This window comes from Dermacentor variabilis, chromosome 4 (genome assembly GCF_050947875.1).
Source record: "Dermacentor variabilis isolate Ectoservices chromosome 4, ASM5094787v1, whole genome shotgun sequence".
NCBI lineage: Eukaryota > Metazoa > Arthropoda > Arachnida > Ixodida > Ixodidae > Dermacentor > Dermacentor variabilis.
In genome coordinates this window covers 171,300,891-171,372,979 of record NC_134571.1, presented here as the reverse complement: position 1 = coordinate 171,372,979, position 72,089 = coordinate 171,300,891, and the positions used below count along the sequence as shown (strand labels likewise).

General features: G+C 44.3%; 1 protein-coding gene across 1 annotated transcript; it reads left to right on the top strand.

The window, feature by feature from the left end:
- The first annotated feature begins 32,758 nt into the window (after positions 1 to 32,758).
- LOC142578067 (uncharacterized) lies at positions 32,759 to 65,425 on the top strand. Its single transcript, XM_075687481.1, has 5 exons — positions 32,759 to 32,874; positions 37,195 to 37,334; positions 49,831 to 49,907; positions 54,364 to 54,444; positions 65,202 to 65,425. The coding sequence occupies exons 1-5, from the start codon at positions 32,797 to 32,799 to the stop codon at positions 65,342 to 65,344; spliced, it is 519 nt and encodes a 172-aa protein (XP_075543596.1). The 5' UTR covers positions 32,759 to 32,796; the 3' UTR covers positions 65,345 to 65,425.
- The last annotated feature ends 6,664 nt before the right edge of the window (positions 65,426 to 72,089 follow it).

The following is a 72,089-nucleotide window of genomic DNA, read 5'->3' as shown; positions in this document are numbered from 1 at the left end:
CGTATGCTATTATGGAAACAGATTAAATATTTACACTACTCCTTGGCAAGCATGGTCGCCAGGCTGGCCTTGACCTTTGTGTCATTAGTCCCAAAGGTGATGCAGGTGTAAGCTGCAAATAAGTAGATGCAGCAATATGAGGCAAAAATAACAAGTGTATATTCTTTGTGTGTTCATTAAGCAGCTTAACATATTTGCTCAAACCATCTAAGTCAATACTTAATGGGGTTTAACTATGACTAATGGCTGCTTGTCAATACAAATCAGCACCTTTATACAATATTTTATTCCATGGTATGGTGAACAATTAAACAGTCACAACTGCTGCTCGTGCCAGCAACAGTATGTTCCCTTTTATGACAAGTTCATATATGATGCATTATTGTACTTATCCCAAATGGTCTCTATATTTATTGCTGAAACGTTACCCAGTTGGGCTGTCTGTACATTTTTTTTTGGCTGGTAGTTAAGTATGACCGTGCAGAGGGATATTTTCAGAAGATGTGACTGGAATATTCACCGTATCATGCCTAAGATTGTAATTTATTTTGCTTAATACACATTTAAATCTCTTTCTCATACTTTTAAATGAATGGGTGATTGGCCATAACTTCAACGGAAGGCAGATGGGCGGATTGTATCGATATGGTTACTTAATTTGTTACAGGTAATGAGGCCTCTTGGGCGTGCTAACAGGTTTCCAAGTTAGGTATACCACATGAGCACCCGAAATACCACACGAGCACTCTGTGTCATGGCACGACAGATATGCACCTCCTAGGAAACAGAACTGATAGTATAGTCCGAATGAATTCTATTACAGTAAATTATTTAAGGTGCTTTGAAAGATGACAATTTTTTCTAGACTATCGAGGTTCAGGACGTTTAGTTAACGCAAAAAAAACACATATTGAGTAAGAAATGCCTTGTCAGTAAGCTTGACTTTCTTTTATTTTTCAATAAATGGAACCAATTTCCTTCAATTTTTATCAGGTGAAACGTTTTAAAAATATATTTAACTCAGAGATTCTCTGGAAACTTTGTATGACATATAACAAGACAGCATACCTATGTGGCCATCTTAAAATTTCCCGATCTTTTTCCAAGCCTTCCCTGGCTGTTTTCATGAAAATTTTCTGGCAATCTATGACGCCTGCAGCTTAAGTGTAATAAAAAAAATATTGTGGTTTAATGCTTGCCAAGTACTGCCAGTCCATAATATTAAGATAAAACGAATAACACGTCAGTCACTTGACATGCAGTATTAGATTCAACTGACTTGAATCCCTTGATTAATAAAGCTGACAAGGGCTTCGGCAAGTTCGTAATTGATGGCCACACGAGTACAGCACGGAAGACACAGAGACACACGTAAAGCAAATGCAACAATGTGAGGAAAAACTATACAATGAGTTATACAATTAGTTATTTTTACGGTTCAATAGTAGTTTTCAATATAATTTGCTCTCATCACTTATGCCTCTAGTTAACTTTGTTTACCTCTGACTAAAGACTACATGGCAATATTAATCAGTACCATTATGATGTTTCGTTATACTACAGTATGATAAGCAGTTAGACAACCGTAATAGTCGCCGGTGCCAGCAACGGTACGTTTCGTTTTAAGACAGGTTCATGTGACACACAGTGTACTTATAAAAATAAAAGAAATGCGAGAATCCCAAACGATTCCTATAATAATACTTGTTGAAACAAAGATACCCGGCTGGACTGTGCACATTTTTCAGGTGTTAATGCAATATTCCCGTGCCGAACGAACATGCTCAGCATAGTGACTGCAGTTTTGAACAATCACGTTAAGATTTGCAATTTATTTCCGCTTAGAACAGTCTGCAATGTCTCTCTTCTCATACTTCGAGATGAATACATTTGCCACACTTTCAGTAGAATGCACATGAATGGGGGCGTACTGATCAGGTTACTTATCAACTAAAACATGTTACGATCTCTTAGGTGTGTTGATAAGGGTAGAACAAATGCAATGCCCACTGAATTATTTGAATAATCTGTGCGTTATCTACTTAGAAAAGACCACCAAATTGATAATCTGGCTCTTTTTTCTTTTGTACAGCGCATATTGTATGCAGTCTGTCCAAGACGACGGCACTATATGCAACAGTAATGAAAACCGGAACACTTATTACGCACGACAATGGCTTCATACCATGCACGATTAGCACAATGCGAACCTGCGCCAGCAGCTGCCTTGTGATTAAGAGCACGTAAACTGCACAACGCCGAAGCATCGGAAGCCGCTTAACGCTTTTCATATAGCTCGAAAGATAACTTCTGCTGCTAAATTGTTTAAAAAAGAGACAAAAAACAAATCTTCCAACTACCGTCAAACGCAATGCCTTCAGTTTGAAACGTGTAAAGGTGTTCCCGGAGCGACTAATTTATTGTTCTCTAATTTTTTCGGCTAAGTTAATAATAATAACATTTGGGGTTTCACGTGCCAAAACCACTTTCTGATTATGAGGCACGCCGTAGTGGAGGACTCCGGAAATTTTGACCACCTGGGGTTCTTTAACCTGCACGTAAATCTAAGCACACGGGTGTTTTCGCATTTCGCCCCCATCGAAATGCGGCCGCCGTGGCCGGGATTCGATCCCGCGACCTCGTGCTCAGCAGCCCAACACCATAGCCACTGAGCAACCACGGCGGGTTTCGGCTAAGTTGCGAAGCTGCAAGTGACTGAGCTTATCGCAGGTTTCATGCTCCAAAAGCGTTTGTGGTTGCATATAAATAGATTGGGTGAATCTAGAGATTTCTACTAGATATTTCTCCAAGTCTCGTGTTTTGCTTGCTGTAACTTTCCAAAATTATTTAGATTGGTTGCCAGGAACCTTAAAAATACTGCTACTTTTAAACTATGCGAAAACGGCAGCGCACACACTGCTGATGCATGCCCCGCAAACACGGCATTTCATCCGAGTACGCTAGCAGTTATTCAACTATGCCTGTTTGTTTGAAAATTCTTGATACTAACACAATTTCGAGATATATACGTAAAGCGTGTCACGAGAATTTCACTACACATACGGTGCAGCATTCATCGCGGCCGGATCAAGCGCCACTAAATGAGATCTACCACACTGGCTGCCCAACACACACAATCCGCTTAGTGGTAGCTCAGTATCAAGTTAAAATATGGTGTACTTCCTTTTTTACGCACCTAAGCTATAATGATAAAATCAACAAGCACGAGCGATCGCTCGCCGTAAAACATTCCGTATAGTAGAAGCGAGAACAAGAGCGCGTTATCAAACCATGTCAACGACAAACCGACACTATACCCGAGTCGCCTGCGCTACATGCAGCCGGTTCGCGCTACGAAATGCGCTCACATAATCAAGAGGTATTGACGCAAAACGTCTTTGATAAAGCTTACCATTCAGTGTAGTTGACGTGTGATGCCACAAAGAAGACACGCATACACAGACACCAAAGTCCAGGGAGACACCGCACACCGGCACAACCGTTTACGTGCCTGGCGCACTCGTTGAGACGGCGCACCGCCGCGCATGCGCAAGAGCTCCGAGCATGCGCAGGAGCTCCGCGCGGAGGGCGTGCGCGCTCGGAGGAGTGTGAGCGCCTTTTCCTCCTTCATTTTTTTCTTTGTCTCTTTCTCTCTCTCTGCGCGCCATGCGCGCCGGAACGGGTGGCTTTTCTTTTCCGTTATGCATTCTTTCGTGGACGAAAGATATGCGCTGGCAGGTTGTATGACAAACGCTGTGGGCTATAGTAAGAGACTGGAACGCTAACATGAATGCGCTGTTTGTAAAAGCCGTTACGGGGCCCTTCAAACGTTTTAGACGCATTATTGCCAGCGTCGATGAGTAATACAGCGTATTTGTAGCATATCTTCCAGCGTACCGCCAAATGTGATGCCCGCACGTATGTTAGTGCTAATTATCTGTTCCGATGATAGGTCAAAGCAATCAGTACAGCATTGAAGTACTCATATGCGTGGCTGCGCAGGCATACCGCCGGCGAAATACTGGGTGGGCTCAGAGAATTTGGCACCTATTTCAAGTGAATGAGAAACTTTGATGAGTTTATAGTGCAGGATATTAGGCAACAAAAGTCGCCCGATGTTAGTGACGCAGCCGAGATATGAAGACAATGTGAAAAGTATCCGAGAATCGGACGACACACAACGCGAACACCACATGCGCGACATCGGTTCATGGCACATTCACAAAGTCCGTGTTGTCAGCTACAAACGTTACGAGTGTCTTTGCTGTTGGCTTGATGCCTGTTTCGAATCCACTTGTATCTGAAGCTGGCGTTCATAACATATATTTTAACAATTGGATCGGCGTTTTGCTTCCGTTATTCTACTGCCGCAAAAGTGATGCGACAACTGTGAAGACTGTCTTGGGATTGCCGAGAGCGACTACGTAGATCATATGTGGTCAACAAATGCGGAGGTATACACTATGTGTATACTAAAGTCTACAAATAGGCTCTACAGCAATCTCAGCAGTATACAACTTTAGTGGCTTATATCAAATGCAGCTATGTATTATCCACAGGTACCTGCGCTTGGTTACAGCGTACACGGGTTGGGCCCAGATTAACGATGTTTGTCTATTGTTAATCTATAGACATGCAAGACCACGACAACTCAGTGATGGTGAATTCACCACCTGGTCTGCGGGCTTTCGCCACTTATTCACCCCCTTTGCCACATCTTCACCATCTGACCTTCACCACCTGGTCTTCGCGAAGTGTACGTCCGGGAAGCAGCCAGGTTTAGCGCTTTCGGGTGCCTGGAAGACCTTGGTGACTCGGACGGTGCCTGCTCCGCCGCGATCCTCGTTCGGTGCAGCTGCACCGAACGCAGACTAGCAGCCTGCACGGTTTGCCCGCCGCGCCGGGGTTGCGGTGCCGTCGTGCATGAACCAGTGCCATATCATCGTGTTCGCAGAGGGCGGGGGGTATGGGAACTCGGAATTACATATTATCGACTTTCTTCTATAGACATTCAATACACCAGAAGTAGAGAAAAAAATAGAAACCTTGTCGACTATTGTCCATAATATTGAGTCAACAGACAAAGTATGGACAAAAATAAATAGAAATTGTATCGGCTTTCGTCTACAGGTAGTCCATATAGAGGGGAAGTAGACAAAGAAGAAACAAACTCCTTATCGAATTTTTTCTATAGACCGTCTATAGACTGCGAGTAGACATAAAGAAATAGAAATCTTATTGAATTTCGTCTACAGAAAGTCTATATACAAAGTATATGGACAAAAATGAATAGGCACTGTATCGCGGTCGTCTAAAAGTAGTCCATAGAGGGGAAATAGACAAAAAGAAACAAACACCTTATCGACTTTTTCTATAGACCGTCTAGTAGACAAAAAGCAATAGAAACCTTATCGACTTTCGTCTATAGAAAGTCTATAGACAAAGTATGGACAAAAATAGATAGAGACTGTATCCACTTTCGTCTACAGGTAGTCCATAGAGGGGAAGTAGGCAAAAAAGACACAAACACCTTATCGACTTTTTTCTATAGACCGTCTATAGACTGCGAGTAGGCAAAAAGAAATAGAAACCCTATCGACTTTCATCTATAGAAAGTCTATAGACAAAGTATGGACAAAAATAGATAGAGACTGTATCCACTTTCGTCTGTAGGTATTCTATAGAGGGGAAGCAGATAAAAAGGAAACAAACACCTTAACGACTGTTTTCTATAGACCGTCTATAGACTGCGAATAGACAAAAATAAATAGAAACCCTATCGACTTTCGTCTATAGAAAGTCTATAGACAAAGTATGGACAAAAATAGATAGAGACTGTGTCGACTTTCGTCTGTAGGTATTCTATAGAGGGGAAGCAGACAAAAAGGAAACAAACACCCTATCGACTTATTTCTATAGACCGTCTATAGACTGCGAATAGGTAAAAAGTAATAGAAACTTTATCGTCTTTCGTCTATAGACAGTCTATAGACTTTATATCAACAAAAGTCCAAATCTATAGAAAGGAAAGGTCGTCTATGAAAAGTCTATAGACTTTCTATAGACAGTCTAAAGTCATTTTTGTAAGGGTTGGGCGGTGGTATTTTATTAGGAACGCATCTATTATCGACAGTTCATTGTGGTTTCTTGTTATCTTTTGAAAGGTTGTTTGGTGCACGAGTGCTGCCAAACCAAAGCGCTCGCACTTGTCTGCCAAGGGCCCACCATTTTTTTTTCAGCTGAGCATGATGAAGCTGCTTGCTGACGGATGGCACAATAAGGATGACGACTTGATGATGACTAAAGTAGACGTCGCCGTCCTCGTTAACCCAACGGAGAGGACGGATAGATGGTCAAACGAACCTCATTTTTCAGGTGGTAGCTAGTGTGACAGAAAAGCAATATGGTGCCTATCCCTCAACTCAGGTTAAGCTAGAATACCACTTATGATGATGCTTTTCTGGAGCTTTTTCGTAGGGTGTGGGACTCACTACAAGGTTAATGTAAAAAACTTTTGTTAAGGCCTATATTGAAGATATTCCGGCGAGGTACTGCAATAGCGAACTACGATAAGAGGACTAACGAAGAGGACGATCGGCGATAGTCGTGCGCACGGGCTCCATCTTGTATGCCTGTCGTCTGTCCGTTATATATATACCTTGTAAATATATTGTCAAGCGTATTTATTCCCCGTAACATTTTAGTGGAGAGGGGGGTTTCTCAACTTTCAATACGGATTTACGCAGTGGACGCTCCTTGGCGGCATTGAATATGCCAGCACAAGGCGGGTACGAGAATGCTTCGAGCAGCTTACCGACCGTGCCCCAACCATCCGCCGCCACCTGCCCATTCCTCTTCACACAACCGCGTAACCAAGGTAGCTTTTCCGGCTATGATATCACCGACGTGGAAGATTGGCGTCAACTGTTCAAACGGGTGAGCACTAGCAACAACTGGGACCCGCTTCTGATGCTGGCGACCATCACATTTTACCCGCCGATCACGGCACAAGTGTGGTTTCTGAACCACAAACATGAACTTACGAGCTGGAGACATGTAAGCAAAAGCTCGTTTATCTGTTCTGCAAGCCCATTAGACCCCGTCCTGCTGTGCACGAAGAACTTGCTTGCCGAGCTCAAAATTGCACCGAGTGCTATGTGACGTACATGAAAGAATGCTGGCGCTTTGTCGCAAAGCCGATGACGCGATGCTGGAAACGGAAAAGATTGCGCATATACTTAAAGGTCTTGCGGATGACGCATTTACACTTCTGGTTTTTAAGAACCCATCCACAGTGCAAGACGCCATCAATGAATGCCGACTCTTTCAAGAATCAAAAAGTCACCGTGTTACTCCGAACTTCACACGTCTTCCGAACACGGCGGCAGCGTCTACGTGCGAGGATGCGTAACCTCCCGTAATAATATGAATCATCACATTAGAGGCAATTTAAACATGAAATGCTTTTAGCTCCTCTTGTCGGCAGCCTTCAAGTGACCTTGAGCAATAAGCCAGAGCCGTTATCGAGGCACTCAAACGAAAACACGCGCGCAAGTTGCGAGAACAAAACAGCATCATCCGGGTGCACCAGTCAAAACGTAAGAAAATCCGGTCTCTGACCCCAGCCCTTTGCACCGGTCTGAGTTACGTGCGCGAGGTACTGTCCAAACTAGCTACAAAAATATTGCTTCTGAGTTCTCTGTAATGTTTCTTCACGAGAACACTCAAGCGGTAACCTCTAGTACGCTGAAGTTTTACTAGTCATTGCTAGTAGGTGGCCTTCAAAAGGCAGATAGAGGGCACCAGATGCTTCAGTGTGATCTTCTGGCGCTGGCCGCTCGTTTGAACGCCAGCGGTCCGTGTGATCTGCGGCGCGGGTATTGCCTCCCCATGAGAGGTGGCGCCCCGCTGGGCGGCTTCTCCTTCAGGCGCTTCTGCCCTCCGCAGTAGATTGCCGGTTATGGTGTTGCGCTGCTGATCGAATGTGGGCGGCGGCTGCATTTCGATGAAGGCGAAATGCAAAAATAGCCAGTGTCCCGCAATTGGGGGTACGTTAAAGTTCACCTGATGATCAAAATTATTCCGGAATCCTCCACTACGGTGTGCCCTATAATCAAATCCTGGTTTTGTAACGCAAAACTCCAAAATTCTTTCTTTATTCTTGCTTTATTGATTTATTTAATGCAATGAACAGATTGTCTTAGAGGACACGGCTAAACGCAAACATTTGCCTGACTAGGCCGTGCCACCCGTACATTGGCAGCAAAATAGCCGTGGCAGGCTTTAAGGAGGTCACACATGAAATTAAAGTGTTACACATTTTCCAACACTTGAGTACACAATTCGCGTAAAAAGAAAGAAAGAAGATTAAAGTTTACATAGTCTTCTAAGCACTTGAAGCACAACAACAAGAAAAAGAAACGTACGAAATTCATCATACCTGTAGTTGAAAGGTTAAAGTTGAAACTGTAGTTGAAAGGTTAAGAACAACAACAAGAAGGAAATAAAAACATTTACGAAATTTTTTATACCTGTAGCTTAACATTTCTATTAGTCTTCGGATAGTAGCAATTCTTCTGCTGTTTTCTTAAAGCTTTGCTTTGAAATTCCAGAATTTAGCAGGTTCAATACCAAGGCGTAGTCGTTTAGAAGGTTAGGAAGTTGAACTGCTAGATTTTGATCTCCGTATCTTGTTCTGCAACGGGGTTTTCCTATCAGAGTTTTTCTGAGGCTGTAGCTAGTCATTTTGCCATGGTATTTACTTTCGAAGGAACATTTGTCTGATCAGAATTGCCGTGAAATTTCGGGGAATAATTTGTAAGTGTGAAGTTTTGATGCTGTCAATATTTTATACTTTTATAGCATGGTTTAGTGGTATCAGTACGTTCTAAGTTACCTATCGCACGCAGTGCGCGGTTTTGGAGTGTTTAAATTGATTTTAAGTTAGTTTGTGTTGTGGTTGACCAAACTAGAAAACAATAAATTAATTGAGAATGTATAAGCGCGTTTTAAATATTGCGCTTCACATTTATCAGTAGCAAATATCGCAAGCTCTTTGGCACACCGAAACAGGAGCAATATTTGTTCTGAGAACATCTAAGTGCGCTGACCAGGACATATTTTCATGGAATATAATTCTTAAAATCTGGCTGTTGTCGCCTGTTGGAGGTTGACCTTCTGAAATGGGAGTGTTAGCTGAGGGTGGATTATTGTTCCTTTTGATTTAAATACTAGATACTTAGTTTTAGTTGTGCTTAATTGGAGTTTATTTGCATTTAGCCACAAGCTTAGTTGCTGCAACCAGATGTTAGCTTGCTCAAAAAGATTTCCTATTTCCATTCCTGAGAAGAACACGTTAGTATCATCCGCGTATAATAAAACATTGGAACAGCCTTGAATATTGACAATACCATTATTATAGAGTAAAAATAAAACAGGCCCCAAGACGGATTCTTCCGGCACGCCGTACTTAATGTGCTGAATTTCGGAACTAATTCCATTTATTGTTGTGTACTGTGTTCTAGAGGTGAGATAGCTTTTTATTAAGGATAGTGGGACACCACGAATTACACAAGAAGGTAGCTTTTTCAAAAGGACATAATGTTGCACGCAATCGAAGGCCTTCATAAATCTAGAAAGATACCTAGATTTGACATTCGGTTTTCTATGTTGTCAAGGATTTGTTCTTTTATTTCAAGTAAAGTGGTTTCTGAAAATTTAGTCTTGCAGAAACCTTATTGCTCCTGAGCTATTATTTTATATGTGTTTAGAAACTCTCAAGGTCTTCTATTAATTACATGCTCAGCAATTTTCGCGAACACAGAAAGAACGGATATTGGCCTGTAGTTACTCATGTCATTAACTCGGCCACTTTTATGAATCACAGTCACTCGGGCTAGCTTCATCTCATCTGGAAACACACCGTTAGAAAGAATTAAGTTACAGATATGTGCGAGAGGCGCGCTTACAATTTCACTTAAGGCTTTCAACGGCTTCACTTTTATGTCATCGTCAACTGAAGCACAACTGTCTTTCAACGATAAGGTTATAGTCTGTGTCTCGTGCTTCTCAGTAGGCGCCAAGAACACCGTAGAATAACACCGATTTAATATATATTCCGTACAAGAGACCGGTGCATCATTTTGTGAGGACGCACTAGAATCAATCAAATGAGAATTGAAAATATTTGAAATCTCAATATCTGACAGTGCACTATGCTGAAATCGAACTTTTTTTCGATAAAGCCTTCGTTATTTAGCTCATTGATTGCTTTCCACACGAGATTTGAATTTCCCATGATAGAAAAAAAAACTTGTTCGCGTAATATTCTTGTTTAGAGCATTTCATATCAGAATTTAACTTATTAGGCTCAGATTTCAAAGATCGAAAGTCATCTTCGCTTCTGCTACTCAGAAAAAGTTGGAACAGCTTGTTACATTTTATACTGTTATAGAGGTCACGAGTTGTCAAGGCTTTCTAGCTTTGTTGTGTTTTTTAAACTTCCTAAGCGGAAAACATCTGTTGTATAAGAACGCGAAGGTAGATAAAAAACATCGTAGGCATTGTTTACATCAGTTTCCGCAGACACTTTGTCCCACCGAGAGCCAGAGAATACTTCAAGAAATTTCTTAACACTATTTTCTGAATAAATTTATTTTAGGCTTTCAAGCCATATATTGGATGACTGTTTATGAGGTAGCAGACAGTATATAGGGAAGTCATCACTAAGGTCGCACATCAGGACTCCTCCTCTTACATATTCAGCATAAAAGCTCGTCACACAGTGGTCAAGTGCTGTCTGGCTTGTAGGTGCGATGCGAGTAGGCACGTTAATGACATTTGAACAGCCGTATGATTCAAAAGTTTCAACGCGTATATTGTAGGTTGTCTGGGCAAGCATCTATATTTAATTGCCCATTAATATTGTTACCAGTTTAAGTTCGATGCTGAGTTCTAATAATTTTTCAGTAAATTCTAAAAACTTACACATGGATCCAGATGGCGGGTGGTACAGAAGCGAAATCATGGTGTTCATGCACTGAAGGCCAATGCATTCATAGCCTTCGTTAATAATCTTGAGCTCGGGAATTATACGGTACGACAAACCAGAACACACATAAATAGCAATTTCGCCTCCTCGTTTTTTCGTTCGATAAACAGAGATAGTCATATACAAAAATAGAAGCGCATTCATCCTCTGATGTAAACCACGTTTCACTAAAACAAAGCAAGTCGAAGCAGTGTTCCAGTTCAGACAGATACAAACTGGCTTCGCCGAACTTATTTCTCAAACTTCGCACATTAAAATGAAATATTGAAAGTGGGCACTGGTTCTTTATTGAAGCGACATTACGAAAAAAGGGGATTCCAGAGTCGCCATTGTGGTTTGATACACATAACGCATGTATTGCTATCACGTATGCCACCATCACATCGAGGCTGTAAGACTGGTCAGATCCTCCTCGCCGCGTAGGACAACAGCTCCGTGGCCACTCCTTTTCCGCACCAAAACTTTACCCTTTGAATGCCAGACGTATGCGTATCCTGAGGTCCGGGCCCATTCCTTTGTCTGTGATAAAATAGCACGTGCCAGCCGTGTCATATCTTCACAGAAAAATACGTGCCCATGGTCCTTTAGTTGCTTCTTGTTCGCAGGCCAGGAATCGCGAAGTTCCTGTTGAACAAAACGGATAATGATCCCCCGTGTTCTGCCTGGTTTAGCGGGAAGTCTGTGTATAGCCATAACATCACTCTTATTCATTATAGGAACCTTAATTTGCATCACGACTTCGTTTACCTTCATCATTAGGTCTTCGTTCTCGCTTTCTGTAATACGATGTATTTCAATATTTAACCTGCGGCTACGGCATTCAACGTTATCCAGATCCCGTTTGATTTGCGACAATTCACTGCTCGAATCTGCCTGTTCAAGTTGATCAATTCAGTTTGATAGTTGCGTGGTAACTTTCTTTTTGAGCCTGCAGCCTCGTCTGAAATTCATCGCATTTATCAGAAAGATGTTGCACAGACCATTCAAGTTCCACCAGTTTGATTGGCAGAACCAAAAGAGTATCTAGATTGGTTTCGATTGCTAGAAGTCAAACATGTATGTCTTTCTGCGGCGATTGCCGCTCAATTTCAGCATCCGCCCCTTGTCCCACTCCGCGACATGTCTCACATTTCCATGCCTTTTTAGAGATATCGCGCTTTCCAGTAAAAGCTTCTTCCGTTATACCAGAGCACGAACCAAAGCGAAATTTGAATTCGCACTCACAGCAACTCAAATACAAACCCGTGTCGGGCACCGTGGAGCGGCCGACACAACAACGCGACATTTTAACAGGTACAAGGAACACTCGTAAATCTCAAGCAGCGTAGGCAGCAGCGGCAGAGGAATCCATGCGGCGGTATGGGCTCGCAGTATCGGCAATGAGGCTGTGATATTTCAAACACGTGTCTCAGCGGACATGCGTCAGATGCTACCGCTACTGCCGCTACTGCCAAATTGCCAATTCAATTCAGTCTTCTCCTAGCTAGGCAGTGCGCTCTATCTCCATGGTGTATTTCGCTGCCGGTCATGGCGCCTTCAGCCGGTTTTCTTATTCCAGCTCAACAGTGTCCATATCGACCAGTGCACAGTATGACGTTGTGTGGTGTGCTGCAGTGTGGAGTGATGCAGTGTGCCCTTAGGAAGAAACACTACACCAATTTTAACATATTGGCTACTATCATCTCCAACCAATCGGCCTTTCCGGTTGACATTTCTGTTTTATGCCTACTCTCGATTGCAGGAGAGACTGGAAAAAAGGAAAGAAGGAAAGTAAGTGGCATAAAATGGAGAATATCGGCAGTGTGCTGCACGAAAGATGGGAAGCACGTGAGCCGTCATTTTATGGCGTCTTAGCATCACATCTGTTATTCAGTCATGTGAGGCTCGTAAAATACCCTACATGACTCAAAGTAGGTCAACTAGGCTCGAATTAGAAAAATTTCTCTTAGCAAGTGAATATTGAGCGCTACAATAACGTTATCTCTAACATCTTTCAGCAAATCATCATTTCGAAGACTATTTATTTATTTCTTTATTTGTTTGTTTATTTATTTGTATTTCGTAACATTTTGGTGCTTCTAAGCTACCGAAGACGTGGTGCGCAGGGCAATAACAAAGTGTCTGGCAGAATGTCGAGAGATCACTAAGCGCTCTTATGCGTTTCCGTCCCCTAAGTGTTGCGTATGGGACCTTTTACGCTGCGGATGCGCTTTCCGCCACTTTGCATATACTTGGTTCAGCGGCGCTAGAAGTGGAGACCTTTAGCATAGAAGGGTACGACAGATGTATACTCTTCGAGGGCAACACAGCGTATGTCATGTACCTAAACACTTGGAATGAAAATGTTAACTGCGTGACGTCCGCGTAGTCGGGGTAACAATCAAGATTGTTGACTTGTGTAGCAGAGAAATTTTTTTTTCGAAGGCGGCGTGGAAAAGTTTCGAATGGCATATACGCTCAACGTCCACTTTCGAACCTGTGTAAAACGAAGCTATCGGGAAGCCGCTAATAAAGTGATGCTGTAGATTTTTCCATTGCATTTCTCCATTGTATTCCATCTCCATCATTCGCGTAAACAAAACTAATGCGCGTACATGTGATCTCGCACTACTGTGCTATACAATGTTGCAAATATGCGTTGACTTCAATTACTTTCATATATATTTAATTTAATTTGAATGCAAAACCCGCTTCTTGGCCCATTCTCTTGTCGTAAGTATGTGCCAAAGTACGGTAATAATCATCATAATGAACACGTGGCGAAAATCTCAAAGCGAATGTTGGCATTGTCAGGATCGAAATATACGTGCGACTGTGGTCTAATGGTACACCTGCTGATCTCTGGACAGGCAAAGTCTTGATGCAGCATCCTACATGATATTAAGTTTATTTTCTAAGTCTGACTATTCGACAAAAAAGCAGAAGCAGCCAGCTAGCCAGCCAGAGGTCATGATCAGGAAGATTGGGCAGGGTTGGAAAAGAAAGCTTCGCTTGAAAAACAATAAGAAAAATATAGGTCAGTACGGGCTTGTGCAGAATGCGTGCACAATGAGAAGCGTGGTGAATACAATTAGTTATTAGTTTCTAGCAGCTATAATGACAAATAAATGTTGAAGTTTGTTGTCGCTGGGCAAGTCATTTCCGCCAAACCCGCGAAGTGGTGCACAGTTTATGAAAAAGAAAAGTTGCGATTTACCCAACGGTAGCGCAACACAACAACAAAAACCCTTAGGGGTTTCTTTTCTTGCTTCCTGTTCCATCTGGGTGGATGTTCTCGTTCTTTTTCTTTCATTGTTAAAGGTAATACGTACGCAAGGCCTATAGGGTATAGGGCTAGGTCTTGATAGTGGCGTTGGACACTGCGGCGCCTATCAATACTGCCGGGAGTGTATGGTCGCCTTTTAGTACTACCACTGTAGGATCACTAACAGGAGATATTCACAATGCAAATTGACTTAGCAACTTTGGTCGCGTCCGCCATTTTCTCGGAGGCGTTATTGCAAAGCGCCTAGACATTGTGCCGCTCGGTGATCGTCGCCTTGTGAAAATACTGAGGACGTTCAAATGTCATAGTTGCCTTCTTCGTCCAGAGGATAATAAAGAAGCCTACTTCTTTGTACTCCAAAGAGTTAACTCTGCCTGTTTTGCACCGTGGAACATCCACCTTTACGCTATAAGTAGAAGCGGAGCACTTTGAAACCACTAGTTTCGGCGAGCAAGTCTTTGCAGTGAAGCTCGCTTGAAAGGTTATCTAAGTACAATAAACAAGAATGTACGCTCTCAATTTTATTGAAGCCACTTAGACAATCCTTTATTATGGTATGGCCCCCCTAAATTGTTGCGTCTACAAAAAAAGAAAACGCATCTGATGCTAGATATTGAAGCTCCGATACTACAGTGCTGCTCGTCGAAGCTTCTAAAGCTGCGTGCACACAACTACTCAGCTCTTTGTTAGGCGTCATCCCGGTGAATTCTAGCTAGCGTATGAACTCAAATGTTACGAGTCAGACCGCAGATGCCTGTTCTCTGAAAACGCTGGCGAGAGGTGATCGCAAAGGTGAACGATGAGGCTTGTAAAATTTGTTCCCCGCACTAGTTTCCTCAATTGGCCGACGCAAGTATCGAGTTTTCACAATTTAGGCCATCGAACATGTGTTTTTCATTCGAATTCGGTGCACTTCCCCATTTTCGCACGGATTTTGTGTTTCATGTTTTTGTAAGTTGAGCATTTGTGTGGCTTCAAACATGGTGCATAAACTGACATGTCAAGTGGATGCAACAGGTGGCTGAAGTGGTGGAGGAATGGGAGCAAGCAGATGCCGTATTTCTCAGCCTTGTTAAACACAGCGATGCTCACATTGCTTTCGTGGTTGTCGAGCCGCAAAAGTATACGATCGTTCCTTGTGCACTATGTGTTTTTACGATATATACAGTGCGATGCGGAGAGAGGTCTGCGGATATCTGCCCCGATCGAGTGGTCAATCGTAAACTTTGTGCTGGGGCTCCATTTGAGTAAAAGTTCTTCCATCTGACCCTTGCGAAGATTAAAACTGGAGGTACGGTATTTCCAACGGCGTTCGTGATGAACAGACTGGTGAGCAATTCACCTCGATCCGCCGACGTCACTTGACCGCGGTGCGGGTTTTGCGTCATATCGAGAGATGGGGTCACGTTGGGCGGCTTCTCCTTCAGGCGCTTCTATCCTCCGCGCTGGCTCAGCAGTTGTGGTGCTACGCTGCTAAGCACGAGTTCGCGGATTAAATCCCGGCGGCGTCGGCGGCCGCATTTCCATGGAGGCGAAATACAAGTGAGCCAGTGTCCCGTGCTTTCGGGGCACCTTAAACATCCCCTGATCGTCAAAATTATCTGGAGTCCGTCACTACGGTGTGCCTCATAATCAAATCTTGGTTTTGGCACGCAAAACTCCAGAATTCAATTCATTCTTCTCCTAGCTAGGTAGCACGCTAAATCTTCCTGGTGTATTTCGCTGCCGGTCATAGCACATTCAGCCAGTTTCCTTATTCTAGCTCAGCGGCGTCCATATGGACCAGTGAAAAGTATGACGTTGTGCGGTGTGTTGCGGTGTGGTGTGATGCGGTGTTCCGTTGCGAAAATGCACTACACCCATTTTAATATTGCGTCTAGTATCATCTCCAACCAATATGCTTGGCCGGTTGCCATTTCAGGCTCCCATCTACTCTCGATTACAGCAGCCCCAGAAACTTTTATTTTGGCTGTGTAACTCAAAGATGAAAACGAAATTGAATAGTGAAGTATCCGCATTGTGCTGCAGGAAAGATGTAAAAGAGGTTAGCCATCATGTTTGAGCGTCTTCCCATCACATCTGTTATTCAATCATGTGAGGTTCGAAGTATTTCTTACACGCTTCATAATGGTTCAAATGGGCTGGAACTCACAAAATTTCGTTTAGCAAGTGAGAATTGAGCCAGCCAATACCATTATTTCTAACATCTCTTCGAAATTGTTCATTTGGAAGAATATTTCTGTCTTTCTTTTCCTTTCTTCTTTTTTCTATTTCCTTCTTCCTTTCTTTTTTTTCTTTTTTGGCATTTCGTTAGCCGTGGACATCGTCAGCTAACAATGGCCTAGTCGGCAAGGGAACAACAAAGTGTCTGGCGGAATGTTGAGCGATCACTAAGCGCTCTTGCGCATTTCCGTCACCGATGTTTTGCGTATCTGACCTTTTATATTTCGTTTACGCTTGGCGCCTCTTTGCACATATTTCTGTGTGCGTCGCTAAAAGTGGAGACGTTTAGCATAGAATGGTATGACAGAAATAATACTAGTCGAGGGCAATGACGTCGATGAGGTCTTTGTAGAAGCAGCACAGCGTGCGCCATGTACCTATTCAATCGGAGTTGAAATGTTGACTGCGTGACGTCCGCGTAGGCGGGGTGACAATCGCGTTTAGTGACTTGGGTAGCGGAGTTTTTTTTTATTTTTTTCAAACGCGGCGTGGAAAAGTTTCAAATGGCATCAACGTTCAACGTCCATATTGGAATCTATATGTAAGAAAACTATCGTGAAACCACTAATAAAGCGCTGTAGGCTTTTCCACAGCATTCCTCCATATTTGGCGTAAACAAAACTAACGAGCTTAGATGTAATCTCGCAATTATGTGCTACCCAATGTTACTAATATGAGTTGACTTCAATTTCATTCATTTAGTTTGATCTATTTTGAATGCTGAGCCCGTCTCTTGGCCCGTTCCCTCGTTGTGGGTATCGGCTAAGTACAGAAATAATCATCATAATGAGCTCGTAGAGATCATCTCAAAGCAGCAGTTGGCACTTTCGCGATAAAATGATACGTGCAATTGGGGTCCAATTGTACATCATAGGGTTGATATCCGTGCATAGAAAGCCTTCATTCCAGCGTATGGCACGTTATTAAGTTTATTTTCTAAGCCTGACTATTCGACAAAACAGCAGCAGCAGCCACCCAGCCGGCAGTCATGATAAGGAAGAAAGCTTCGCTTCAAAAAAAAAACAAAACATAAACATCCGCCAATGCGGGCTTCTGCAGAATGCGTGCACAATCAGAAGTGTGGTGAATACATTTAGTTGTAAGTTTCTCGCAACTTTGATGAAAAATAGTTGTTGAAGATTGTAGTCGCTGGGCAAGTCATTTCCGCGAAAGCCGCGAGTTAATGCACAGTTTATGAAAAAGAAAAGTTGTGATTCACCCAACAGTAGCGCAAAACTACAGTGAAAACCGTTACGGGTTTCTTGTCTAGCTTCGTGCTACAGTTGGGTGGATGTCTTTGTTCTTTTTCTTTCACTGTTAAAGCTGGTAGGTACTCAAGGCCTATAGGGCTAGGTCTTGAAAGTGGCGTTGGACACTGCGGTGCCTATCAATAGTACAAGGCGTCTTTAGTCGCTTTATATTACTCTCAGTGTAGGAGCAGTATTAGGAAATAATTAAAGTGCGAAGGGACCTAGCACCACTGGCGCCGTCCGCCATTGTCTCGGAGGCGTTATTGCAAAGCACCTTCACGTTGTGCCGCTCGGTGATCCTCGCCTTGTGAATATACAAGTACCACGTAAGATCATTCATTACAGTCAGGTAGGATCTTTCCGTTCTGCAAGAAAGCTTCTTCGACGTCAGGTCTTGATTATCGACCAGTGTTCTTTCCAAATTATAGGAGCATGTGATCTTTTCCCACATCATGAGACTTCTAATTTCTAACTTCTTTCATCATAATCATCACAAATTTCATAAGAATTTATCTTGCGATACTCAATTTGAATTCTTTATAAATGATATCAGTTCCCAATTAGACCTTGATATACCTGCACACTCATTGTTTTTAGACTTCGAGAAAGATTGTGATAATATTCCTCACAATCGTCTTTTGTTCAAACTTTCAGTCGTGAATCTCAATTCCCTCATTTATAACTGGTTGCCCAGTTTTCTGGCCGGCCGGCAACAGTTCGTTCTTGCAAATAACTTTTCATCTCCTCTGTCTCCTGTGATTGCTCGGTTTCCTCAAGGTTCTGTTCCTGGCCCTGTGGGACCTGGTAGACAATCCCTCCGCTGTCCCCCAGTCCTTCGATCTTGCCGTTGAGTGCGGGAGTTGGCCACCGTCGAGGAGGATTTAGAGATGAATACTGGAGATTTATTTATAATATTTACATTATGAATACAAAAAAATTAACAGAAATAAAGTCATTGATGGTCCGCAGCCCGTGGCAAGAAGCCCGGAAGAGATGAATGAAGGAATGCTTGCTTCTCTCTGCTCCTTTTCTCTGGCTTTTAACCCCTTCGGTGTCTCGAGGTCACGTCCTTTTTGGCCAATCGCCGAGCCCGCTCAGGTGTCGCCATTTTTGTCCAATGGTAGGCGCCCATGCGAGTGCAGTCACATTCGTCAGGTGGGGCGTTGCGCCAAGGGCTTCACCGTTGGAAGGGTGACTTGCCACGTGCGTTGCCACGCGGCTTGCAAGCGCCGTCACAATAGGCGGATGGAGGTTCCGAGGGCTAAACGGTGACTTACAGCCGTCGTTCCCTCCGGGTTTGCAAGCGCTCAGCTGGGGGAGACGGGTTGTTTTCGAGCGACCTTTCAGAGTTGCAAGGCAGCTTTGCTCGGGACCCAGGTTACCTGGAATCGTGCCAGGCTACCGCTACACTTTCGGGAGGAGTCAAGCAGTAGGACAATAGCTCTACGTGCGGCGCACGAGGTGGGGGACGCCAACTTGCCTGGACGTACTGCGCCTCGGGAACGTGGTAGATGCGCTTCTGCGCACCTTAATTAGGTGCGACAGCGACTCGATGTGGTCTGGTGAATTCGAAGGATGCCAGGAAAAAGTCCCGTATCTAACAGCCCCCTTCTCTTCTAAATGTACATTAATGATCTTGCTAGTAATATATCTTCTAACCTACGCCTAATTGCGGATGACTATGTTATTTACCGACCCAATAATGATAGCTCATATAACCTTGTTCTACAGCGTGACTTACAAACAGTTGAAAAACGGTGTAAAACACGGTTAATGTCTTAAAACGTAAATAAAACCTCATTATTCTCTTTCCATCGTCGGCATTCTTATGAAGCACCCTGATACCTCTTACGTAAGTCAGTAGTGTTATCTGTGACATCTTATAAATACCTAGGGCTTATTTTAATTATTTATCTGTCATGGTACTCTCACATCGCTAAAAAAACTAACTAGGATCACCGCACATTAGGCTTTCTGCAGCTAAATCTGAAATTTGCCCCTCCTTTGGTAAAAGTCCTTGCCTGCATGTGTGGTAAGGCTCAAACTTGTATACGCATGCTCGAATTTGGGACCATCGTCATACCAAGCTTTCTAACATGCTTGAGTCTGTGCAGAACTGCACAGCCCGATTTATATTTCATGACTATTCTTCGTATACTAGTGTCACAGCGCTAAAATGTAATGCGAATCTTTCCTGTCCAGAAACAAGACGTCAAGTGTCCAGGCTTATTCTTTATCAGAAGTTTGATCATAGCCCCGATTGGTAACAGCGTCATATCGCACGCTAACGGCCATTCATCCCAGGCTAATCATTCAAACTCAGTATACCCCCTGCATGTGCGCGTATCTTCCCATCTGTATTCGTTTTCCCACGTATAGCGAGACACTGGAACGTCTGCCTGAAGAAACGGAGCCCGACTCCACGGCGACTGACTTCAAGACTGCCATCGAACACCTTCTTCTTTGAAGCTGCCCACCCATCATGTAAAACTTTTCTCCAGGGGCATTTGAGGAATAAAGAAATAAATAATAAACTTCTCAGGACTGTAAAATGTAACACTTGCCTTCATCGTCCAGCGCTTAATGAAGAAGCATGCTTCTTCGGCTTCCTAAGAGCAGCCTATTTTGCACCATGGAACATCCACCGGGACGGTATTCAGTAGAAGCGGAGCACTTTGAAACCACTACCTTCTGCGAGCATGTTTTCGCACTAAGTTAACTTGAAAGCTGATCTAAGTACACTAAACTATTCAATGTCCGCTCTCGTTTTTTTTACTGAAGCCACAAAAACATTCTTGTATTACGTTACGGCCCCTCTTTACTGCTCAACGATTCCATATACGCTGTCGCTTTTTTTTACCGAAGCTGCTAAAATAATGTTGTATTAATTTACGCCCCGCACCCCTCCCTGAATATTTAAATGATTGAATGTGCGCTTTCGATTCTTTTGCTAACGCCGCAAAAGCAATCTTGTATTAGGTTACGGCCCCCCTGAATTGCTAAACGATTCAATATACGCCGTCAATTTTTTTACTGCAGCCGCTGAAACATTCTTGTAGCACGTTACGGGCCCCTGGATTGTTAAACGATTCAATGTGCGCTGTCGACTATTTTACTAAAGCCAACAAAACAATATTGTATTACGTTGCGACGCCCCTGAATTGTTAAACGATTCAATGTACGCGGTCAATTTTATTTTTACTAAAGCCGCTAAGACACTCTTGTGTTGCTTTACATCTCCCCTGGATGGCTAAACGATTCAATGTACGTTGTCGATTTGTTTTACTAAAGCCGCTAAGACAATCTTGTATTACGTAACGGCCCCCCTGATTTGCTGAACGATTCAATGTACGCTGTCTATTTTTCTTTTTCTGAAGCGGCTTAAACAAACTTCTATTACGTTACGGGCTCCCTGGACTGGTGCGTCTGCATAAAAAGAAAATCTGTCTCATGCTAAATATCGAAGCTCCAATACTACAGTTGTGTTCATCGAAGCTTCTAAAGCTGCGTGCACACATCTACTGAGCACTTTGTTAGGCATTATCCCGTTTAATTATCTCTAGCGTGTGTACTGAAATTCTAGGAATCGGGCAGCAGATGCCTGTCCTCTGAAAACGCAGGCAAGACGTGATCGCAAAGGCGAAGCGTCAGGCTTTTAAAATTTCTTCCCTGCGCCGGTCACTTCCATTAGCCGCCGCAAGTGTCGAGTTTACACACGTTAGGCCGTCGAGCATGTGTTTTTCACTCGAGTATAGCGCACTGCCTGATTCTAGCACTGCTTTTGTCTTCTATGTTTCTGTAAGCTTAGGAATTTCGTGACTTCAAACATGGTGCATAAACGGACATGTCAAGTGGATGCAACCGCGGCTGAAAAGAAGGGGGAATGTGAGCCAACAGGGGCCGCATTTCTTTGCCTTGGTAAACACATCGATACTCACATTGCTTTCGTGATTGTCGAGTAGCAAAAGTACAGGATCGTTCCTTGTGCACTAGGTGTTTTTGCAATATGTTCAATGGCTTGCGGAGAGAGGTCTGCGGATATCTACCCTGATCGGGTAGTCAATCAAGAACTTTCAACTGAGGCTCCATTTAGGTAAAAGTCCTTGCGAAGATGAATAGTGAAATTATGGTATTCCAATGGTGTTCGCGATAGACAGACTGGTGAGTAATTCACCTCGATCCGCCGACGTCACTTGACCGACTTGTTTTTCTGCACGAGGTGCGAAAATCTTCGCAACATTCTGGCACGTAGCGTTGTCAGTCTCATCAGAAACCCTAGCATGTCCTACACACTGATTAACCATGTGTGCAGTGAACCATTTTCCGCGCGGTCATTTATCGACTTCACCGAGTAGCTGCTTTTGGCGCCGGAAGGTAATATCATGAGCCACATATCCTGTAGGCGAACAAGTTATTCTCGTCTGCTGTATAGCAGACGAGAATAAGGGCAAGGTGTGCCACTGCCCACTATCATTGCGGTTGTGGCACCAGTCGCTGTAGCCAGGATTGTTTCGCTTCACTCCCGGGGTCAATGTAATGAAGCAGACGCCCCTCGTGCTTTCGGTGGTAGCTCGAAGACGATGACCAATGCGGTGATTGCAAGACAGCTCGTACTGTTCGCGGCGAGCAGCACGAACTAGGTTATTTTCTCTTGCAGGAGAAGGGGGGGGGCGGTTGGCCGGCGGGAGAAGGAGGTTCATGGGACAGACAGTAACGAGTGTCCGCGTACACATTCTTTATGATAGGGTGGTGTGTCATTGTCAGTCCTCAAGCCGCAAAGACCATCTAATAAGTCATTCATTTCAGTTCTTTACTGTCATCAGCAAAGCTAAATGTACCTAGTCGGCTTCTACGGTAAAGTTGCACCCTAATATGTAAGGGTGAATTCTGTGTAGCTTTAGATGATGACGAAGCAGTCCTTCTTCGTCGTGCTGTACTTTGTCTGCGCTTTGTTTGAACGGCGACTGGTGTAGCCAGTAACGAGCTTTTCCTTTTGGTAATGATTTCCATGGCCATAAACTTTTGTGCAATTTTTAACTGAAAGCGCCGTAATAGTTACAAATACCGACGTGTTTTGCACCTTATTTTTGCTTGATGGTGTCGAAAATTGGATGTCCCACAGCGACTATTTTCTGTCGACCCGGGGTTATAGTGTCGTCAGTGAGAAAGTTTTCGAGGTAGCTAATTGTCTAGCGAGTAAAGGTGCACTTCCGAGGTCTCAGCAACAAATCATTCTGTCTAGGGCAACAATATTTCCTCCAACTGTGAATTAGGCTGTCATTCTGTTGAAGAAAAGGACTTTATAATCAAGGCGTGCCGGATATACCTACCACACAAGACCACTTTGATCTTTGATTATCACCTTCTGAAACGTGCTCACAGCGTTACGCAGCCCTAAGGACCATATTCAATTTGTAGGGTCATGGCTCACATGAAAATGCTGACTTAGGCTAATCTCCCTCAACAATTCCCATTTCGCCGTAGCCTGTCGCCAAGTCCAATGTTTTGAATTAGTGGGACTGCTGGAGCACACCAAGAACATCGTTAATTCTTGGCAAAGGGTACATACTTCTCTTAGTGATGGCCTTAACTCTTATGAAATCGACACATAAGTGCAACCCACCGTTCGGCTTCTTTACCAGATCCTCATGGGACGATGAAAAGTCGTTTCAGTGTCTTATTATACCATAAAAACGCATTTCATTCATTTCTGTCTAATCACTTCCTTTTCAAAGGCGGAATGTCCGTGCGGATGTTGATCCATTGAGGACGAATCACTTGTATCTATGACGTGCTCCGTGATTTCGTGCGTTGAAATGGGTTGTGTTGCCTAATATACAAATGCAGGACTTGACACAAAGTTCCTCTTTGTACGTACGGAAGATGGTACAAACACCAACCACTACACAAGCCGAGACGTTCCCCAAGGTGGTGTTCAAAGCACTGTTCTTTTCAATCTCGTGCTTCTTGGGCAGCTCGAACACCTACTCAAAACAGTGAGTGTCTGAATCTACGCCGACGACATCTGCATCTGGGCATCAGTGGTCACTCCCTTGCAGGTTCATGCAAGCATACAGAAACCAGTCACGAAGGTATCTGGCTATCTTTGCACACAAGGCGTAACCACCTCAACAGAAAAATGTGCGTTAGTCGTTTTTACGAGAAAAACGATATTTGATTATCCAATATAAATCAATGGCCAGGAAATAATGAGTTTTCGAGCGCCATTGTTGATTGAAACCTCGCTTGAAGCCCTAAAGTGGCCCACTTGAAGAGGAAGCTCACACTTATTGTTCACGTCTTTAAATTTATCGCCAGCAAAGCGAGGGGATCGTCAGTAGGTTCCATGCTACAGTTGTACCGAGCACTTTTTATCAGATTCCTATCTATAGCTGTCCAGTGCTTGCCAAAACATGCAAGTAAAATTTTCGAGAACTTCAGAGCATGCGAGCACAAGCACTACACGTTTACCTCGGCCTTCCACCTAGTGCCTCAAGAGCAGAAACTGGTATAATAGCTCAAGACCATCCAGTCACGACTTACATTACCACCGACACGCTTAGGGCCCATATTGGTCATGTTACACGGATTCAATCAAGCTCTCTGGCCTGCTTTCCAGAACGGCGACGGCAGGCGTCCTTCTCCAATGTGGTCAATATTTATGATGCCTCCCTTCCATTAGGATTCATACCTCGGTGCATTCACCCTCTTCTTTGTGGTGTTTAAGATAACCTCAAGGGCGCCTTTCCATTCCAGGGATAAGAAAGAAGATTGACCTGCCTGCTTTCACCTTCACAAAAGCAACTCTTGATTGTTTGCATACTTTCTACTTTGACCGAGTCCACGAATACACGAATGACTCTTCTATTCAGACCAGCTCCACCAGCGCGGTGGTTACACCATCACAATCAATAAGGATCAGATACAAGACTTCTCACGTCACAACACCCACCGGTTCGGAGCTCGTTGCCCCCCGACGTGCCGTTAAATATATGAACAACCAACCGGCTAAACGACGGGCGATATTGTGCGACTCGAAGGCTGCCTTACAATTCCTTTTGTCAGCTCTTCGTCGCAAGTTCTGTGAACAGCTCCTGTCGGAAATACGCGAAAGGCCCCATCACATGATCGCAAAAGGACACGACACCGTGTTTCAGTGGATGCCGCGCCGTTGCGGTATCTCCGGCAAGGGCGTCACCCACGAAGCTGCTAGGAAAGCACGCGAAGCAGCAAACCTTGTTTCTGTACCTTTATTGAGGACTGGCGCAGCCTAACATTTAAGCAAGCTAGCGCACCACCGGACATTGGAGAAGTGACACACGCTTGATTACACCTAGCATCGATTGCATTCCCTCGACACATCTATGCAACTGCCGTTGTTACCAAACTTCCGCGAAATGAAGAAACAAAGCTGTGCTGCTTACCCTTGGTCGTGGCATTCGCCAATGCTTATACATGTTTGACTGGAGTGGCAGACAGCGCCGAGAGCAACGTCTGAGATGTCGAGAAGACTGTAGATCATCTACTATGCTTCGCTCCTCATTTGAATATGAAACATAACGTCTGTACAGCTGTAAATCAGTTAGATAAGAAACTGTTTCCCCTTGAACAACATCTTGGGACCATGGCCTTTAATACTGCACCTACAAAATGCTACGAAAGTGCTGCTGCGATATTTGACAACTACCGGATTGAGTGACCATTTGTGATCCGGATTGAATGACCGTCAGTGGATATAGAGCAGAAAACTGTACCACGTCGGCGATATTCATAGTGGCCTTTTTATTCTTCCCTCAGTATTTCCCTTCCCTTTCCCCGTCGGCCTGAGTAGGGTAGCCAACCGGGCTCAGTCTTGGTTACCATCCCTGCCTTTCAATTATCATTTTCTCTCTTTCTCTCTGTCTCTGTTGATAAGTGGCAGCCGCTTACCTCTTTCCGAAAGCTGTAAAGAAACTGCGCTGTGAACTTCAAATTCGCCACTCCCGGCTGGGCAGAGCGCCGCAGTGAACGTGGCCCACCGAAACTTTCTACCCAAATGCAATTCCACTCGCAACTTAGTAGGGTTGGCCACATCGACAACACATTGGTTAGTGAAGGTGCAACTTGCAGCGCTCTTCTAACTGTGACGTTTCGCTCAACATTGTGTACGTCATCTCTAGAAATTAGCGCAGGAGCGGCGGTCTCATGGAACGCTTCTAGGCTGATCTGATATTGGCACCGCGCGGGAATATGACTGTGGACAGTCAACTCGATTTAGAGAGTCAACGCTTCCTTTCCAGCTTTCAGTTTCTCCGCAGAAAAGTTGTCAAATCCTCAGCTGCTCGCCAAAGTGGGATGCCCACAGCAGCTCTCACGGGAAGTCCTTGACAATGAGAAATTTGAAGTGGTGTGTGAGGCGAAAATCGCGGAATTATTTCGGTTTTCCCCGAGGGAGAGCGGACATGTTGCCCCATTCCTTAGATTAATGTGTCGCTCTCTCGATTTTTGACTGAAGCAATTTGATGTGAGAGATCCGAGAGGACAATTTTTGCACAAGAGGCCATATCTGTGATTATACGGCGCATTTTTGCTTTCGCTCTCACAGACACAGCAAGTCATTTCTTTACAATGTGCAGAACAGAACGGACAGACACAAGGCCTGGCCGTAGCAGTTTCCCGAGTCATAAAGTATGTTATCATTACGGCTTTCCTCGTCGCGTCCTTGTCGCTGATAGACTCGGCATTGCTCCTGTGGCCGATGTGGCTGATATGGCGGCAGAAGTAGTATCGAGGGCACCCATAGTCGCTGCAGGAGGTTCTGAAAATCAAGGTCACCGGTAAGCGCACACATGTTATCTGACAGCTCGCATACGGTCGGCCGGTGCGCCAATCGATTCCGCGATTACCTTCATTAAGGTGTTTCCCGTGCAAGGGCCCTGCCAGCGGAAGTGAGGGTCTGCTGCAGGTCTCGGCCCAGTAGGCGGGTTCTCGGAGAAGGGGAGGCTCACCAGAGATCACTGCGCTGTAGCACCTTAGCGGTTCGGTTTTCCGGGAAGTGGTGAATTCCGCTGTAAGTGGTCAGAAGAGGGCATCCATTCAAGGGCGTCAAAGAGACGCGGGCAATCAAGACAGCGTGGCTGATGCACTCTAGAGTTTGCCGAAATATTGCACAACTTATTGGGTTCGCGAGGATCATCTTGTCCAACGTCTCGCCACAAAGTCCACACAACAGACGACGCATATGGGCTTCCTTCGTTATAATCAGATCTAGTCGCACACAAGGCTACACCTCATCGTAGTAATACTGTTCTGGGCTCCCAGACGGCAGTTGTACTCTCTTCTGAAATCTCAGGGGGGCTATCTCTATTGTGTGGTGGCTACCGAAGCAAGGCTTGAGGAGATTAGCCCTCCCTTAACACGTGTATGTGGGCCACCGGTGAGCATTTTTGTGGTATCGCACTCTTCTGCCTCGCCTTCCAAAGCCAAATACAGAAAGTTCGCCTTGGTGTCGTTGTGCCAGGTGTTAAGTCCCAAGACGTATTCGTAGCACGACAACCACTGTGCTACAGCTTGGTCAGGCGCACGCTGGAAAAGTAGGCGTTCTGTGATTGGTCTTGATTTGGCCACCCAGAAGCAAAGAGATCAGCCGTAGTCGCAGCGTCGTTGTTAGTGTTCTCGATTCTCAGGGCTGTTATCAGCACTGTAGAGAGTTTCTTCGATATGTTACGTAGCCCCTCCACCACCTTGAAAGATAGACGTAGTCGCTAATTCCTTGAAGCCGGAGAAACCCCGCGAGCACACCGGATATTCGAAGGCATTTTCCTGATTCGGTTGATTGGGCATTTCGTTACATGAATAAGGCACTTAAACGTTACTGTACTACTGATTTTAAAAGTAGTATGTACTACGGCCTGTTATATTGGTGTCTCTAATGAGAACTCTGCTCCTCGTTGCACGGCGTCCATCACAGGAAAAACAGGTCAGGCAGGTTACAGGATGATAAGGGAGCCTCCCATCCATGGCCGCCTAAGCCGCGGGGTACTGGTCGGTGGTATAGCGGTGGCAACGTGGAAAGGCGCACGCAATTTGTGACAGCTTCGAAGACAGCTCTGTCTTTTGACGCACTATGCTGATGCTTATGGCTAATATTAAAGGCAATACTGACAAGAGACTCACGACGCAACCGTGAAGGACATGCTTAAAGAAGTACACGCACGCACGAAGACACAGCTACTCGATTTACAAAATAATTGTTGGTCCATCGGTAACGCTCTGCGAAAGCCCAAATAAGGCTGAATATCCACCTAGCTGCAAAATGTCTCCAATAAAATTGATTTGCGCAGTGCGTGGAATTTTTTTTGTATCCTAACTGAATAGTTTCCTTTGCCTACGCTCCCGCGTTTGGCGTGGCTGCTTACTCGGCTGTTCAGAACTTCCCAGGATTATTTCGTGAATACATAGGTAAGCGACATACGAAGGTATGCGGCCACCGAAGGAAAATGGCAGTGAACGGGCTTATATAGAGCGCTAGTATGCATTCCAGACACATCGTCACAAAAGAAAGTCTCATTTGTGTCCATCAACGACTTAATCTTACCCTTTAAGCTAGCGTAAAGCTGTTAGACATAGGATAAGCCTAGCAAGCTTTATGCAAGTGTAAATGTGTTAAAATCTTTAGTGCGTAAACAAATAACAATGCCCCCATGTTAACATACCGGCGAAATCTCAGAAAAAATGTTCACTCACGGTATTTAAAGCACGGAAAAAAGTACAAAAAGACAGTCATGAAAAGGCGCTTACTAGGAAATAAGGCATTTTTGTACGAGAATAGTTTATACATTGAAGCTTACGAAAGAGCCCGTTTTTCATGCTGTAGTTTCCGTCATGAAACCGCACAAGCTTGCTCAATTTCATATATTTCATTGGGTGTCCGAAATGACCCATATTGTACACAATTATATTTTGGGTGGGATGCCATGTATGCGCAAGCTCTACGCCCCTTTAACTTGGCATCAAAAAGCACTTAAAGCTGCATGGAATACCATAACAAAACTATACATCAGTCAGGCCATTATAATTCAAGATACTTCTACAAATCATCATCCCTTTGAATGTTTCGGTGTTATGTTTCCTGAAATACTAGCCCTAAACTCAATGTTTATGAATGCGAACATTCGAAGTGAATTGAGTATCCTTCGCACTGTTTCTAGTATTGATCCCCTGCACAGCTTCTGGTCGTTTTCCTAAAAGCATCACGACAATCTTTATGTGGCCATTAGCTTGTCTCGTAGTGAGCCGCACAAAGGCCCCAACACCTTCAGCGTTTTCTAAGAGGCGTTCTCTCCTTGAGCCGTAGCACAAGAACCAGCATCAAATAAGAATTTATGGACCATTTTCTCATACACGTACCCGCAAATTCTCTTACAGAGTTGGTTTCTCTGTAGAATTCAAACAGAATCTGCTTTTTCGGCTGGTATCCGTAACTAATCAACGCAGATAAAATGAACGGTGGGCAAGTTTGCCTAATTTTTATTATTTATTTTACCTGAGATCATCTGCTGTCTTCCGCTAATGGTGTAGAATCATGAGCAGGTGCTTTAGCCATGTCTATTCTTTTAGCTAAGGATCAGGATTTTGTTCAGAAGACATGCGCTTGAATCGTAAGGAACCGAAGCGCATAATTGTCTTCAGCTTGGATGGGAATTTAGAGAAAGGCATTCTTAGTGTGGGTAGTCAAAGCTACATTATTCATATGAAAACGTGTCAGAAGAGTGACCGATTTTCTCAGAAGCCTTATTCTTTTCTCCACATTTTGAATGAGAGATATGGAGTCAAGTTCGTGCGACGATACGTCAAATACTACGTCTACTTGAGCATTTGGGTTTTTGTTTTGCACAACAGAGTTATGCGTCCTGTACAGCTCACAGTTCTCAAAGTCATTTTCATAGGTGCTTGTTCGGCGTCCCCCAACATTCTGCTTTGATGATGTGATGTGCTCTGTATAAGGCGCCCAGGTTGCCCTGGAGCTCTAATAACAGCTTTTTTTTGTGTTTGACGCGTAACGTCGTAGCCACATAAGAGGAATTATATTCAATTTAAACAGCTTCTGACGGTGGTGTCATATTCTACGACGAACGACAAATTGTGCTTCATTTTTAGAACGCGTGAGATCAGTCGCTTCAGTGCTTGCGATCGGCTATGGTCTAGATGTACGCAGTTTTCCTTAGACCGAATGGCAAATGGAAAGGCGCCGTTAGCAAAGGCAGCTCGTATGCTGAACTGCCTGCCGTCTGCGGGAAGACTTCCGATCCTCCTTAAATAAGGTGACTGCAGTAAAATCTTCATAGTAGGGAAGGCAGTGACACTTACTGGCGAGACGTACGCTTTGAATGCTATATGAGCCGAAGCATTATGATAAAGTGGGTATGTAATGGTCAAAGTTTGAACCCAGAGCCACCAAATTTGGGCTGCAATTATAAATTTGTGTCTAACCGGGTAGGAGCTGCAATACTTTGTCTGCGCCAGTCAGGGCTGATACAAACTCGAGCGGGTGAGGTGGATCTTCACCGCGAGAATAAGGAAACGACGACGAAGACGGGCATCGTGATGTTGAAGAAAAAAAGCAGAAAAAGTATATTCACTTCGTTGGTACATCGTTGTGAGTATCCGAGACTCGAGTGGTTCTTCTTTCACAGCCATCAGGATTCGCTTTTTGCGGCCTTTTCATCCCTCTTTCACTCATTGAGATAATGCACTGGCCAATCGCAAACGCCGAGTCGTTCACCACGTCTATCGCCTCTCCTTGGTTTTCAACGTGCTGCTCGTGCTCCTCCTATCTCCAACGTGTCACAGTAGGAGGGAAACACCTGCCGTCGACGCTATTCCCCGGGAGTTCTCGACAATGACCCTGCCATCGATAAGTGCCCACTTCGTGACGGTCACGAGGGCAACATTGCTGCCTTGAAGCGAAGTGAAAGATGGGGCCTGAACATCAACCGTGATAGCTGCATGTCGCTAGTGGGGCATCCCCCCGTCGCCGGATGTGGTAGTCGATGGCATCTTGGAAAAATTAGGGAACACTTGACAAATCGATCATAACAGGGCGCTGTAACGTAAAACTATTCCAACCCGTTTTTATTCAAATCTCCTGACCTTACATTTGCGTAACTACCGACGCAAGCATTGGGCGGTACCGCACAGCGTTGTTTGAAAAGCCCAATCAAAAGCTCTCCACCATTATAGTAGGTCACTTTTTCTTGCTTTCAAAGCGAATAACATTGCCTACATTGAGCGGTTTATCTTGTATAATTCACTGGTAAGAGGAAAGGAGCACGCTCAAGTGCAAAGCGTTTCGATGAGGCCGAGCCAGCGCAGTGAGAATAGATAACGGGATCAGAAGGGTGGTGCTGGCGTTTGCGATTGGTCCGCTGCCCCTTACATAGCTTGCGGTGGATAGTCGAAAATCTAGGCGGCATGCGACGGAAGGTTAAGAATGCCACTAAAACAGATCCTAGGCAAACATGAGGTTAAAAGCTCGCAGAGCGGCGTCGCATACATGGCGAAAGGGCTCGATAACTTTGCACTGCCACGTAAACATATTCATTATACGCAAATAAATTCATTCCGGCAGCTCCGAGTACCCAGTGCCTGAGTTATCGGTGGATACTCATCTTCTCTTCCTTTCAGAATTGGGCAGCTTCCGGCTATTTAGAAAAATATTCACTATTGTTTGGCATAATAATGTATTTTGAACACGTACACGTCACTCTGACGTGACGAGTTTTCGCGGTTTGTGACATGGCCTGATAGATTGGCAAAGTGGGCGCAGTCGAAAAACTTTTGACCTATAGCAGAGGGTAAACGAAGAAAAGGCGTCAAATCAGCACTAGTGTTTTGCTTTTAGTCCGTCTGATTGTGCATCATCACTGTGGGAACGTCATATCAGATGGGGAGCTATTGCGGTTTTAATGACGTTGCGTTACAGACCGGTCAACTGGGGGTGGCCCGAATTTTTTTTTTTGAGCAGTCGCGGAGGGCTGTATGCAGAATTGTAATAACAGGTTTGGAATATCTTTACATTATAGCGCCCCAAAAATATCAGATGGAATGAGGCCAGTCAATCAATAACAGCTTATCAGCAAGGAAGTGACAGCTAATTTCAATGAATTTACCGAGGTCATCTTTCATGGGCCCTTAAAACTCTTTCGTATGAATGATATTTGGGTTTTCAGTGCAAGGTACTCCCAAGTGTAATATATGTTGTGCAGTTTTAGCCCGAGGAGGCGGTCCTCCCCACCTAAAGAGAAAAATATTATGCAGCTGAAGTTTCCTATGTGCGGCGCTGCATGTAAATAACTGATCGATGGAATCAGCTCCATGTGTTTTTTATACGTTTGAAGCTTCTCAAAATCATAACTCTAGAGAAAACCGTCTTACGGTGTTTATGTAATTTCCTTCTGTGTAAATAGCGCATAATTATTACGTAAGCAAACGTTAACGCAGAAAGTTTGTACAAGAATGGTGACGCTGCCAAAATCGTCGTTCCTCGAGCCACTCTTTAAGGCATACAAAAGGACATTTTACACTTTTGTGTATGTTAGTTGAGCTTTCTTCTTTCTTTTGCGTTAGGCACATTTGACCGCAAAGCGCTCACACACAGAAAAAATCATTTATGAATCTTTAATGAATAACAACCACGTTTAGTCGAAAGCTTTGGAATACAAGCTGGGTGACCTTTTTGAAGGAGGCGATGAGTGCTTGGCGATAATATATGTACATATATTATTTTCTACCGGAACGACGGACGGTAATGTACGTAAGAGGTACTCTGATTGAGTGGGCTTACGTTATATACGTGCGTCCGCTTTGACATTAACGAAATTCCCGTTAAAAGGTCGTGGCGAAATCTTTAAAAAGCAAACAACAAATTCTCTTGTGAGCATTCGTGCCATGTATAAAAGCGCCTCGTTCGTTCATGTGTTGTTTACAGACGAATTTCTGGAAGCCCGGCGAAGGTTCTGACGAGCATCATGCTCCACTTTGAGTTTCTCGTCCTTCTTGGACTTTTCATCGGCGCACAAGCAGTCACCTTGGACGACCTTCGTGCAGTGAGCGAATTTCTCTATGCTGGCGTGGTCACGTAGTTATTGCTCCTTACTTTAGCTCATCTATTCAAGGGGGTAGGAAACAGAAATGGTGCTACCGTTTTCGTTATAACCCAATTTCACATTCGCCTACAGGCTGGTATACTGAGCACTAAGATTAATAGATTTGTTCTAATAAGATCGACTCAGCTTTTTTGGCTGGCCATTTCCTTTAAATGAAAAGCTTTCACGCTAAATGACGACGACGACGCTTTATGAGGTTTTTGCGAAATATTTAAAGAATACAATGTCGAGCAAGTTCGTCTGGTTGGGGATCATCACGTAACACTTGCGTAGTGATAGAGACACCAATCAGATTAGATAACTATACAGTAAAAAGGCTGAACAAAATAAACAAATGGATGATTCCTATGCCGGCCGAACTACCAAATTACTGAGCAGCGTCGCATTATCTGATAAAGCTCCTGAAGTGTATTGCCATACAAGGTTAGTAAAAAATACATCAAAGTATTCAAATTTCTTTGCTGCTAACCCTGGTAACCTCACCGGAGTGTGGCGCCTGCTCCCTCTCGCACTGCGGACCCCACTGCGAGCTCTCGACGCAGAATAAGTCTGTCGTATTTTTCCTCTGAAACCCTGAATTGTCTACTTTGCTGAGAAGCTAAGACAGTAACATAGCTCTTACACCAATATGAAGGAATCATGAAAATCATGTATTCTTATATTGGCAGGTTTATGTGCTTAAGGAGGCACATACATTTAGCTACGAAGGTAAGGGTTTACTTATATTAAAGGAGCAGCCGCACGCAAATATCAGTCCTGCGCGGTTAACGCCCATGTTCGGGCCCCCCGAAACTACTTTCTCTCGCTTCCCCATGAAACGTTGGGGCATTTCCCCACGGGACAGGAGAAGCTCGCCGAGTGAGCTAGAGCGGCCTCAGATGCTAATGCTAGAAACGTGGTGTTGTGAGGACAACGTCGTAAAGCCTATCACAGTCGACGTGTCTCTTTAGCAAGACGGTAATTCTGAGTGATTGAATGGTCTTCCTGACGAGTAAGGTAGAATAATCACCAGAATACTCTGAAAGCGCTGACATAGTGAAGCGCTACAGATATCACTAAGTCAGTACAGGGAAAACAGGATCCTTTTCCCCGGAACAACACTTCCACATTTCGCAACACTCTTGTCCGAATGCACGTGCGTTCTGCGCAGACTAAGTGAGATCTCGCTGAAAGACGCCATTGCGATAAATATAACGCGGTTGAGGTCATCGTCACTGAAGGCTTGCCCATGCAGCCCGAGTCTCGTTATCAGGCATGCGAGAGACCACAAGTTTCGGTGCTGGCACAGCTGTCTGATTCAGGCACTGAAAAGCTCGCGCCTGCCCTTTACCTACTGAACATCTTCTCTGATTTACGTCTTCTCAGTGCATTGCCATGAATTGCCCTCTGTTGAAGCTTCCGACAGAGCCGACTCGACAGCGGCCGGCATGTCGTCGAGCTCGGCCTATTCGAGCCAATTGGCGAGCCTTAATTCGTCAGCGGCAATACTGTTAAGACGCACGTGGTGATCGAGCAGCGCGGCGCACTGTGTGTCAGTGCTGGAAGCGACTGTTGATGTGCAGGATCTCCTACCGCGCATAAGAAACCAACTGCGCCGTGGTAATTGTTTGCGAGACCGGCGTCCAGTGTGCAACCGTGAGGGCCGCGCGTAAGAGGAGCTGGTTAAGAGGTGGTCAAGAGCTGGTTAAGAGGAGCTGGTAAGAGGACGACCTCGCTGTCTGGGCCAGTCGACTTCCCGTGCTAAGTAGCATGTTTGAAAACCACGCCGGAAACTTGCATCGTGGCAGAGGGCAAAGAATGGAAGGCGCAAGCAGTGCAGACAAGCCGAAAGTAATGGCGGAGGCAGACGTGCAGTAGCAAAGTAGGGCGTTGGGTGGAACACCTTGTCTCTTCTGTGGTTCTGTTATGCTTATATATATATATATATATATATATATATATATATATATATATATATATACGCAGTACAGAGACGACGAACTTTTAGGAGGACTTACTTGCTGAACGTTTTCGGCTGGTGGACCAGCCTTCGTCAGAATATCATAAGCCTCTCCCCATATGTGCGCTCCTTGCCTCTCATCAGGCTGGTCCACCACCCGAAAACGTTCAGTAAATAAGTCTTCCTAAAAGTTCGTCGTCTCTTTCCTGCATATGTTCCGTCGGGTCCTGCGTGCGGAGCTTTGAAGAAACCCCCTATATATATATATATATATATATATATATATATATATATATATATATATATATATATATATCTTGAACCATCATTTGATGTTAATCATAAGTGATCTGGTCCGGGGTTCACGGTGTTGAGCACAGCCGCTGCGACACCAATCAATTCCCCAATCTGCGTCCATTTCATTTCCTTCGTTGCCACTCCGTGATAGATTAGACATCGTGGGGGTTACGCCTACTTCGCCTGTTTGTCGCAAGACGCCCAGGAAACCGCGAAAACTCTATATCAACATGACGTGCACACAATGATTATGCGTGATTCGCCATAACAAAAGCAAGACGCTGTACGCCTTTTTCACTATTGGTCTACCCCGACTGGTGAAAATATACTCAGTCCACGCCTACTTCACATGTAGGACACGCGACGTCACAAAATCGGAGGAGCTCACCGCGTCAAAGAGATGTTTATGCACTAAAGATGAATTCATCCGCCGATGACAACTAATCTTTTTGTTGCGTTACTGGAGACCGGGGGGTGGGGCGACGTTCGAGGGGCGTTCTGAATGAAATTGAAAAATGTCTGTCTGTCTACCACTTGCCGACGAGAATTGATTTCGTTGCGTATAATAAAGGAAAAGATAACGCGGCAGTGTAACGGCGTCGAGCACTTGAGGCACACATACGACATCGATCTGCCAAATCTTCGCTGAGCATTTTTCGGCAGCAATCTTAACACTCCGTTGCAAGCCACAGCAATCATCCACGAGCCATTGTAACATCAACAAGGGGAGGCAAACGAATTGGAGACACCAGCATCGCTCTTTCACCCTGTTATCTTTTGCTATGCTTGCTTGGAACCACCATAACCGTCTCCACATATCTGCGTTCCTTGTCTCTCATCAGCGAATTAGATAAGCGAAACCTGTCATAGTGGGCAATGCTATTATCTTTGAAGGTAAATAAGTCAACTCCTATATGCAACGAGAGCGTTTCATTGGGCTGTACAAATCACGTTGCGGTGCAGCGCCCGTGTTTGCGTCAGGGTTAAGTCAATTTGAGGCCAGGTGATTGGAATAAAATCCAATTGGAAAGCCTTATGTATAGCGCCTGAGTTCCGCCACTAGGACTGTTACGAACAGCTGCGAGGCAATCCCCACGTCGGAGATATCGTTAGGCATAGCGGGCGGCCAAAAGCAAGGAGCATGATCTTTTTTTTTTTGTTAAGCCCTGTGTTTTAACACGACGTTTGCGACGGAGCTGGGTGAAAGTGTCAACAGTGTAAACAGTTGTTCTTCTCGTGGGTTAAAATATAGAGGCCCTTACTATACAGTTTCATATGGTACTTTCTGCTCCCGAAAAGGTATCAAGAATTTCTAAAGCTACAGAACGATTTGGAAAGATGCGCCGACGCTGAATGAAGAACACCAATCTCCTTTCTTGCGTAGTGTACAAAATGTAACTTATCGCTTTCCGTTTTCATGCGGTAAACTATCCATATGCCAGAGCGGATATGCCTAAACGCCAGATTAAGGGAGCATAGACAAAACTGAACCGTTATCGGTATGGGCATGCTTTAGAGAATAGCGATCACGGTTTCTAACACCGTGACTGTGATGAATGTGCGGGTGAACCATCGGTTAAGGAATGTTCTGTCCTGTGCAGAAATATGGATAAAAATGCGTGGGAAACTGTGGGAGCGAGTTCAATGTGCAAAAGCAAGTGAGAATTGCATCAGCCCCATCGGTAGTGGTGAGCGGGGCGAAGGAGTCTATCACGGCAATGCTGGCATGCACGTGTGGTCATTGGTACTCTCTCTGTGCGTTTAGGGTTATTTTGTCCATATAGATATTCTACATCTGGAAATACATATCAGTTGAAATTTGCACCCGTCCTGGTCGTTCTAACGTGTCTGTCTGCATCGCTGAAGTGTGATGGTCACAATAACAGTATTTCTAGGAAGCGCATCAGCTTTTCTATTGGTACCTTTAGGCAACCAATGACATCTTCTGGAGTGAAAAAATCACATGAATCGTGAAGTGTTTTTTTTATCGAAATGAATAAATAATTATGAATATTTTCTCCCAGGCATTGAACACTGCTGAAAAGACTTGGCTGACGGAGCGAACGTATAATTTAAAAGGTCATAGCTGCGTGTACACCCTAAAAGAAGAGCTCACTCAAGAGAAGTACACATTTCGACAATACTACAAGAAGGATGGTGAAGAGCAAGTATACTTTTTTCCAGCATCATGATCAAGACAATGCGCACATTTCTTTACATTTTCGAATGAGGGCAGAAATGATTGCTTTCTAGTTGTGTTGAAGGACTAGGTTCCTGCGATGTACCTTCGTGGGGATGAAGTAGTAGACAGCAAACGTTCAAAAAATAAAGTATGATGACTTGTCTACACAGGTGAGCTATTTACATTTACAGAGAGTGCGAATAGCTTCAGCAGACGCTCACCCTTCTAGACCTGGCTGAGGGTTAGAGCTCAGGAAAGTGCTAGGACGTACACACTAGGGATTTACACCGTACTGCCACTGCGTGGTTACAGCCCAGACTGCCACGAGTGCTCCGTACTGCGGTTATGAAAGCAATTACGAAAAACGAAATAACAGTGCAGTGCGGCACGGAGGGAGCTGGGGTCTCTCTCGCTGCGAGCGCGAGTTCCCTAACTGCTCTTGGCCTTTCTCTGCTTGAGGCTCTCACATTCCGACACATCTCTGTCCATGTTCGTGTGCACTGACCCCGGGCACTATAACGTGAAACTATTCCAAAACTTTTCTATTCTAATTCCGCAATCAGCCCACCGCGATTGATCAAACGCTTTTGTTGACCACCCCCATTTCACCTGCCTATCACGACACGTCCCGAAAACCGCGATAGCTCACCATCTGATACGAAGTGTACACACTTATTATGCATAATTCGACTAAATAAAACAAAAAATAGTTATTTCCGATTCAACGCCTTTTTGCCGTTAGCCCACGGTTACTGGTCAAAAGTTTTCTCACTGCACCCACTTCACCTGCCTGTCACGCGACGTCAGAAAACCGGAAAAACTGACCACGCCAAAGTGATGTGTACGCGTCAAAGATGCATTAATATGCCTAACAAAACTGAATTTTCTGCTCAATAGCCGCAGCCTGCCCCGTTCTGAAAGGAATAAAAGATGGCGGCCGCGGATCGCTTCGGCACTGGCTACTCGCCCCTTCCGGAGAGCATGGGTTTATTTGCGCGTAATAAAACTTTTTGCGTGGCCGCGTAAAGTTTTCTACAACTTTCGGCACGTTTACGACCTCCTTCCAACTCATTTTTGCTGAGGGTTTTTAGCGTCATTCTTGAGCTTCCGTTGCATACCACCTCAATTGTCGGCAAGCCACCGCAGGTAAGTAAGAGAAAGCGGAGCCTTGGCAGACGCCGGCACCACGCTCTTCGTCCGGTTATCGATTTTCGGTGCAGTGGCTCAGCCCCATCTAATCCCTCTCTACTTGAGCATGCTCATCGCCTCTTGTGAGTCAATTGGATAAGACAAGCCACTCAGTGCAGGCAATGTTATTCGTTTTTCAAGCAAACAAAAGTGACCTCCCATGAACGAGGGAATTTGGCTTGTTCAGACAACCCTGTGGGTGATTGCTGATGCTTGCATCGGCGGTCACCGGCTCCCCATCTCTTATTGTTTCAACCCTACAGTTGCCGTTGGCGCAGGTGGTATCGGACACTACGGTGACTGCTATTTGGGGGTAGCGGGCAATCTGGTTTGCGGTCCGTTCTTTCTTCCCTTTCTTCTATGGGCCAAGAGGAGAAAGGGTATAGTACCTGGCGACAAATTTTGGTATTCGTCGACCTTTAGAGAGCGAGGAATGTGTCATTCCCCTCAGTGAGCCTGTCATTTCTCAAAAGCCGCTGCCATTCATTTACTCATGTTCGGCCTTACACGCTCCCCCTAAGAGGATAACGGAGCTTCTAGTATCCCAGCGATGAAGACACACACACAGAACACCATAGAGTTCCTCTTCTCTCTTAAAATGCGCTGCTCAGGTTGGAGTCCCTCTTCACAAGAAATACTAAAACTGCAGCAAGAATAAGCACCATACAATACAATATACCAGTCGAGACAAGATTGAATACGTTCATTTCAGTTTATCATTCGAATGAAATGAGTTCCAGGTTTTATTCATGCAATGGGTCCATGCCGGCTTTCAATCAATATCTTTCACGCCAACGCTTTAGCGCGCTGCGCCATGAATACGCTGTGTGTGTGCGAGTCTTCACTCAACACCTCGCTAACTTTTGTCTCTGAATATGTGCCACTGGGCGTACGGGCATCATGGACACCATTCTCAGTGCTCGCAGGCACCGACGTGCCAAGCTTCTTCTCTCGCAAGCCAGGCGGGGGTTTCTCAGCAGCACCACTAGATGACGCAGTGTGCCCAGAAAGAAACGTGAGAGGGGAGCCGGGTTCCGGCATTACACGTTTCTGAGCTTTCGCTGGCATCGGCGCGCCATGTATTTCGGACACCTTACATAGTTTTCGCGGTGGCTCGGCTACATCACCCCAATGTTTATTTAGAAATGCGAAAGTGGAGTCCCGCTGCAGTACACATCTCATGCACAACTCGTTTCGACGGTGGCAATGCGTTGCGTCGCTATATTGATTTAATGAAAGACGCATTATCGTCATCTGTCATTGTGAGACTGGTTCTGCCGCTTTTTTTCTTCCGGTGAAAAACATTTTGTGGACATGATAAATTGTTTTGAGAACGTTAAATTGCCTTTACGATTGCGATGATTTAAGCAGCGATTGTCCGAACTGCGTTTCTCCTGTTTCCTTTTCCTTTTTCGTCTGGTTGCTGCAGCGTCTACAGATAAAGATGTGTACCTCAAGGCTCACCAACGTGCCCTTCTGATTCAATTCTCTGAGTAGCACTTTATTTTGATGCTTCTCCGTATTAAGCAAGACAACGTGAAGATATACCGCAGACTAGAGTCATAATTCACTCTGTAATGGTGGCATTCGATGTTTAGGACTGGTATCTAATTGGTGAAACTGATTTTGTTTACTTATATACATGCTGAGTTTCAGAAACTTGAGTAAATCCTCAGCCTATCGCCGATTTCGCTTCCGAAGGGCGTCCGTACGAGAAGGAACAAAACTGCTGAAATGCGAAGATGGCAGCCAACCTTTTTTGTTGCGCCACAGTATAAATTACGTTCATGCTTACTCAAGCAGCAACTAGAGTAGCGATGACATTTCGATTGTCACCGTAACGTTGGACGAAAACGGCAACGATGCCGAAACCACTCGTGTCAGTGTGAGCCTAGGTTGGTGCTGAAAAGTTGAAGAGCCTAAGAATAGGTTGGGACACGAACGAAAACTCGAGTTGGCTAAAATGCGCGCCTCACTGTCGGTTCCAGCTGAATGGAACGTCAATGTTTAGGAGACGTCAAAGAATAGGCGATATCGGCCAACCTTAGAATGGAACGGCGGAATTAGGAACAAAATCTTAGCTACACGGCTCTTTCAGAGATCTTTGGCCTTTAAGTTCTTCAGCGGCCTCACCCTTCTGGGAATGTGGCATCTTTGTCCGCATAGTGACAGAACCCGAGTGTTTGCCGTTCTCCAAAGTAGCACTTCCTCGAATTCAGCACGATGCCAGCTTTCCTAAGAAATCCCAAGACAACATCGAGATGCTCATTAGGCCCGTTAAATGTGCAGGTAAAAATTACAACGTCATCAAGGTAGTACATGGAAATTTCCCGCATTAGGCTGCGCGGGATTGTGTTCATATATCGCTCAGATGTTGCAAGGACATTAAACAACCCAAATGGCGTGACATAGAAATTCAAAGAGCCATCAAGAGCAACGAATACCATATTTTTTTTCTTTTTCTGCTGGGTGCATCAAAATTTGCCAGTACTCCAAGCTAAGGTTGACTGAAGAAAAGTAAGAGGCCAATTAGAGAAAGTTGATGGCATGACCAATTCGCGGAATCGGGTAAACGTCCTTTTTATTTAATGAATTTAGGCGACGATATTCCACGCAAGATCTAAACATTCTGTCTTTCTTACGAGTATTACCTCAGCTGGCCAAGGATTGCGCGATTCCGGAATGACACCTGTTTTGAGCATTTTGTAAATTAGCTCACTGATCTTGCGCTCTAGTGGCGACGCTGTAGACGCCGGGATGTATGTCGATTTGGCGTCACGAGAGAAGCCAAATATTCACATGTTCTTCCATATAACGCCTATCAAGACAATGGAGGCCTTTGTGCTGAGCGACTCGCTAACTGCGAAAAATGCGGGAGTCTTCGGGGCGAGTATTTACAGGTTCGACCCGATCATCTATAACGGCGCCCGCTAATTAGGTGCATCTCCAAGAACGTGGCAAGTTTCTAGCTTTCTAGATGCATCACAGGTTAGGTAGAGCAATTAGTCCACAATCCATCGTGCCCTCTTGTTGCAGACACCAGGCAATGCAAGTTCACAACATTCTTCCTAGCTCGGAACAAACAAATGAGCTCCACCGTGGCGAAGGAGGTGTCGTGTAGGGACGAGTGCAAGTTATTGGAACCGGCGCAACGGATAGGGCTGGTACGTCGGCGTATCCAAGCGTGCAGAAGGAACTTTGCTGGTTGTAAGAATTTTCATACGAAAATTGGGATGGCAGACCGCGCACTGCTGAAGCCCCACACTGGAAATTCACTGTAGCACCACACACTTTCAGGACGTTGATGCCTAAAATTACGTCATGCGTGCACGGTATAGTTGTGAATTCGGTGGTAAAGTGTAAACAGCCCAAGCCTCCTCAACAATAGGGCACAATAATTCATCACTCACATAACCAAACATTACCGCTTCCTCCGTCCAGAATGTAAGTTTACACCGCAGTGTTCTCTTGAATTCTAGCCTCAAAAGCGAGAGCCGCAACACTGTCCACAAGTGCCGTTGTAGTGGCACCATTAATAAAAGCTTTATCGTGCCTTTTTTACGTAAAAGCGTGAGGAGCATAGTGTCGAACCGAAACGCTGCGTTCCAGTTTCACCAGCGGTTCAGCAAAAACAGTTCAATTTTGCGGGAGAAATAAAACGGTGGATCAAGTCACTTCCGACCGGCTCACGTTTAAACCGAAGAATGTTTTTGAGATAGCAATATCAACGTATTTGTGTAGAAACGCGATGGTACTCCTTAGCTGCAAGAAAATAATTTCGCAAAGTGGGTATGTGTGTCTTCAGCCACCAAAAGAGGCAAAAGAAGTTATGCGGATCCAACGCCGGTGTTGGAATCTAATGGAAGCGAAGCGCTATTGGAGCGATCCAATAAGGGTTTTTCAACTAAATACAATGCGTGGAATTTTATTAAAATTCCCGTACCCTCAGCGGTTTTGCGAGAGGCATGTCAATGTATTATGTCCGTTAAGCAAAGCGCGCTGATGACAGGTTTATGCTCAGCGGAGTGCTGCACATGCCTATGCAAACATATTTCAGCATTTATACCTCTTGCGTCACAAACACATGCCAAATTAAAGGGTACCGCAAGGGATGCCTTGAATAAATACAGTGGCATATACCCGAAAAGTCAAGAATCGATAATGCAAATACCGCTTTAAGAGAGTCAAATTGGCCGTTAAATTTAAGAGGTATGTGCGCTTTAGAGATACCGAATTACCGTCATTACTGTTACAGATTCTGTTTCGTGATTTAATTTTGTTGCGCAGAACAGAGCTGCACTCATCGACACAAACTTATCTGATGAAATTCGGTATTATAGAAGCCAAAGTACCTTATGGTAAACACTTAGCTGCCCACGAGCTGCATAGGTAATGTGAAGAAATGTAAAGAAAATGAAAGAAGCCACTGAGCATAACGCCATGTTCCACTAAGACATTTTTGTGCTGTAAAGAATAATAAGAGCTCAAATTATTTTTGGCAGGATTTAATGTTTCATTAGGCAAAACACAGGTGTTGTGGCTGGCAATATTTTATTTGCCAGCATTCAGTTTTGGCCAACTTCAGCACCAAAGAAAGCTAAACAGAACCATATCCCCGACCAAGGTTCCCCATCCCGCGTTTAGGTCTACGTTAATTACACAGTCCGCACCGGAGCTCATATCAAGTGAAAGAGAAGGATATGACCACGAACATCTTTATGCTAAAACGACAGTAGCAACAACAATTCTCTAAGAATGCAAAGGCAGTACTCAAAGAGGCACTGGAAAAGTTACTTCCAGAAGAGGACGGCCACGGCTGTAACCACTGCTAGGCTGGCAATGAACTTCAAAGGGAAGGGCTAATAAATCATAAACATATATAAATTGCTTTTTAAGGTGCAGCCCTGACAAGCCAGTCGATTATTCCATCTTTTGCGAGCATGCATGCTCTTTATCTAGCACTGACTCAAGATATTAATCAGGTTATAGGCCACCATTCGTCCCGCAAGCGTCTAGCAATAAACAAGGTCACGAGGGGATCTATAGCATAGTGTCACGTAGTAGAAGCGGTGAATAATACAGCTGCCAATTTCTGAATGACGAAATTGATTTTTATTGGGCGAACTCGTGCTCTCAATAACAGGCTACAGTCAAAGAGAAGAAGAAGAAGAGCGCTGTGTGTGTCAGATGTGCCTTATGTTGTCCGTGTCAAGCTTGCGCTATAACACAATAAGATATACAGTCAAAGCACAGTTACAGGGAAGCTGAAAAGTTTTCCAGAAAAAATAAGTGAACATGTGTACATAATGGTTTTCAACCCTCCGAATTCGAATATCGTATCGAAATTGAGCGAAAGAAAGCGCACATACATTTTATTTCGACGAAAAGTGCAGCGGCGGACACGCCCAGCTCGCGCGTCTCGTTTCCGCCTGTGATTGGTCGGGCGCCTCGTGACGTCAACTCTAGTGACCGACCGCTGCCGCTACACATGAAGCGCGGTGCCACGTAGTTTGGTGCTGTAATGGAAAATTAAGAGGTAATGGAAAATTTAGAGAGACTGCGTTTTTCTGAGGAGTTCGCCGTTACTCCCTACATGTACCAGCCAATTGCGAAGAGCCGGCCTCTCGAAGAAGCAAATGCTGCTGGTGCGAGCAGTGCTTTCGGCGCGAACGAAAGCGAAGTCTTGGGATGTCCTCGTGTTGGAAATGCTCTTTGGTGAGCATGCTTTTTGCAAAGCGATCTAGTGATCTCGCCGATCTTTCGCCGATCTAGTGAGCTCGTTTCCGGTCAAACAACGGTATTGTTGTGTTCCTGCATGCCTCTTCGTGGAACGTAAGCGTGGATGCTATCGTCGGCATTTGTGCGCTGTCCGAAGCTGTCGGCTATCTACAAAGACGGTTTAAACGCGTGAAAAGCTTCCCGGTTCATGCAGTACGTGTAGTGACCTTCATCTGTGCGCCATTCGCACCCTACTCGTAACCGAAGTCGTAAAGGCGGCGAATTCCGTCGGCTACGTGAGACCACTCTACATACACGCAAACGTACCAATAAAGGAATGCAGGGTCGATCCAAGCAGATTACGATGGCATGCACGCAGAAACAAGCACGGTCAGGCACGGTCGCGCAGGCTGCGAAGGAGCAAAACACTAGAGTTGACGTCACAACACCGCGGTTTCCGGTCTCCGCTCGCATCGTCAGCGTCAGCAGCAGCGCGCGGCATTCGACGGGGGGCGGAGCTACAGTGCAATTTTAACCGACGATTACGTCGCTCATAATTAAATGAAGAACCCCAAATTTTACCTACATGGTTTATAAGGTTGCCGCATCCGTATATGAGCGTCTTATTGAATTCGACAGACTCTTCAGCTTCCCTTTATAGCGGCGAACACCGTCGATCTGCCGGTCAAGCGCGTCGGCTTTGATACATGAGCCATCTAACATTCCAGAGTAATCGCTGGCACCCGCGTGTCTTACAGAAAGTTCTACACAGTTCCCATCGCACTTGCAATCAGGTTACATAAGCTTCGGTGACAACAGATAGCAGATAGAACCATCAATACCATTCGAGAAACTTCCGATATGTGCGGGCTCGTTCCGCGCATAGGTATAACATTTACTAGACGTTACCCTTTCCTTCTCGCCTTCTTTTCCAAAGATATCCGCTATTATGATAGATGTAGTTTATAACAATACATCATTATAAATATTTTGGCACCTATCCTGAATATTAGGAAAAGAAACCTCCACATTAAAAATTACTTTGTTGAAGCACACCTCAAAGCCTTAAGTCATTTATTTCGGACTTACTTCAATCTAAATACCAGTGTCACCAAAGGCTACCAACCAGCTAGAAAGCGCTTATTTATGGGAAGGTACTTCATGGTCATCAATTTCAAGCATCCATGAATTTATTAATAATGTGCCTGCCTCCCGACCGCGACAGGTTGAAAATCTTACGATAGCACTTATATTACTTCTAAAATAACCGCAAGCTCGTGTGTCTTTACTAAAGAGGCAGCAAAGTTCATTCCTACATGGCGGAAATACAACGATGCAAAGCTGCAGAGCATGCTGCCCACAGCAATATAAAGCTGTCATTTTTGCTTTCCAGTTTCCCCTATGAGTGAAAAAAATCGTAACGTCCGATTAAGTAGCGGTGCATGCGAAAAAACAGTTTTTCTCTTTTTTTCGGTTGCCCATTCAGTTCCGGTAGAATACCCTGGTGACGAGGCCTAGCTTTCAGCACCAAGTTTTCAGCAACCTCACTCCCACCTGGCACTGTGGCTAGCAGTCCGGAAGAGGGTGGCCTCGAATGACGCCGTGAAAATGAAAAATGGCGCGTACGAGAAGCTGACGGCTCCATCAAATTCCTGACAGAGGCCGGTGAGGCGTTCGGTTAGCTTCCTTGTCAGAAAGCATTTCCTGGAGCCACGTACGCCGGCAAGAGCGCACCGAGGGCTGGTCGTAGGGCCGTGCAAATGCAGGTAGTCGACGATGCTGAGTTGGCTGGCGGAGGTTGAAGATATGTGCGACATGATCAGGCACACTGCCGTGGTAACACAGCGGACGAAGATGGAGCTTACGTAACTCCTTGTAGCTTTGAGGCAAGCCATTACGTGGGAGGCAATTGACGCCGTCGAGCTACGCACCATGACCAACTGGCGTGTGCCGGGAGGGATGACTGGACCGAGAGTCCGGACTATACTCGAATGCAAGAAAAATGTTCTACCGTGGGTTGCTGGACAGCTATGCCTCGTTCATGTTCGCAGAGTTGACCACTTGCCGTTTCACGGGTGGAGACAGTCAGGGTTCCGTCTAATGCATGGAATAGGCGCACAGGAGGGGTGTAGAGCGTCGAACTATTTCCTCATGGCAAAGCAGCATTTGGCGGAAGAGTTGCCTTATCGGCGCCGTCAAGTCAAATGAAAAGCCCATATGACACTCGCTTCCGTCGTAATGTTGGCTAGCGGGCCGAAATCTGTCATTATCTAACGGCATTTTGAGTGTCTCAAAAATGCAGTGGCGCTGAATGACGTCGTGCACATAGTCAATGTTTTCCTTCGAATGAAAACAGGAACAGGCCTCTCCCTGCGATCTCCAATTACCCCGGCCCTGCGCCAGCTGATTCCGAATTGCGCCTGCGAAGTTTCTAATTTCATTGCACCACCTAGTTTTCTGCCTTCCTCGACTGCGCTTCCCTTCTCTTGGCGCCCATTTTGTAACTCTAATGATCCACCGGTTACCTATCCTACGCATTACATGGCCCGCCCAGCTCCATTTTGTTCTTTTAACGTCAATTACAATACAGGCTATCTCCGTTTGTTCTCTGATCCGCACCGCTGTCTTCCTGTCTCTTAAGGGTATGTTCTTCGTTACTTCGCTCTTCGCGTGGTCCTTAACTTGTCCTCAAGTTTGCCAGAGTTGCCCCAAATTCTTAGCAATTACCTGTAGCAGATAGCACAATTCCCCAACTCTTGGTCTAAATTGCCCAATTACCTTCTTCGCCATTTAATTTACAAAGACATTTTCATCTACGAATTGTAGCTGGTGTGTTCGCAATGCAGCACCACTTAGAACAAATTCTCTAGACTGCACGAATTTCTAGGTATTAGTTATCAGTGTCCGACAAAATGCATTGGCATTCCTGTTATAATTGTGCTTCAGTGCTTAAAATAGCGTTTTATTTGAAAAAGTTACTGGAGCGTGAATGCAGTACGTCGGACACTGAAAATTAATATACCAGAATGGTGCTGTAAGTAGTGGGCCACCTCATCGAAAATTTAGATAAACGCTTAGAATTGTGCTGTCGGCCACACGCAATTTCTAAAAATTTGCTGCAACTAAAAAAAATGCTCTACGTGCTTCTCGAGGAAACGGCTCTCTTTGAGAGCAGCTTCCCCGAGCCGAGCACGTAGAGAAACACGCCGAGCACGTAGTCTGCTCGGCCTGTTTCTTCATTGCGGCAAGATCATCAAAGTATTTCTTCAAATAGTCAACAAGATAAATGCCATAACATAACCATGTTTTCGTGCTTTTAGAACAACACCGATTCTGTGTAAATCATGGAGAACGAGATATTCTAGAGCTGCGCTGTTTAGTCCCAATTTTCTTGCCTCGTTACTTTTTTGGAGTGGTTGAGTCGGTGATGCGCATCTTCTCCCGCTTTTCCTTCGAAAGAGCGTGGCTCTGTGTGAGGTGATGAGGGATACCCAGGTGTTGATGTTAGAGCATCTATGTTGCTGTTAATTTCCATTAGAAAAGGGAAGTCCGGGGAGGCGGTGACTGCGACGAAGGCTCAGAGGTTTTTTTTTTTCATTGGTCGCGTTAGCCCACACCTCAACCGAAACATGAACGGTGGCCAAAGGCGTTCGTTTATTAATATACGTGGTAGCGCGCCCAAGATGCGTGGGGCCCCGAAAATATGGCTTGTCCTTCTCTACCCCTATCCAGCTAGCGGCGACGATATATTTACTTGCAATTGTCAGGAAAATGCGCCGGCAATCCAAGTAGTCAATTTCAATATGTGGGCGTGAAGTATCCTTCAAATACAGAGTGCTCTGAACCAATTTATTTCGCCGCTATCTTCCACGTCTCCTCTTTTTCTGCACTAGTGTCAAAAAGGGGGTCATCACGGGACAAGTTCAGTGAGTTGGATGCATAACAATCAACTCCACTATCGACCATGAACCGCAAATAGCATGCTTTCTGGGGTCAAGTGCGTCCCTTCCGAACAACTAATTCGACAGATTATAGCCGGGGAATGTATATATTCTGCACTAGATTATATAGGGAGCCTTATACGTTAGTGTACAGGATATCGGGCGTTTTTTCTTTCTTTCTTTTCACACCAGAAAACACACAACAATTGTCTTTTGGTGTTTCAGAGCTCATAAATAACCTCCCATAATAATAGCATTTTTATGCAGACGAAGCCTATTTAGCGTGAAGCTGCAATGTCCCGAAGAGTTTTCCGAGAGACCCACAATCATTGAAGACTACTGTCACCTCGTTGCAACAGAATTTTGAAAGAACCAAAACGCTACCCTCAAACTACCCTCTTGACAACACGGTATCCAAAATTTCACGGAAGCTTTCTGGTATACGTGAGCCTGATGCTGACCTTACGCGCTCCTTCGGACCGATGCCGATTGGCTTGGCTGAATAGTCACCAATTTTTTATCAGATTAATTCTGCTTTCTTAGTTTATCCCTTATACGCTGTACAATAGTGCTTGTTTGTTTCTGTATTTTTACCATCGACGAATTTGACTATGGGCTGCTGCTGTGCTCAAAGAGTAATTAGCGTCACTAGTAGCGCCATGGCAAAATTTACAATTTTAAGCTCCTGCTGTGCCGGACGCTGGTTAAATTTTGCTCTTCCACTGAAGCATCCTTAATTCCTGTGTATGGTTCACATAAATAGAGTTAGCTTTTAGTAGCACTCTGTCCACTTCTGCTACTCAAGCGCCGAAGCAGTTACAGTGCGCCACAATATTTAAGTTCGCGATTTACGTAAAAAGGTAATTTTACATCGCATAATTGTAGTTACGTCGTTGGACTTGAAATACATACTTGAAAACGAATAATTTTATTGTAATTGGAACGACGCAACTCTACCAGATGAATTAGTTTTCAGTTCTCCCATTTTAGTTTTTGAGGACAGACAGATGTGACAGAAAACGGATGACCGGAAGTCATCCTCGAACACGAATATTCAAGTGCTGCCCTTCCTTCCCAGTTTACTGACGGGAAGTACGGCGTGCGTTGCTGAAACTTATGGCTATAATGCCGTCACAGCGAATGCCACAGGCTATTAGGTATTGGCGTTTGTACAACTGTTCGTGCAGTAAAAATTAGAACTTGATAAAGTCTGTGTATAGTTTCGCCCCGAAGCCAGCATATGCTGCTTTAGTGCACCAAACTTGATTGAATAAAAACAATACATTAAGCCTAACCGGATGACGCGAGTTAAAATATGTTCTAGTCGACCCAATTTATCAGGTAATTGCTGCATCCATTGTGACCTAGTATGTTTCATTGGGATTTGTCATTCAAGAACTGTTTGTGTTTTCAAATGAGGGTTGAAGTGACAATATAAAAGAGGTTGCTAATGGGTATTTCCAAAAATAGGTCCGTCATATAAAGGGCACGGCATTTGCTCTTTCTTAATTCGTTTTTGTTTGCGTGTAAATTATTGAATCATTCAATTGCTCGTTAAAAAAGATTGTTTGCCGCATTTCGGAGCATGCACATAGTGTATTTATTGCTTGTCCTCAACAATGTCATTGCAGAGTACAGCACACGCTGTATGCAAAGCTAGGACAAGACTCGCCTTCTAGTCCTTGGATGGAAGTCGGCAGAGAGCCTGGTGAGAAAGATATTTTTCGTGTTGGCAGCGCTGATATATGCCTGCACTCAAATAGTTTTATTGGGAAAATGCTCGAAGTGAGAAGCACTATTGCAAAGTCAAGAAAATGTCTAACGAGCACTGGCCACATCAGAATCGTAGCATTTACAAACTGTAATTTGTCACGAGTGAATGCGCATGACACCATGAGTTGATATATTATTAAATTAGATTGTGGGGCTCTAATCAAGCTGGAGAAAGTATGACGCAAGGTATAATGTATGAAAGTATGGTCACGTAACTAACCTTAGCGCAATACGAAAAGAACCCTAGAATCGATGTCCTTGAGGACAAAATATAGCGTCTGAAACGTCGTACCGTGTCCCAGCCTAAAAATTTGTGACATGTGAAGGCGACCCGAACATTTTCGTTAGAGGTAAAACAGAACACTGTTTGCAGAAATACCTGAACGCGTACCTCGTGAAGTTGTTTCCGTGTATGCAAAGAGACGCTTAAAGGCGTCCCGAACTACCACTCCGGTTTAATGAGAAAACGGCGCCCGCGGATAGCGTACGCTGCTGCGAACCTCTCAGCCAAATTTTGCTTTATTGCGTGGGCCATGGAGATCTCAAGCGGAGCGCGAAGTCGCCTTTTTGTTAAACACCCTCTTTTGAAAAGATGCCTACTCACTCTTTCCGGGCGCTATATTTCGTCATGCAGCATACTCCTAAACGCCGCTGCTGTTCGACAATACCTGACATCAATCAAAAAGAGTGTTTAGTTCCTTGCGCTTCTTCCAACTGTTAGTGTATATATTTATGGACACTGTTGAATAAACCGGCTGATGTACGCGATATTCTGGTTTCGAATTTCGATAAGAATTACGTACTTCTGGAAGAAGCCGACGATAGCCTCCACACGCTCAGCCGCGGTAGCCCACGTAGAAAGTAAACATTGGTCGACCAGCATATCGACAACATAGCCGTCGGTTATCGCTTGTTACATTTAGTTTTCAACACTCAACTAGCCTCCAACCACGCGAAACTTAAGGTTACACAGCACGCACGCTGCCCAACGTGCGCTCACTCCTGGCGGATTCTGGTTAAACGCCTTGGCGCACTGCGCTTCGTATTTAACTATAGATAACGCTTGAAAGTATGCAAGTTTGGCGTGGCTACTTTCCGTCGGTTGTCTTAGGGTAGGACAAAGCCTATCTTGACCACGCAGCTCGGCCAGACTGGAGCACAAGAGCGCGAACGCGCACTCAAGCCCTGTCTTGCACAAAGCAAACGCTTTGCATACGCACTATACAGTTGCGCGCAACTGCGGTTTTCTGTGTAGCATAGATACCGCGGCCGCCGTGAGGTCCAGCGACAGGCAAGCTCTCTGAGAGCACTGCGGCTCCCCAAGGACAACCGCGTTTCGTGCTTTGTAGGCGACAAAATTGGAAATAGTGGCGTCTACGTGGACATCCAAAATCACATTTCAACGGCGCGCCACGAGACGTTCAGAAGGCGGAGCGTTGTGGCCGCGCCCCACTCCACCGTAGCTTTCGCCGTCTAAGGGATTGAGAAGGAGCAGGAGCACAGCGAAGGAAGATTTTTGATTGCCAATACCTCTGCTTGTGCTGAACGCACTAGAGCACTTCTTGCGGTAAGGTATTTCTGAATTAATCTATTTTACCTTCAAGTGCATTTTTCACTACAATAAACAGTGGCCCTGGACCCGTTCAGGGCAATTAGAATGAGAAGAAGTTACTTTGAAGAAAGGTATAAGTGTCCGTCTAGGCATGCAGAAGTGAAAATGAAAAGAGAGCGCTGGCGCAAGATCGCAAGCAAAAGAAAGAAAAAGAAAGAAAGGAAATGTGGTGAGATAGCGTTGGATGGTGCGGCATTTGGTAAAGGCGGACGCGTCTCCAACTGTTGCTCTAGAGATCGCAGTGGGCGGCTCGCAAAATCTGCATCGGAGAGGAGGCTCACCGACAACTTACCCACCTGATGTCCCCCAAGGTATTCAGGCAGTTTCCCATGCCCGCGATTTGCGACCGGAAATTGCCGCAGTTGACCCTGTGGTGTTCCTCTATGGCCAGCCCAGGTTAAACCCGTAATTACTCACCGGGCACCATGCTATAACGGCGGCCACCTACACCTGCACGTCATGTGTAGCTGTGGTGATGTACTGACGCAGCGCCGTCCTTTGGCTACGGCAGCAAGCTGGCTCTACCAGCACCGTCAGGAACTATAGAATGTGCGCGGACGTGTCCCAGCCATCACCTTATCTCTCTCATGGACAACGGAAGGGTCTGTATATAAATATTCTTATACCAATACATATGAATATATATGGGCATGTAAAGCGATTTATGTCACCTTCATTTTGGTTATAGATGTCTCTTCTAAGCATATTTTGATGTCAAGCTGTCCATTGCTCCCAAATATTGCAGCCGCTTCCACCAAACTGATGCGTACAGTAGCTTTCAGGCTAGTGTTCCCTCCTTGCTACTAAGGAAATATAAAGTTAAATTTAATTGAATAGCATTTAAGACGACAAGACAATCAGGACTATACAACTAGGACTCTGTATATTCTACAGTTTTCTGTCCGTAACACAGGTACAGAGTATGTTTCAATATTTCTTTGTATTATCTTCTTTTTTAAATTATAGATGTGTGTTTGGGCATGGAACGTGTCTCATTGTGCCTCCAGTCAGCCGGAATACGTGACACCCTGGCACTCCTTCATAAATTTTGTGGTAGTTCTCTCATGCTGTCTTCGTTCGCCTACGCAGAATCGGTCCTTTCGCCGCCGGAGGCTTGCGTTACGAACCATTTGTGAGCTAGTGCCGTGTAGATGAAGCTGTTAGAGTACAGTGCTGAACAAAGGAAGAAGTGTTGCGCGGTCCGCACTTTGTTGCTGTGGCCACGTCTGCTTTACCTGTGCAAATATACCTCTGGCTCACACATCTTCATGTAACGTGTAACCATATATTCGAACTTGACCGAGCTGCAAGACAGCCATCAATACGTCGTCAAATTGGTAATTTTTTTATTTCTTATTGCTGACTGAGAGCAAGCAGCTCCCGCCGGTTATGGCGCAACAGCACTACATAACACTACGTCCTGGGCCTGGTAGTATAGATAAAGCGCTAACAATTTCACTAAGCCCGTTAGAGGGCTGTACAATGCTGCGCTTCAAATTGGGAAATAGCTTTCATGTTTTACCAGCCGTCCTCATTATGTAGGAAAAAAAGGAACACGTTTGGGCACACTACGGAAAACGTAGAAAATTAGTAAAGCTTGTAACTATGCCAAACTTCTTCCTTGACGCATGAGCAAATAGAGCAATAATATTAAACTGGGCTAGACAATAAACTTATTTAATTCTTAATTATCCGCCATATAGTTATTTCGAAACTATACGATGAACAGGCTGCACATTGTTTTGTTCCCGGGGAATTATTCGCCTTTCTTTAAAGCTATGTGCATGTCAGCTGAGAGGCCCCGTATAAATCATGAAGAAATGCAGCTGGTTGAACATTCCGCGTACTTTTTAAATATTACCAACCATAGTCCTCCACCGAAACGAAATAATAATATCGCCAGCTTGCTGTGATGATGAAGAATCAGACGGTGGCACAGCAGAGAGTCCGAAACTTTGTCCACAAAACAAATTACACCCAGGCAGAACGACGTTGACTAGCCCATGCGTCGACCATCAAAATGTGATCTACTCATCACAAACGACAACCATTTATGCAGGACTCGTCAAAAGTTCAACAGCAATCCCAGGTGCTCGCGTACCTTCCAGGAAGTACAACACTATTGGCGTCGTGCATACAGTGCGGTTAGGCAAGGGTCAGCGCCCACATAGCGAGTAGGTAGAATCAGCTATGACATTCAGGATAGTTCCAATGCATTGGGGCACTTCTTGCGTTGGGTAAAAATTACTAGTGTGTAAAATGCAGTACCCAGCGAAAAGGATAAACAAGCATGCGTGTCACTATATTCATTTGGTTTTGTACAGTATGTTTGCGGAACACCCTAGAGGAGAGCTCGGATGTACTTTAAGAATGGTTCCAGATTATCCAGCTAAGCACAAGTGGACAATGATGTGAGTTTTGGCTGAAAAAGAAATCGGCCCGCCGCTTCCGCCAATCGAATCGATGTCGTAGACATGGGCCACCCCGTGCTGGTCTAAATATAGAAATATCCAATAAACACCACCATTTGTTTACATCTTAAGTAAACACGTCGTTGCTAGGAACAATACAGAACCGTGCAACACCAACACACTTCAGCGTCAATAGAAAGCTAACAGTGTCACAACCTATGCATCATTGAAATAAATGAGGAAGCAGAAAATGCTGCAACAGCGCACGAATGCGCCTGTATAAGCTTATAGTTCCGACTGCCGAACTGACGGATATTGATTTGGTTGATTGATTTTTTTCGTAACTTTTATCTTATTCTTTTTCGCAGAGATAACAAGCGGCCGAAAATACTTCCTGGTGTTCAGGAATAAAGAAGAAGAGTGTGCTATCCTAAGAGTTAATCTAGAAGGTAAGGTTCGCATAGCACATTTTAGTCTTCTCATCGTAAGGGCGTTGTCGTTTTGTTGCTCTGCTTTCTCTCATCAGCAAATCTTCGCATATTGTGCAAGCGTCCGCAGTTTCCTTAAACCTTTAAATTTTGTGTTTGCATGGCCCAAGTAGGTCCCTCTTTGCGGTATATTTCACTGGCAGGTTGCCCAAAGCACAAGCTCCTGAAAAAAAATCAGGGGCCGTATGTATTTCTTGCATGCTTCACTGCAAGCTTAAAGGTTTCCAATCTATAAGAATAAGAAGGCTGAGGTGTGAGAATCAACGACAAATATCTCAACAACCTTCCGTTCGCAGATCACATAGTCGGGATCAGCAACTCTGGGGATGAATTGATAAATGGCCTTAACCGAAAAAGTGCAAGAGGAGGGTTGAAGATTAGTATGCAGAAGGTAATGTTCAATAGCTTGGCAAGGAAAAAAACAATTGATCGCCAGTCAGCCTCCAGAGTCTGTGAAAGAATATATTTACCTAGGTCAATTACTCACAGGGGACCCTGATCATGAGAAGAAAATTTACAGATGGATAAAAATGGGTTGGAGCGCATACGTCAGACATTGTCAGATCCTGACTGGAAGCTTACCATTGTCATTAAAAAGAAAGGTGTACACTCAGTGGATTCTACTGGTGCTAACATATGGGGAAAATCTTGGAGACTGACAAAGAAGCTCGAGAACAAGTTAACGACAGCGCAGAGAGCGATGGAAAGAAAAATTCTAGGAGTAAGATTAAGAGACAGGAAGAGACCGGTGTGAATGAGAGAGCAAAGGGAGGTAGCCGATGTCCTCTTTGACATAAAGATGCAGAAATGGAGCTGGCCAGACCATGTACATTGAAGGACAGATAACCGGTGGACCGTTAGAGTTACAGAGTGGGTGCCAAGGGAAGGGAAACGCAGATCAGGGCGGCAGAAAGTTAGGTCGGGTGATAAAATTAGGAAATTTCCATGCGCATGTTAGCATCAGCTACCGCAAGACAGCTGCAACTGGAGATCGCTGGGAGACGCTTTCGTCCTAACATATAAGCAGGCTGATCATGATAATTATGACGATGTTGATGATGGTGTTTGTTCTTCTTACTTGCGCTTTGACAATAACGCTGGAAAATGTTTTGCATGAGAAGCTTTTGAATGGACATATTTAATTGAGAATAAACCGATAAGCTCCATTAAGAACGCATGCGGCATACGATAATATTTAGAGTCAGATATGTTAATCTAGTAATTTCGAGTGAAACCAAAGTCACACAATGCCAAGCTGTATTAAAGCACTGCGAGGCATATTTATTCGTTTGATGCGCAACAAGTTAACGTGTTGTGCCCTGCAAAATTATTATATCAAAACCTGAGCAAAACATAAAAAAGCATCTAGTTTGGCATCCTGACTGGCTCTCTGACTGGTTCTGACACGCATACATACCGGCTGCCTTTAGAACACCGGTAAATGTGTACTTATAGAAGAATTACCTAATTTTCCAGATTCACCACTGGTATATCATCATAGCTCTGTAGAATTTAAGTTCACTGCAGGAGCAAGGGCGATGAGTAACTACGCCAGCCTTGAAGCAAATCATCTCGCAATGGGCCTGTAAATTTGCGAAATTCCTAGTTTTCTGCCGTCCTGGACTGCGCGTCCTCTCAAACCACCTCTGATTTTCTCGTCGCCATACATGGTCGACTTGACTTTTAGTTCTAGTTTTTTATTTAAACTAGTATATGGCTACCCCTTTGCTGTCTAATAGCGTCGTGTAATTTGATACCACGCCTAGCAAGTTTCCTTCTATCGTTCGTTGCGTGGTGCTTGGCTGCTTCTCGAGCTTCGGTATAATTTTGCAACCTTCATCTGCGTTAGCGGCACTTGCAGAAAACACTGATATGATAACAATAATGCACTTTGGTAATTAAGCATCAGCATAAACAATCACAAAACAAGGCAAGAACATTTCTGTTCGGCGTTGTCGCCGTATTTATTAGTTCCTCCAAGCTCACTAAATCTACGCCTCCTATCTGGTAACGCTCTACCGCACGACCATTTAAAATAGAAACAATGTGTTATCTTGAACCGTAGTGCCGGCAGCACCGCAAAAAGAGTAAATCGTTCTGCTTTGTGGTCCATTTGTTAAACGACCATCCTCCGTCGGGAGAAAACTTTACAAGCATCGACGATATTTATCATGGCATCATATGGTCGTGCAAGAGCTGCTGCGCTTCTTGGGGTGCACCGTCCTGTGTTAACGCTTCGTATGGTAACGCCGTTCGTGCTCTTATTTGTTTTCTCTCTATCCCTCTTTTATACCCGTATACCCTGCCCTCCCACCACTTGTAATACAGGGTAGCAAGCTGCAAACTCATCTGTCTGGGCTCTCTGCCTTTACTCTTTTTTTTTTTTGTTCTCTCTACATCAAACTCTGCAGTTTTCTGTGCAGTAAACTAAAAGTTTAGCGTGCAGCAGTCACTCAGCCCCTTCGGTTTTAATGAAGCAGGATGATCTCGAAGTCAGTATACAATATGTTAAGTCCAAATTTTCGTATACGCTGCTCTTGAAACAACCGCTCGAGTACCGTACATATGTCCTTTGGTAGAGAAAAAGCAGCTTCATATATCAAAGCTTTCGGCCGACAAGGATGTCCAAAAACTGAGAAAACAAGGCGTCATAAATGATTTCGGATAAAAGTAAACAACAGCAGTTTATTAGGGAATGTCGTGGTAGCGAACGTTTCGACAAGTGAGCATGCGTTCGTGAAGGAAAAACTACGAAGCCAAGAAGCATAAATGCGCTTAAACATATTGTTTAGAAAATCGCAGAAGCAATGAGACGAAAGTGTAAAACCACTAACGTGGTTTAAAACAAGTTTACCATTACAGCAAACTGAGCTTCTGCTGAGTGGGCCCAGAAGAAGAACTGTTAATATCCATAGAATGTACATGATTCTATTACGTTAGAATAAAGGTCACCAAAAACAACGACTTGACTAGCCCTAATGGTCCACACAAATCGAACGGTACAGATCGAAGAAGGAAAACAAAACGCGACAGTTATAGAGACATCTTATGCAAGACGTCTCCAGAATCTGGCTTCAGCTATTTTCAGTTTAATGTATTTGCTTATAGCTAGCAGCACATGCTTCTTCGGTATCTCATTCACGCTAGCGGCATCCATTCGATAGACTATGGTGAAAAGCTAACTAAAGTTAGCTTAAGCAACTGTACAAGGGCTATTGAAGTACTTTGACGTCTTAGGCACGGGGGAGGGGGGGGAGGGGTTCCATGTGCGTTCCACAAAGGAGTCTATGAAATACCTTTTTGTACACAAGCACGGCGCACTCATTTTCAAAAGGTGCAGAAAGCCGGAGCTTAAACCGTCTCGAGGCGTAGAAAATACAAGGCTGTGGAACGTAAAAGTAGTCTTTGTATTTCTGAGGATTCCGAATACATGGTTGACCATGGGCACAATGACCATCGCGCACTTTTTTACCAAACCAAGTTGTAATGTCCACTCGAGTTAGTATGGCAAGCAATATACTGAAAACAAACCTGATAATCATTACGTTACTCAAAGTATTGTCGTCGTATATCTTTGCCGCATCAACGAGCAATGCTAATCCTTTATTACTCGGTGCGCCGCATATGCGCCAAATACCGCAGATTATGCATAATTTCCAAACTTGCCGCATTTTCACCACCCTGGCCACCGAGTTATTAGCTACTTCTTAGAGCGACGAGAGGTTGACGACGTCACACCACTCCGAACAGCGCTGCGGCGTAATGCTAACATCTGTTCGCCAGTCGCACGCTAGTATTAGTCGATGACGTCAGATGCTACGCGCTTGTGCCAGCTTCGAAGGCCGACAGCATGCACTTCTCTAATGGCACTTGTTCTGTCTTTTTCTGTTTACCATTTATCACCGGCTAAAAACTAATACAACATTAACGCGGGGTCCATTGTATTCCATCGCGATTTATTGGAATTATTTCGCGTGCTGTCGCCAAGATATTCAAGACAACCTCGGTCAGGGGGCGCTACTACGCCGTGCTAAATGCGTCCTTTCGTTGGAAAAAAATTCCTCGGCGGCCACACATGGCGCGTCGTCGGTTGTTTGTTTAGAATGCGGCTGCGTGTTTTTTTTCTCTCTCGTTGCTCCTGACACTCGTGGTGCACGTGCTCCTGCTACGGTTGCTTGTGGCGCTCGCGCAATATGTAGAACAGCTGCGCGCTGACTTCACTTCTTTGCCTTTATTTCCTCAACCCCACATAGCCTAACGTATCGCTTCTAATATGCTGAATTTGATGATTCAAAACTTCAATTTAGTGCTGTAAACCCAATTGACATCCCATGGTAGGGTTTTTGATATTCCGAAGGGAGTGCTCAGTTGTGAATTGTTCATCAAATTAATTATTGCTTAAGTAATCACCACACTAATTAGGTTTTACTCAATTATCATTTCGCTGTTTTCTTCACACCAATATACTCTCCGTGGCCAGAATTACGTTTGTGTAAGTTGCTTTGATTTCCTGTGACGTACGGATTGGTGTCCGGGCTTTGTGGGGTTAAAGACTTGCGGTGAAGCGGCAATGTGTAGATTACAGTGCAACTTTCAAGAAAATGTTCAGGCGCAAAATGCCTTCTTCGCGACAGGAAAATCAAGAAAGGCGAGCGTCTGATGGGCTTTACATTTAGGGCATCAAATAAATGCGGACATAAAACGCCATTAAAAACGCCATGTTTCACGCGTCAGTGGCAAGATCTTGCGCAACGTCAGTCTTGAAGTATAGACCAATTCCATGCAAAATAGGCACTACATTGAGCTGTGTGAAATGAAGAAGTGCTGTTTATTTCATTCCGGTGAACGTTCACAGCAACAGAAGCCACCGCGTTTAGGAATGTTTCAAACAAATGCCTGTGCTGTGTTCTTTTTTTACATTTAAGCATGCTAATAACATTCCTGGGGTGCTAAGCGACATTCATTTTCTTTGGTAGGTGCATCTACATGCAAAAGATCGCTATTTTTTGTGCTATTCAACACCAGAAAATGGCTATCATGTGTTGCGCCACCAATTACTGTGGCTTTGTACTCAGTAGTCACAATATTGCAACATTCTAATCAGTTTTAGAAATAAACGGCATCGCAGAAATGTCTGTTGTGTGATGAAACGGTGGTTAGGCGTTTAAAAAGAAGGCAACGTTAGCTCCTACTCCTCATCTTGCAAAGTTCAAAAATGTGCAGCATCTATAAATAGGTGTACTCTATATTTAAAATAATTATAAATGATCTTTGTTTTAGCTATAGCTAAGTGCAATTCTTAATTCAACAACTTACAAAGGCTTATGACAAAAGGTTTATTAAGGACCTAATATTAAAAATCGATATAATGCTATGTAGCACGATCTTCATTTATAACAGTACGTAATTTCAGATGGTGTAAGCTACTACAGTTGTCGTTCTGTCACGCGGTCGCCTGAAAGGCTCCCACACGGTGGGTGGAATTCCCGAAAAAACGCCCATGAGATTTGCACTTTTCATTGCTGCGAAAACATAAAACCACAATCACAGCGTTTAGAAAAGTCGGCATTGCGAATTTAATAACAACAATGTTTCTCATTAGCTACCCCTGCAGCGTGCTTTAACCTGGGAGAGATGAGCGTTAAGTGATCGTGCCCGTGTGTACGAACCTTACTCAACTTTATTGGCCTGCAGGTAAGGGCCGCTCAATTTACCGCACGGCACACATCAAAAGATGGAATGCGATCATGAGCATGTACCATTTTATTCTGCGCGCAGCTCGGCGCTGGTCTCGTATGAGACATTTCCTGAAATACGCACTGTCGTGGTATCAATGTTTCGTATTTTCGAGGTTTCTGAGGCACTGAACAACAAAAAATAATCTGCATCAAGCTTGAGTCATAATGTCATGCTTGTCATTGTGGAAACGCAAACACCGGTGGGACGCTCTTCAACGCAAACGGGCAGGCGTTCGCTTTGACGGGATGAGAGGGGGCCTTTGGCGTTTGAATCTGTCCGTTACGGGAGAAAACGGCGCTGGCGTCACTGGCAGAAACTTATAGTTGGCCCTTCTAGATATATGGAAACTTGTCTAATCAGATTACTTGAATGACACAAATAGTGATGTGCACTCGAGAACGTACGTGAGCACCAGCTATTAAGCTCCAATCTACGAGTCATATACAGGGTGTTTCAGCGAACAATTCAAAAAATCTTTAAACGTTGCCTGTGACAGATATCACATTTCTACTTAATGAGCTGGTCTACTCGAAGCGGCCGACAATACAGACGCAAAATAAACTGAGATGCCAAATCGAGCAATTAATATAAAGTCACTAATTCAGTTTTTAACTAATTACATTATGGCCCATATCGAAATTTACAAATACTAGCCACGGAGTTCGCAAAGCGGATCTACTTGGATCGAAATTTTGAAGATGACACCAGTTCCGAGATATAAGCTGCTGAACTTTGCGGAGAAATGCATTGGAGTTCCAGTTAATTAAACATCATTTCCAGTTAACCATCATTTCGTGCACCGAAGCTCACAAGTAGCTGGAACGCCAATGCATTTCTCCGCAAAGTTCTGGAATTTATATATTGAAACTGGTGTCGTCCTGAGAATTCGTTCCAACTGGATCCACCTTGGGAAGACAACATCTAGAATTTAGGAATGACAATATGGGTCATAATGTAATTAGATAAAAAGTTAATTAGGGAATTCTTCTTGTATAGGCGATTTTCCATTTCATTTTTTTTGTAAAAGTAGTGCCTGCCGCTTCGTGTAGACTGGCTCATAAACTAGAATTCACCTATCTGCCACAGGCAACCTTTAAACAAAATTTGAATGTGTTCGCGGATACCCTGTATAAATACCAGACGCGCATTACTATTGATCAGAATTTGACGATCGACGAGAAGGCTCGCCAATACCGCTGTGCTTTGAGCGTAACTTGTTATTCTGGGCTCAAGTTCCCCAATAATGAGCTAGGTTTCGTGACTAGCAAGCGTGCCACAGTCTTGGTCTTCACAGTCACCGAAACATCACAATATTCGACTTGTCGCTTGGGAGTACTTTGACGGTCCTAATTACGTGATTTATGACATCGCTAAATATATATCCAGCTTCGTTCTCGCTGTGTGAGCCCCCTTTCTCTGCTTTTATGCATTGTTTCTTTCTTACGGGACTTTGATGCGGTGCACGAGGCTACATATTGCGACTGGTCTAAACGGCTTGTACGATTCAAATCCGAAGTCGATCCTTTGGCATGCAATGGGTGTGTTATGTTGACGCGCCTTCACGTGTATTGGCGTTCACCCATGACAGTAGAGAGTTGCAGATCGAATTCGTTATATTCGAGCCGAGAGCGATTGCTTAAAGATTCCAAACATAATTCTATATTTAGTACATGGCGTCACTCCATAGATACATTTGTCTCTACGTAATGTTTCTTTGTTCTGTATTTATTCCACTTTATATATAGAAGTGGCTTTTCCGTACATTTCGTCTGCGCAAAATTCAGCAATTTATTCTAACATCCTTGCCTCGAACGATAGTGCAAAAACGCTAAACAAACTTTTATCTTTTACGAGGTCTCTCAATGGGCAATTGTAACAATATTATCGCTAATATTTATTGCTATCATTATGTCAGCTGAGTGTAAAACAAATTTAGTTCGTACACGAAGCGCATTCAACTTTTTTCAGCTCCATGCCCAAATTTATCTGTCTATGAAAATGGGTTGAAATCAAAGATGAGGTGCTGGGCCTAGTACGGACGCTGACACGATAGATATCTTTCGACACTGCAAATATGTATGCCATACTTTAACATGAGTCACAATGCACCCTGTCAGCGTTCTTCCGCTCTTCCCGCGATAAATTCGGTGACTCTGACAGGAAACGATGTCGGTAGACCATTTACAAAGGCGGTATATATCAGTTACAGCTACGGAAGAATAGATGGGTGCTGCCAACGTCTTGTGTCACATAACTGTCCAGATTTCTAACGACCGTTCTCACGTAACTAGTTATTCTTGCATTATGCTGGCAATGAAATTATAAAGAGGCAAATATTGTAACCAAATTAAATGCAGGCAGCTTCTGTAGACGGAGAGTTTGCTTTCACTCGACTAGGGTGCCTAGTGCTGATTCAACAGAGAGGATTTACGAACGATGTGTGCTCTTGTATTATAGAATCTTTTATTTTGGCTAACATCTGTCAATTTTGGTGGCAGAGAGCATTGCGTAATTTGTTTAAGATTAACTAAGTAATGCCACAGAAGGCAAGACCAATTAGAACTACATGTGCGAGTGGAGCACTAGTGGAAATTTCTTGCCAGTGAAGCATCAAATGGCATTCGGTGCACAGCAAACACCATTCGGGAGTCCTTATGAGCACGGCATGTCTTGAGCGCAACCAGGGCAAGTGCTGTCATCACTATCTAACAGAGTATAAATGCTTTCCATTCAACTGTTACCATAGCTTCCCCGAAGTTTCACACCGCAACATTCTTGAGAAGTTACTCGTTGAAAATTAGAGTGCCACTTCCTGACCGCCTCGTGAACTGCTGTGCCAACCGAACCCAGGTAGCAGAAATTTACACACAAGTACAATCAGATTACGATCTTTAAAAAAGCAACTACACCACTGACATAGCGACTCCGGATGGATGGATGGATGGATGGATGCTTGGCGCGTCCCCTTTGAAACAGCGCGGTGGGTTGCGCCACCTAGCTCTTGCTCTTATTTTGCTTAACCTCCTACCTCTCTTTTTGAGAAAGAGAACACAAAGAATTGACAGCATTAAGCTTTCTGAACCACTATTGGGAACATTGTTTTTGTACGCCTCCGTTGTTTGTAGTCTCCATACTTTTCTTCCACCAAATCTCCACTGGCCCCTTATTATTCTTTATTGCGGACATGTCTACTTTCCGCCTGCTCTCGCTGAGCCCAAGACAGCTGTATTGTGTAAAAGTGTAATGGTTCCAGCGCGCCCGCGCTGGAACCATTGCACTTTTACACACATCCCGAAGCCCTTCGTACCAATCAGATTCCCATAGCGCTCTGTCTCATTATGGCCATATTTATCTTCCCCTTTGCAAACATTGTTTTATCCCGGTGTTTTCAGATACATATATATATATATATATATATATATATATATATATATATATATATATATATATATATATATATATATATATATATATATATATATATATATATATATAGCTCCATTTTCGACACTACATTTGGCACAACTATTTTGCCATGGGCATGTGCCAGTGGGGACATGCCCGTGTCCCCACTGGCACATGTCCCTTTGCAAACATTGTTTTATCCCGGTGTTTTCAGATATATATATATATATATATATATATATATATATATATATATATATATATATATATATATATATATATACATATATATATATATATATATGTATATATATATATATATATATATAGCTCCATTTTCGACACTACATTTGGCACAACTATTTTGCCACGGGCATGTGCCAGTGGGGACGAGCATGAAGTAGCGCGGGTTTTTGGTTAAGCATGTAGACGAAGAAGACCTCGTTGATTTTCTTTCACGACTGATACAGTGTATTTCTGCTAAGCAAACGGAAAACCGTCTGCTTCTTGAAGCCCCCATAGTGGGTATGCGCCACTGTCTGGGATACAAGACAAGGCAAGACAAGTGAATTTCTTGGTGTTGCTGCTCCGCATCCTCAGCGATCCCACGTCGTTACAATATATATATATATCTATATATATATATATATATATATATATATATATATATATATATATATATATATTGTCATCGTTTATGCATACGCCACGGTACTTCCTGGCCCTGTTCAATAGTGAGCTCTGCCACCACCACGCGACATACTACATATTCTTCCCATGAAAATGTATTAGATTTTCTACAGGGATGAGATAAAGCCCTTTGAGGTCAACCGCGAAGTACAAACAGGATGTTCGAGAAGTTATTTCGTCTAATATGTACGTTCGGCTTCACCACGACGTCGACGGCAATAAAGTTGACGGGAAAATTACGCCCGTTCGTGTGTCTTGAGGAATCCAAACCACGCACCTCCGCAGCATAACCCGTAGGTGACACCATTTGGCAATACACTCAATTAAAGTCCTTTAACTGATATTCGTCGTAACTTAGTATGGTAAAATGACTACTATCGAGCTTCATCGCTGCTGTTTCCTATTGCCTCTTTAATTTTTGGTTGCCCCTTCCCTGGTACCGTAGGGTCTGCTGCATGTCAAAAATGAATCCTAACTACATAAATAAGTGCATAAATGAGGGGGGCGGGGGCTCCTGAACATTTGTCGTTGTTTCATTAAGTAGAATGCACATTGAGATCATCTCTCACACTTCTGTCACTTCTGATACTTGTGACAAGCAGAACCTCGTTTTTGTGTCTCGAATAAAATGTTGTTAGTGCAGAGGCTGTTCTATCCCAAGCACGTTCCAAGCTGCCTCTTGGCCTCCACTATGCCGCTATCTAGAAAGTTACCAAGAAACGAAAATAAAACTGATGTGCTCGACCAATTTGTGTGCGATAATGGCAAATTAGTTTAATTACATTAGGTTAAGGTATGTTTAGAAATAGCAGGACAACTTCTTTTTAGCGTTTTATGTATGCTGTTGCATATAATGCACCCTGTTTCCTTTTTGTGGGTTACAGGCACAGATCAGTACGAAATCCACGTATGGAATAGTAAAGTTGACGAAGAAAGAACAAAGTGTGAAGCCGAATACAAAAAGTTATCTGGCGAGAAGCAATCATACCAGGTTTATACAACGAACTGCAAGTCTGCCACCCAATGAAACTGATGTGAAAGTTTTTCACAAGATCAGCATCTTGGAGTGAAAGAAGTCTCAAAAGTAGGTTTTGTAGAACGTAGCAATAAAACGGAACATATCTTAAAATCAAAGAACAAGTCTCTTCGTCTTCACTGCATTCTTCATAAGAATTCTTCACAACCTCACCTTGTTCTCTTTGATGTTCCCCTGCTTTCAGCCAACACTACTTTTTCTCCCATCCTAGCAAGGTTTCTCGCAAAACAGAAATGCAATCATCTCAGAGTTGTCTACGTCAGTATTATTTATTTATTTATTTATTTGTTTGTTTATTTATTTATTTATTTATTTATTTACAACACCTCAAAGACCCTAGTAAAGGGGTTTTACATGAAGGGTGGGCTGTTAGAGATGTGTAAGAAATATGAGTCGTCAATTTCATCGCACTAATTTTTAGATCAGTGCCCCTTCGCTTGAGAAAGCGAGTCAACAAGGTATCCTCGATCATCAGGCTCATAGTCTGGCGTCCGCAGGGAGTGGAGAAACTGGCTGACGCTGACAAGCCTCCGAGCGCACATCACACGCAGTTCGCACTGGCTTCACGAAGCGCACTAGAGAGAAGAGGTTCTCGAGGCAGACTTGCACAAGCCTCCTCGTAAGGAAAAAACTAATACTCGTCATTGTACGGGAAAAATTTCGCTCGCGAAGAACCACTGTCGTAGAAACAGCACGACTGACGAGCTTGCCTGTGCCCACAAATGCCTTAGCCGTGATTACGAAGTCGGGTACTCACACCGCATGTACACGAGAAGTTCATCAGCTGCCACTTGTCCCACTTGATTCTCACACTCCGCGGGCGCCGTCTTTTCGGTTCTTGGAGAAACAAAAAGTTCTCTTCATTCATCTTTAAGGTTGTTAGAGAACTAGGCAAAGCAACACCCAGGCATTCTGTAGAAACACCGCCTGCGGAATGCCGCAGTCTGTGTCTGGCGGCAGGGTCGACGCAAGGGGTTAGCACGAGAATGGCGGTGGTGCCAGCCGAAAACCGGTCTTGGCGGCACCGACCTCTTCAACGAGTGGCATCACCCTGAGTGGAGAACGCGCCCATCGAGGCGTCCTATGCAACCGGCCTTACACGCTGTTCCAAAGATTCTGCAGCGGCTTACTATTCAGCCACTAAATAATTAAATAAATGGAACACTGAGCTGCCTATAACATTCGCGCCACACCTGAATCGATAGAAATTAGTCAAACGGCAAGGATTCTAATGCTGCTAACCATATCGAAGCATATCCCTGAGCTATTCTCACACAGCATGCATAACAACAATAGCCACAACTTCGCAAAAAAGAAAAGGAAACATCACACGGATAAAATAAAGAATAAAAACGGTGCGTAACAACACACACCGCAACATCTTCTTACAAAAATAAATAGCAAACATGCACACACCTCATAAGAGCTCACTGTATCCATTCATGCGACGCAAGTGAAAAGCTTGTCCCTAGCTGACATAATGAGGAAAAAAACGCTGCAAAGCTAAACTGCAACTGTTCAATGTGTGCACCACTCTGCCGACCAAAAAAAAAGTCAATCTCACTCCGACACTGCAGGGCACTCTGCATGGATTCGTAGACGGCCGGTCTCACACACCTTGTAGCTTCGTGTTCCGGTCGCATACTTGTCGCACAGGAATGGTGCTGCGTCTTTCTCGCTCTCGCAAAATGACATTTTGACCCTCGTCACTTGGGAACGGTTCCCGTGTAAATAATAGCGGCTGTTTTGAGTATCGTGGCAATAATGACCTATACAGCACCTGCCTTGTTTTCAAAGCAGTACATGCCCTTAAACATACTGTCATGCATAGAATACCTCGTCTCTTGCGGATGGCCGCTTGTCATTGTATTTTTTATATGATATAAGGGGATGTTTACGCACAATTTAAAGCGCCGGCTACTCCTTATTTCTTGAATTGTTCCTTCTTACAACATACAGGGTTCAAGATTACATATCAAATAACCTTATCACACAATCACCAGGACTTGTCACGCGATGTTTTCACAGGAAGACTAGGACGTAAGAGACATATGGTACATACAGTATACAAGGTAAATGTCTCCATAGTTACGTAGAAAATGTCTCCAAAGTAGAAACGCTACTGTCGCCTAATAACACAGTCTCTATAGTCAGCGGGTGGTACATACATCATGTAAATGCATTATCTCATATAGTCACAACAGAACAGTCAACATAACATAATTAACAAACGCATGCAGCGACATTGAAATGAAAGAAACAATAAAAGTGTTAATAACGTCCAACAATGTCGCTGTCTTCAAGAAAAGTCTTTAGTGCTTTTAAAGCGCTCTTCTGCAAGGACGTTGTTGGCGAAGGACCCAAAAGTTTTTTTTAAACTGAAAGGTCTGTGGTCTAATTAGATTAGGGTTGATTTAGGTCAGCATCTTAGGGTGTCTTGATGTGGGCAATCTAGAAGGAGGGGATATATATCTTCGTCTACAAATCCACAATCACATTCGGGGGTTTCTAAATGGCCAATTCAGTGTAAGAAATGTTTTGTGTAGGCAGTGCTTAGCCTTAATTGATGAATAAGGGTTTCCACAGTACTGTCCAATGACACTGAACATTTCATAAATGGATCAATATGATATAAGTCCGAGCTCTTAGAATTCTGGTCAAACCAAGTGTTTCTACACATTTTGAAATAGGTTGTCCGTATAATGCAATTTAATTCATTCTTTGATATTGGTTATATTGGGAGCGGAACCGCATCATTTTTGAGGTGTGCTTGTCGTTCTGCTTGAACGGCTGCTGTGTTGCCAAGAATGTTACAATGCCCTGGTATCCAGTGAAATGCTATTGTATGTTTCGCTTCGCTTGCCTTTGTGAGGTTTTTAAGCGTTTCGTATATTATACATTAACGGAATGTTTCCCTTTTGTGCTGCAGGGTGATGTTATAGCCGCCTTTGAATCGCTGAAAATTACCCATTTTTGCGCATCTCTTACTGGCAGTATAAATATTTTCACACATAGGATTGCGAACAGTTCTGCCGTTGTGGACGAAGTCACGCGAGATAACTTAAATGATTATTGTTTGTTGAAGTGCGGTATAATGAATGGTCAAGTTGGAGACGTTGCTGTACTGGAGCCCTCTGTATAGACGTGTGTGTATCCTGAATACCCCGTATATATCTGGTAATGTAATAGTTGTTGAGCAGCTTGAATGAACATGTCTCCATTTCGGAATATCCCGCCTGCTGACAGTACGATTTTTAGAAGTGTAAGCAGCCATGGAGGATATTCCACGTCTGAGTTCCAAAATTCATTTCTTGGCAATATGTGAAAATTTTCTCGAATTTATATATGAACATAACTTCTATCACGTTTCATTATGTCTAGAGCCAATGGGTGGCTTTTATGCTGCGTTTGAAGACGGAAATATTGTCGGCATGTTTCTGTCGTTCGCATAACAAGAAATTACAAGAGAGCTAGAAGTCGCTCGTGGAACTCCTAGACATATGCGTAGCCTTCTAGCTAAAATATTTGATGCTACTCTTCTGTTGTGTGGGAGAGTCTATGCAAGATGGGCGCGGAATACTCAATTTTCCGTCCTAATAATGTATTGTAAACAGTCAGCATGGACGATACTGATCCACCCCATGATGTGCCTGCAAGTCTGCGAAGTACAGTCACTATGGCATTGACCTCGTTTTCGAGTTTTGTTATGTGGGGCGCCCTGGATAGCTGCCTATCAAGTATTATGCCAGGAAATCGATACTGTGTGACAATAATTAGAGGGTGTCCATACAGACTAAGAGTGACATTTTTTTAAGTGTCTCCGGGTGAAGGGCAATACAGCTGTCTTTGTGTGTGATAGAACCATTCCTCTCTCTCCCAAAAATTGGTTAGCGGTATGTACGCCGTCTTGCAATTCCACCTGGAATGGTTGAGCATTAGATCCAGATACACGCATATAATCTGCATACAGTGAAAACTTGAACTGTGATGGCAGTCTTCTTGTTAAATCAGCCAGGACGTAGTTAAGAAGAAGGGGGCTCAGTACGCTTCCCTGTGGTACTCCCTGTTTGACAACATGTTCAGCACTCTTTCCTTCACCCGTTTCAACCAATATGTTGCGACATGATAAAAATTCACAAATCTCTCGCAAGGAACTGTGAGAGAGTCCGAGTTCCAACATTCTTAGCCTAACGTGAACGTGACTAGCAATGTCAAATGCCCTCTTGATGTCTAGGAATACTGCTATCGTCATGTCTGCACTTGCGCGCTCGTGTTCCACACAGGTTAATATACCTAATATTGCATCCATTGCGCATATATGCTTTCTAAAACCAACAAAGTAGTTGGAAAACACATCCATTTCATTACACCCCCAAGGAAGTCGCGCGTCAATCAATAATTTTCTCCGTTACTTTGCATAAACAACTTGTCAAACTAACTGGGCAGAAGGATTCAAGGCACAAGTGTGGCTTACCGGTTTTAAAATTGGTATGATTCGAGCGACTTTATCGCAGGGCATAATACAAGCCTACTCGTATTCCAAATGTCCTGAATGGTGTTGCTGAATTCCCAGGCAACCCCCACTGAAACTTCGCGTACCAACAGCAGCACCGTAACATAAATGCTAGAGCACGGGCTCCCAATCTTTCTCGTCTTTAGGAACTACACCGGCCTTTTGAGAGTGCCACGGAAATGAAGAAATTGTAATTATAATCGCTTACCTTTTTCCTCTAACCTGTGCAAGGCTGTCAGCTGCTGACCTGATTGAACAGCGGCTTGCTTGAAAGTAATAACCATTGCACTCTATGCGAACCACAATGCATAGAGTTTGGCTGCACTGCCAAAGCTTCAGCAAATGTTTGTAAACGTGCACGTTTGATACAGTCGAAAATGCAGTTCTGCTTTTGTGGCCTCGCTACCAGACTCTTCAAGCCCACTTTAGTTACACACTGAAACTATCGTATCAGATCCCGACCAGCACTAGTCTGACGAACTTGACCCGTACATTTCGATTTGAAAACCAACCACTGTACTCGCCGCTATTGCTGCTCGTTAAAGTCGGTTCACTTTCTGGGTGATCCGTATTTTTTTTCTCACGTGGCCATTTACTGGCTCCAGGCAGAAGATGACAGCTGGAAATACATCTGGTTGCAGTGGTGAAAGTCGATGGCGTGGTCAGATATGGGGTCAATGCCAAAGGAGCCAGACGGAGACCTTTAAATTGTCGACATCATCGAAGCCGTAGAATGAAGATCCAGCTTACGACAGTGTCCTAGTTCACAAGCACATAGGAGGCCTGAAATTTCATGAATCCGCGAGGCACGCCTTTCAGGCCACTAAAATAATGGTAGCTAGAGGTTTCAGAACAAAGCGCAAAATATTCAAGTGGATGCGGTACGACCCCCGCCCCTCCCCCCCCCCTTAGCTTTTGTCAACGTTTACCGTATGCCGGCGTAGGTTCTGGATAGAACGCTGCTAACAGCACTGCTGTCATACAGAAAAATGAAGGCCACAGAGTTTGCCACAGTGACAGCCAGACTGAATACGCTAAAAAACATGGAGTAGTCGAAATGGAGCTGAGCTGGGCCGTACCAAATTTCGTGACAATTCTGGACCATCGATTCAGGTTAAAGTACCCCTTCATGAGGGGAGAATGCCCTCGCTCTGGCATGGACAACCACATGGCCGCGGTATGTACAAATCAAAGCTTTACTGCACATGGCTCGAAATGGTTGACCACACCAGATTTATGCCTAACCCATTACATGTAAATAATTCTTGTAATTGAGTACATTCCTTGCTAATTTTGTAACTTAACTATTATTCTGTTTACTCTGAAGCACACTGTAGTTCAATGAGTTTTTCAGTGTTCAAATACATATTACACTTTTGACGGAACAAGCTACAACAGGCGACAGAGCTTTTAGAACCTAAATGATCCCTGAAGCACTTTTATCTAAGTGGAGAAATGCATTCGAATACTCGCCATTGTTGCTCAGTGACTTTAGTGTTGCGCTGCTAAGTATGAGGTCGCGGGATCAAATCCCGGCCACGGCGGCGGAAATTCGATTGGGGCGAAGTGAAAAAAACACCCGGGTACTGGGATTTACGTGCGCGTTAATGAACCTCAGGTGGTCAAAATTATTCCTGAGTATCCCATCAGCTCGTGGTTTTGCCATGTAAAACCCAGTAATTAAATAAATGCATTTGGAGTATAATTAGGCTATTTGAGAAATACTTTGCCGCAAAAGTTACCTCAATACGTTCAGCAGGAGCGGAATAATTGGCAACCAAACAAGCCCTTCGCGGTGCTTCCGCTTGTTCTTAAAAGCGAAGCACTGCGAAGGCTACGGCGCCGCGGGGCGTGCCCACAACGCTCCACCCACCGAATGCCACCTTGGCGCACAAATGAAATTTGATTTTGGATGTTCTCCTAGGAGCCAGTATTTCCGGCTTTAGCGCCTACACCTAGCCAACCATAGCCAAACGCGGTTGTCTTCAGTGAGCCGCAGTGCGCTCCACCAGTGCCCTCGTCGCGGCAGCCCGCGGCGGCCGCAGTATCTACGCTCTGTAGGAGACCGCAAGGTACATGTAACAGCAAGTTTGCTTATTGCAAGGCAGCGCTAGAGTGCGCGCTCGCGCTCATATGCTCCTGTCTTGCTGTGCTACATGGTGAGGACCGGTGCAATTCTTTACATTGTTGCGGTGTTCGCAAAAACGTAACAATATCGGGTAA

Excerpts from the sequence above, each read along its gene's own strand:
- LOC142578067 (XM_075687481.1), top strand. The coding sequence starts at position 32,797 with ATGCTCCACTTTGAGTTTCTCGTCCTTCTTGGACTTTTCATCGGCGCA. Across the intron at positions 32,875-37,194 it reads CCTTGGACGACCTTCGTGCA|GCATTGAACACTGCTGAAAA; the intron begins GTGAGCGAATTT and ends ATTTTCTCCCAG. Across the intron at positions 49,908-54,363 it reads GGAAGTCGGCAGAGAGCCTG|AGATAACAAGCGGCCGAAAA; the intron begins GTGAGAAAGATA and ends TCTTTTTCGCAG.